Source organism: Malania oleifera, chromosome 6, assembly GCF_029873635.1.
Source record: "Malania oleifera isolate guangnan ecotype guangnan chromosome 6, ASM2987363v1, whole genome shotgun sequence".
In the NCBI taxonomy this organism is placed as follows: Eukaryota; Viridiplantae; Streptophyta; class Magnoliopsida; order Santalales; family Ximeniaceae; genus Malania; species Malania oleifera.
The window spans coordinates 106,284,574-106,356,662 of record NC_080422.1 but is presented as its reverse complement, the minus strand read 5'-3'; the positions used below and the strand labels follow the sequence as shown (position 1 = coordinate 106,356,662).

At 36.0% G+C, this 72,089-nt stretch overlaps 1 protein-coding gene across 3 annotated transcripts; it reads right to left on the bottom strand.

Moving 5' to 3' along the window:
• Positions 1–21,789: 21,789 nt before the first annotated feature.
• LOC131158228 (synaptotagmin-5-like) lies at positions 21,790–58,566 on the bottom strand. 3 transcript variants are annotated; one of them, XR_009137430.1, is made up of 14 exons: positions 58,160–58,548; positions 57,948–58,050; positions 57,809–57,861; positions 57,593–57,713; positions 47,063–47,184; positions 42,101–42,202; positions 41,564–41,638; positions 31,315–31,394; positions 30,392–30,542; positions 30,080–30,310; positions 24,593–24,865; positions 24,117–24,230; positions 22,277–22,510; positions 21,790–22,168 (listed from the first exon to the last, which is right to left on the bottom strand). XR_009137430.1 is itself a non-coding variant. In XM_058112951.1 (13 exons), exons 1-13 carry the CDS (start codon positions 58,262–58,264, stop codon positions 22,364–22,366), a joined length of 1,677 nt encoding a protein of 558 aa, XP_057968934.1. In that variant the 5' UTR covers positions 58,265–58,566; the 3' UTR covers positions 21,790–22,363. The 3 variants fall into 3 exon arrangements, 1 of the variants encoding a protein (XP_057968934.1); XR_009137429.1 differs by having other exon boundaries at positions 22,281–22,510; XM_058112951.1 differs by having other exon boundaries at positions 21,790–22,510; positions 58,160–58,566.
• Between the last annotated feature and the right edge of the window lie 13,523 nt (positions 58,567–72,089).

Here is a 72,089-nt window from a genome sequence, read left to right as displayed (position 1 = left end):
TGGTCCTGAAGTACCCTATCTTAGTGCAATAGGAGCACTCTTGTATCTTGCAAATTGCACTAGACCAGATATAACTTTTGCGATAAATTTGCTGGCAAGATTTAGTTCTACACCAACTCAAAGACATTGGAATGGAGTAAAACATGTTCTTCGTTATCTCCGCGGCACATCTGATATGAGTTTGTTTTACCCAAATGGAGTAAAGTTTCTGTTGAAAGGATATGCTGATACAGGATATCTTTCTAATCCTCATAAAGTTCGATCACAAACAGGCTATTTTTTTACTTGTGGTGATACTACTATCTCATGGCGATCTATAAAGTAAACGATCACTGCTACCTCTTCAAACCATTCAAAAATATTAGCAGTTCACGAAGCAAATCGTGAATGTATATGGTTAAGAATTATAATCCAACACATTAAAGAGACAAGTGGATTATCACTGGAGAATGACACGCCAACAATATTGTACGAGAGATGCCTGCGTTCAAAATTCCTATGAGATTGCCCGTTAATATCAATGGGGAATTGGGATTTATTTTCTCAGAAGCGAAGATGGTTAAGGCTGAGGAAGAATTTTTTTTTGCATTAGTAATGAAATTTTTGAGGAATCGGCCATCTATTGATAAAATTCATGAACCAAAGACTAATGATAGTGTAACAGAAACTGATACCGACGTGGATAAATGGGCAAAGAATGTGGTGCAAGAAGCAAGACTCAGTAATGTGCACATGACGAAGCAGATCAATGATAAGGGCCCTAAAATAGGGAAAATTCTTGTGGTTCAAGAAAAAATGGGATTATGCAAGGCAAAACTTTGATGTACCATAGAGAGGATTGGAAAATAATGGAAATGATGGTTCAACAGAGAGTAATGAAGGGGAGTGTGAGGAAGTCGGGTGTGATGATGATCCTCGAGTTTCAAATGATGAACATATATATTAAGAGGAAGTGGATCATGAGAATAGTATTAAACTGACTGAAGGTGGGGACCAAGGTTTGCATCAGGAGGAATTGGCTCGGGGTTATTCTTCCGAGAAGGAGGAAGGTGAAATATCAGTTTTAAAGGGCAAAAAAAAAATGTATGAGTCTGATACAGGGCAGGGATGGATTTCCGTAAAAAATTCTATGAGGAAATCTCAGAGGGTTCTCATCCGACCGCATAAATTAAATTTATGACTGATACAATTTTTTTATGGAATATTAGGCGGTTGGGCAAGTCTAGAGGCAAGTTAAAGAAGCTACTTAAAAATTTTAATGTTGGGTTGTTTGATATATTAGAACCTTTCGCAACTGAGGAGTGGATGGTAATGTTGGTTAATTTTTTGAATTATTGCCATTTTATATCTAATGAAAATCAGGGCGGTAAATTGTGGCTATTTTGGAAAGATATGAATGCCTTTGAGGTGATTTCAATCACGACTCAGAAAATTTCCAGGTGGTATTTTAAGGACGGACAAAGAATTTTGGTAAGTTTTGTCTTTGCTAAATATTCTTAAGTTGAAAGAAAAGAGTTATGGCGGCAACTAGAGGAGTGTCAATCAGATTTTCAATCAGATTTTCCTTGGTTGGTCTTGGTTGATTTTAATGTTATTCGAATGGATAGCGAAAGAATTGGTGGAAATCCAAGACCACTATTACCTATGGTGGAGTTTAATAACTGTTTACATCATTGTGGTCTCTTTGATTTATCAAACACAGGCTCACGTATGTCGTGGTGCAATGGCCATGAAGGGGTGGCTCGTAGTTGGGCTAAGCTTGATCGTGTTCTTATTAATAATGTTTTTTCCAACCTATATGGTTCGACTCAATTCAAATATTTGAGTCAGAAATCCTCAAATCATAATCCTATGGTGGTGTATACAAATATATCATTCTCTCGGTATGGCCCTACCCTATTTTGGTTTCTGAATATGTGGAGCTTGCATGATATGTTTTTGTAGTGCGTTAAAGATGCCTGGATCAAGAATGACTCGGCCTCAGGTCTTTTGAAACTTGCTATTCGCCTTAAGAGAACCAAAGTTGCATTACGTGCATGGAATAAAAATATTTTTGGGAGAGTGGGAGAAAACTTAAAAGCTCTCGAGGAAAGGATGAAATATTTAGAAAATCAGTTGCAAGCAGGTTTTTCTGAGAACGTCGAAGCCGATTACTTGACTACTAAGTTGGAGATTTAGGTATGGGAGAATAGGGAAGCATCTCGCCTACGACAAATTGTGAAAAAAAAAAAAAGGTTGATTGAGGGGGATTAAAACTCTAAATTCTTCCATTCAGTTATCAATCAGAGGCAGAATAAGAGTCGTATAGACCGTATGGTTTTGAACGATGGGAGGATATTGGAGGGTGCGGAAGCAATTCATAATGAAGCGGCTATTTTTTTTCAGAATTTTCTTTCAGAGTTTTCAACAATTGAACCATGCGATCTCTCCGAGTTAATTCAAAGGCAAATTTCAGATGTTGATAATAATTTCCTCTGCGCCGAACCAACAGAAGAAGAAGAAGTTAAAAGAGCAATAGTCTCTATTCCCAAAGAAAGCAATTCGGGACCAGATGGATTTAGCTCTAAATTTTATAAATCTTGCTGGGAAATTGTAAAAAAAGATATCTTGGATGCGGCGAAGGACTTTTTTCAGGGCATTATTCTTTCCAAGTTTTTTTCCTTTTCGATTATTGTTTTAATTCAGAAGGTGGATATGTAACGACCTCAAAATTTACATCATTTTTTTTTCTTTTATATACGAACTACTCTGATACCCCCTACTATAAAACTCAAGCCTCAGATGGTACTGGGGTAAATCTGAAAATAAAATCATACATATGCAGTGGAAACGTAATCCATACATCCATACACATCATATAATACCAGGAATTTGTATTTCTAAACCGTAACTATATAATACATCCCTCTCTAGAAATAGTTATCCCAAAACACAAAACCCTGCAGAAACTTACCCTCTAATCCAGGTTAATCAAATAAATTCTTTATCTGCGAGCCTAATCTGCTCGCCCAACTGGCTCACCAGAAAAATGTTAAAGTCATGGGATGAGTCGACGCTCAGTAAGTGGAAATATGCTATTACTAGTGTGTGGCAACTAAGTTGCATACTGTTAAAATAACAACTGAACTGTAATAAAATAGTAAATCTGTAAAGCATGACTTTTATTTTCACAATTTAAAATATAACTGTATCATCTGTATTTTTTACTTTTCATACTACTAATATCATACTATACTGATCATATACTGTAAAACATTATACATATACATAACTGTGCTTTATCCCTAGAACTCTGAATGTCATGATTTGACCCCTCATGGCAGGATTGTGCGGCCCGTAGGCGGGACTTAATCTGGTCTGCCCTCCAGATAAGTCGATATACTCTACACTACCTCAGTTCGGCCAAACTGCATCCATTCCTAGGCTCGGGACTAGCTGCTACCTCGTCAAACCGACCCCCTCAACCCAGCGAACTGGGGAGCTGCATACTCTCCGAGCATGGTTGACGGTACCCACACACTATCTGAGATATGTGGTTGCACTCTATCTGTATATAGCAACAATACCGTGCTTTGTATTATGTATTTGTACTGTATCTGTTTATAATTTTTTCTCAGGGTTTCGATACTATATATATACATATATACTCTTTTACTGTTTTCATCATGTTTCTAAAATTACCATAACGCTATCTTTTGTACTGTAAATACTGTAATCTCTGTATTTTGTATCTGTAGTATTTTGATGTTATCTCCGTATATCTGTCTATATACTCTGTCTGTATACTCTGAATGTTATGGTAATAGGAAACATGATATACTATAAATACTGTATATACTGTTCTGAATAAAGCTGTAATATACTGATCTGAGTAAAACTGTAATGTACTATTCTAGATAAATATCTGTGATATACTGATCGGTATAAAACTATAACATACTGATCTGAGTAAAACTGTAATATATTGTTCTGGATAAATATCTGTAATATACTGTCTATATCTGTGTAATCAGTATAATATGATATACTGTAAAAACTATATAAGTTCTTCATCACATAAATATCTACTTAGGCCACACAAGCATTTAAAACTCATATTCTATAAAACTGGGTAATAAGCTGGTATATACATATGTGTAAAATCTCTGATAAGATTATAAAAATTCCTAGCATAGCATATTTCCTTTACCTTAAATCTGAAAAGTCTCTCACTGAACTCTGGTCTTACACCCGCAAGGTTCTCCACTCAACACCCTGAAAACAACATCCCTCAAAACAAAACATCAATATTTTCTTACCTACAACATTTCTTATAACTACGAGAAAGACATAATCTGAATAAAATATATTACCCTGAATTTGGGACGAATTTCAAACCTCTTCCACCGACGATCCACTCTAGCAGACTTGTAGAGAACTTCGCCAGGAGTGTCATGGTGGCTTCAGATCGTCGATCCGGCATAAAAAGGGACCGAGATCGAAGAGAGAACGAGGGAGAGGCATTTTTAGAGAGAGAAAGACCCTTTTGCGCTAGAATTGTGCTAAAAAATCTAGGTTTTGGCAATTTATAGCCCTGGATTCGTCGATGAAACACGTCATCTCATCGATGAGTCTTTAAGGAATTTCGTCGATGAACTTCCTCCCTCGTTGACGAATTTCAGACTACCTCCAAAACCTCTCTCGGTATCTTCTCGTCGATGAGACGTGGCTTCGTCGACGAGACCCTGTGTAAAATTTCTCAGGCTATTACAGGATAATCCTTCTAACTTTGATAAATTCCGACCTATTAGTTTATGCTCTGTGGCTTATAAAATTCTTTCCAAGATTATTATTTTTAAACTAACCGAGGTTATTGATAAGTTGATCTCGCATGAACAAGGAACTTTTATTCCTATGCGTAGTATTTTTGAAAATATTACGCTTGCTCAAGAAATGGTTTAATCTTTGCACAAAAAAATGGTTGGCAGCAATGTGATGGTAAAACTTGATATGGCTAAGGCTTATGATAGAATGAATTGGAATTTTCTTGTGGAGGTTCTTAAGGCTTTTGGTTTCTCTGAGAGGTTTTGTAAGCTCATAAAAAATTGTGTAGAGTCCCCGTGGTTTTCTGTTATGATGAACGAAACCTTTAAAGGGTTTTTCAATCTACGAGAGGCTTGCAGCAAGAGGATCCACTCTCTCCTTATTTATTCATCATAATGAAGGAGGTTTTGACAAGGTTGCTTAGGAAAAACTATGAGACAGGTCGGATTGGTCAATTTAATCATCCAATTGGGGCCTCATTAGTTTCGCATTTTCTATATGCAGATGATATTCTTATTTTTGCGAATGGTTGGAAGAGGTCTATTAGAAATTTAGTTTACGCTCTGGAAATGTATGAGAAGTGGTCGGGTCAAAAAATCAGTAAGACAAAGTTAGTGTTATTCCTTTCGAAATACATCATTTTTGCTCAGAAACGTGGTTTATTAGGAATCACAGATTTCATGGAAGGTAAATTTCTAGTTACATATTTTGGTGTGCCTTTAGTTTCTAGAAAATTGACTTCCAGGACATTGGAGCCTCTTGTGGATAAGATTAGAAAGAAAATTGTAGGGTGGAAATCTAAATTGCTCTCGCAAGGTGGAAGGTTGATTTTATTAAAACATGTGTTGTCTAGCATGCTTATTCATTTTATGTCTGTTATTAAGGTTTCGCAAGTCACATATTCTTGCATTAACTCTCTTCTTTTTAATTTTTTATGGGGAAAGGTGAAAGGTAAAAGGAAGAATCATTGACGCACTTGGAGGAAAATTTGTAAACCTACCTCGGAAGGGGGTATGGGCACGAGAGATCTTAAAGAAGTTCAAAAATCTCTTCTCATGAAATTTGCCTTCAGATTGGTCAACTCTAACAATCTATGGGCAGGTTTTTTTAGGGCTAAATATTGCAGAAATGATCATTTATTAATAAGGAATGGGAGACCAAATGACTCTTGATTCTAGAAATCAATTATGACCACCATTCTAGAAGTTATGGATAATGTTAAAATTTTAGTGAGGAGTGGGAACTCTTCTTTTTGGTTCAACAGGTGGTTGTCATCAGGCCCGTTATTCGTGAGCACTGAGGATATTTTGAACAAGAAACTGTGTAATAAGGATTGCTGGGTGAATAATAATTGGAACTTTGATTTATTACTGGAATTGGTTGGTGCCGATAAAACAATGGAAATTTTGCATCAGGTACCGGCTAGTAAAAGTAGGCAGGATATTTTTGTCTGGAAGCCTGCCCCTAACGGTAATTTTTCTACAAAAACGACTTGGGAGGTAGTGAGGAGCAAAAGTGATAATTTTGTGTGGAATGATAGGTTTTGACATTCTTTATTGCCTAGAAGAATCTCAATGTGTCTATGGAGAGCCTGGTTTAGATGCTTGACTATAGATGATAGAATTCAGGCCAAAGGAATATTGATGGCTTCGACTTGTGATTGCTATGTTCAGAGAAGTCAGGAAAACATTGATCATATTTTTTCTTTAGGTGAGGTGACTTCAGAGGTTTGGCGTCGGGCTAGTGTGGTGTTGGGGATTCCTTTCCAACGATCTATATCCTAGAAAAATAGAATGACAAATTGGTTCCACTATGCTCAAAAATCGTCTATTAAAGGTATTTTAACTCAGCTGATCCCGTGTTTGATTAAATGGTGCCTCTGGAATTGAAGATATAAAGGGGGAATGGAAGAAATTTATCAAAGTGCATATCAGATGTGGAGAAGTGTTCGATTCTAGGTTAGTTTTATAGCTGAGAGCACTAATTCTTTTCAAAAATTGAAAAAGTTAGACATTATGATTTTGGATGAGTTTTAAATTAAGCATCAGAGAGTTTGCAACATGCTTGAAAAAATTATTTCGTGGGTTAAACTTCCAGTAGGGTGGATAAAACTTAATTGTGATGGAAGTTGTAGGGGCAATTCGGGTACTTCAGGAGGTGGAGGAATTATTCGGGATTGCCATGACATGACAAAAGCAATTTTTTCAAGTTATTTTGGCAATGGTACGAATAATAGTGCAGAATTAAAAGCAATCAGGGAAGGAATTCGTTTGTACAAACGTTTACATTATTTTAATGTGATTATTGAAAGTGACTCGTGAATTGTAGTTGATTGGCTTTGGAAAGGTATATGTACTTTGTGATATCTTTGGGATTTTTGAGAGGAGCTCGTGGTGGAGTTAGAAGGAGTGAACATCATGGTGATGCATCAATATAGGGAAGGCAATAGTGCGACTGATTTTCTTACTAAAAAAGGAGAAATGGGAAATAATGTAATTTACGAAAAATAATACATTCTATCACGTTATTTGAAAGGTATTCTTCGGATGGATAGGTGGGGTCTCATTTCCGTTCGTCATTAGTTCAACTCTACAGTTTTGGTTGGTGAATTTTGATTTGTTCTTGGTTGTATTTATGTTTTTATCTTTTTTGTTAGTTATGTTTAATTTTGTTGTCCTGGTTTGGTTGGTTGCTAGTATTGTTTTTGGGATGGTTTTTCTGTAATCTCCCTTTTACTTATCTTGTGACCATGGTATTTCTCCGCCAAAAGTGAGGGTATATTAATAAATAAATGGAGATGCTGCCCTCTTTTAGTAATATATATATAAAAAATATATTCAAATAAAGAAAAAACATTTATTAATGCAAATTTGATTCATACTTGCTCAGTTAAGAGAATTAATATAAGAACACTTATGTAATAATTTTGAAAGAAGCAAAACTCAATCTATATTTTTATCTATATGTTTTTTAAAAAAAACAAAATTGCTTGTTAATTTTCTTTCTTTTATGATTGTCATCGTTCTTGTATTCATTTACTCGATCCAATTAGGTTTAGGATCAATTCGAGTAAAAGTTTAAATTGCGTAAGGATTTATTTTAACTATCTTAATTTACATGAAAAGCATTAGACATTCTATCTCCATGTTCTTGATGTTATTTGATATATAATAATTTCTATGAATTTATACTTTGTTTGTTTAAATTACCCCAATATTTGATGCATTTTTTAAAATTATATTTTAGATAAAGTTGAATTATGAGGGTGACACCTGTTGGCGTGATGCTCGCAACGTCGAGAAAACAAGAAATTGTGAATTTTTTTTAAAGTATCGCTCATATTTGGCTTCTTATTTTATATAATGCATGTATCATACATTAAATTAATTTAATGTCAACTATAAAATTTTCTCAGGAACCATGCATTAATTGAACCATTCAAAAGATTATAAAATTCCATCACATCCATGCTTTGAGTAATTTTAGGTATTTATTTGTTTGAGGTAGACTCATTGCACATATCCAATTCATGCTCATAGCTAAAGCTATATCGAATTGAAATCGGGTTTTAAAACAACAAAATTACTATATTTTTTTTATAAAAAAAATCATGATCAATTGAACACTATTTCAAAGGATTAAGGTTTAATTTGATTTTTTGTAACTTTTTAAGAGAATTGTTTAAAAAAATAACAGATGAGAATGAGTTTTTGATGTTATTTTAAAAATCTTTTTATCCTTTGTGAAAAAGGAATTGTTAGGAAAAAAATAAAAAAAATAAAAAATTGACTTTGAGTGGTTAGTAAAAAAGACGTAAAATGCTTAAAAGTATTTAAAATGACTAATATATATATATATATATATATATATATGTGTGTGTGTGTGTGTGTGTGTGTGTGTGTGTGTGTGTGTGTTTATTTTTAGGAAATACAATAATACATTGATAATTTTGTCATATATGGAAAAAATTAAGGAAAATATCAGGATTGATAATTTTTTGGGAAAAAAAAGTCAATTTTAGTTTTTAAAAGCTCACAAAAAAATTTAAAACTGATTTTTAAAATTTTGAAAAATTGTTTACCAAGTACATTTGATCTAACTTTTACTTTTAAAAAGGAGAAGTCGAGACAAAACTCACCCCAAGCCATTAAAACATCCTTCTTTCAGCTTACCCAAATTCGCCCAAATCTAAATTCAAAATTTAAAATTCATATTCCCAAATACAGCATATGATTTTTATTAGTTTTTAAAATTTTTTTTATTGGCTATCTACACATTTAAGGGCTTAATTTTGTCACCCAAGCATGGTTATGCCATTCCATTTCATATTTTGAAAGCAAAAGTCTTCTTGAGTCTACTCAAATTGGATTTGGTGCAAGGGACAAATGATGACTATGTTGGTTGCAACCATCAAAGGTACTACAAAAAGTAGTTTTTTTTTTGTTTCAAAAATAAAATATAAAGATTGATAATAAATCTGCAATCCCCTTCACATTTTATTTTAAAAAAATAAAAGAAAAAACTTAACAGTATAGTTTATGCTACTACAAAAATATTCACTTGTAAATTATGTATTATCTTTTTAAAGCTTTATCAAATAATTAAACATAAATTTACACAATAAGTAACACTATTTATCATAATTGAAAACATATTATGTGTTCGTAAGACAATAAAAAAAGTAGTGAACATGCAAAACGTGTTCTTTGAGAATAAGTAAAAGCGGAAGGCGTTCAAATGGAATATGATAAGGTGATTGAATTGGTCCTAGTTACTTTTTGGGCCAAAGTGAAAGAAGTGAGGAGATTGTGAAATGAAAAAAAAGATTTCATAACTACGGAAGAGTTAAATGAGAAGTTGGTGAAAATCTCATGTACAATTTTGCTTTCTAACTGTCTTGTTATTTGGAGTATTTCCTTGAAAGTGAACCGTGGCCATATCATACTACATAAGTTTGAAATACTAATATATTATATTATGGCTCCGCTTGAATCTCTCCAAAACCCCAACCTCACCTATCTACTTTTATTCAATCAGAGCTGACTATTTACTACACAACAAACGACTATCTGAAGCCTCAAACCATGTCTATGTTGCTTAAATCCTTCCTTCTGTGCACAGCCCTCAACACTCTGCTTCTTCCTCCCTCTCCCGCAAATGATTCAAGGTGCTTGTTCTTTACTTGTTTATCGACAATTGATGGTTTAATCCATAACAAGGAGGAAGATTGTTCGGCTGAAGTTTGTTCTAAGGTATTTTTTTATTTTTTATTTTTGTTTTTTAGGTTTTCTTTGAGTTTCAATTGAACTGGCTTTGTTTATTTTGGGTTCTCCAAATGTTAACTGAACTGGGTTTTGTTTATTTGAGTCAACTGTTTACATACAAGTAATAAATACCAATAGATTGCTCTTGAGAATGAAAAAAAAGCCAACCATATATGTTTTCTGTCGATCAGATGAATGATGCCTTCGTTGAAACTTTGTAAAGAAACATAAGTTTTGGTGAGTTTGCTTCTTGGTCATGCTTGCTTGGTTTGACAGTGATTAGAATTAGAAGGTTCAGTTGGTTGTTGGAAAAACTTGGGCTACCTGCAACTCTAAATTTTCTTTCCTTGCGTTTGGGAGCATGGATTTGGAATTTTTCAAATCCATGTAAACCCAAATATTCAAATCCAATACCTAAAATTCATGCTCTCAAACACAAGAAAAGATTAGGTCCTCCTGAAGGACTAGCATAGTCGTCTGGTCAGGCCTCTCGGTTTAATGAAATCACTCCAAATAGTAGGTCAAATCTACCCTGATAAGGCCCACATGTAGACTCGTGGACCGTGGTATGGAGTGATTCATGGGTGAGGAGGCCTAACTAGAGGACCATGCTGGTCCTCCAGGAGGACCTAATTTTTTTCAACAAATACTGTCTTTATTCATTCTATTGGAACTTCCTGAAAGAGAGATGATTATGTGAGCCATTTTACATCGATTGATGATTGTAGTATTGTCAAGAGTTACATGGAATAAACAGGATGAATCATCCATTCTTACAACCAGGTTCTCCCGAACTATTCTAAGATAAAGGGGTAAAAATTGGACCAACCTTCACTTGCTCTGTAACTCCTCAAAAATTCAACTCAGCTTGACCTGATGAGTGTTTACTATTTTTCTTGGAACATTTTCCCCACAAACCTTTCGAAATTCAAGCTTCCTCAATTCAACAATTTGGCATGATTCGGTTAAAGCTAACATTATGTTCATCTAATTGAGTTAAAGACAACAGTTGTAGGGGGGCTTTTGATAAAATTAAGCATAAGTACCAAATGTTGGATACGGTTCAAACAATATAGTTGGAACAGTGTTTGAATCTCAATGCTGGCTTATTCAGTTGTTTAGTAACTTGCCATTGATCTACATAAGATAGGGTTTGAGAGATGAGAGGTGATTCATTGAATTTTGTGGAATTTGCATTTTTTTTTTTGCAACAATGTTCAACACAACCTTTTGAATAGACATCTTATTGAATCAGTGATGGAAATTGTTGTGTAAAAACCCTCAAATATGCATAGTGGAATATATATATGTTTGTGTAAAAGATCAAACACACAATGCAGCATTCTAAATGGTGAATATAGAACAATCCCACAACCATAGCAAGTAAATAAAGCAATAATAATAACAATAACACCAGGAATTACGTGGTTCGACAATGCCTACATCCACGAGAGCAAACAGTAAGGATTCACTATCTTCTTGTATAAATTAGAAAAACAATATAAGAACCCTCTCAATAATACTCTCAACCACACTTAACTCACCATATACACCATATACTATGTATATATAAGTCTCTTTGGAGGTTTCCCCCCAAAACCCAACCGTATTAACATCCATTTATTCAAAATTTGAAATTTGTGCTGGGCATCCTAAGCCAAACTGTCAATGGTTTCAAGCATAATAGAACACTGCTCCCACACCGTATGATTACAGGGAAACCATCGACGATTTGTCCTATTACACTGTTACACCATGATTTCCTTTAGAATGTGAGTCATATTTCACAACAAGATCCACCTTGGCGAACATACGTCCCTTAGGAGAAACTAAAACCATGAACCCATTGCTCCCCATTGAACTTGGGATGTTAGGCTGGGACCGCCTCTTGACTCACTCGAAAAATGAGTAGCTCAGAAGCTATCCCAAGTATAGGAGTTCTGTCGTATAATATTTGGCCCAAATACCAGATCGTCTCCTCAAGGAATGCAGTTTAATTCCAAAATTTAGTATAATTCCAAAAGAAAATAAGAAACAAAAGGATCACTCAACACAGTTCCTATTCGGGTTTTTCGGGATGTTTGAGATTTTTTTTTTGAATTAAAAGAACACGCAATTTAAATTCTAAATCCTAACACGAACTAAATTTAACAATGAGAAACGGAAATCCTACGTTTAACAACCAGGTAAGAATTGAAGCATGCGTTGAACTTCGGGAAAAAAAAATTAAAGACGATAACTTTAATATGTAATTAAAACATGCAATTTTAAAAAACTCAATCAATCACAAATTTAAACAAAAATCAATTTTAATGCCATTAATAATATAAACAAAAATTCAAAACTTTAACAACTAAACAGTAAACGGAATCACGATGAAAAAAATCAGACTTTAATAAAATTAAACTTAAACTAAATCAAACTCAACAAAATTTAAATTTTAAAGAAGACAACTAATTTAACTTCTAAAGAAGATATTTTTTTAATTTTTTTATTTTATTCTCTTTTTTTTTTTTTTAAGAACCAAACCGAACTTTAATCAATAGAACAAAATAACTCAAGCATAAATTAAATCTAATGCTAAATATTAATTAAGAGAGAAAGGAAAGAAATAAGCTTTAATGATAATACCCACACAAGATCTAAAAATTAAAACTTCAATTAAAATTCTACCAAAAAAAAAACAATTATTTAAACCTTTAAAAGTGATGACAAAAAAAAAAAAAAACAACTAAAGGAAAAGAGAAGTAAGAAGAGAGAGAGAGAGAGAGAGAGAGAGAGAGAGAGAGCAGCTGGCCATGTGAGAGTTGAAGAAGCAGCAGGGGGTTGAGGCAACAGTAGCTGTGGATGGCAGCAGTAGCACAGGAGGAGCCCTCGGGTGCAGCAAGGGAGCAACAGCAGGTCGGGGGTCTGGAGTACATTGGAAAAACAGCAGAGGACAGCGGAGGCAATGGGAGAGCAGCCAAGAAAAATTGAGGGGGAAGAAGAGAAAGGAAAAGAGAAAGCAAGACAGAGGAAGAAAAAGGATAAGAGGGAGGAAAGAGAAGATAGTGGAGAAGCTGAAAACGGAGAGAGGCCGAGGGAAAGGAGGGATAGAGGAGAAGAGGGAGTGGAGGAAGAGATTGCCGATCCTTTGAAGAGAAAAAAAAGAGAATATATAAGGAGAGCCCCCAGGACCTACCAGAGCAAGAATTGAAGGGTGGCCGGGTCAAATCAAGTATTTTATATATTTATTTTTTTCTTTTCTCATTTGCATCTTCTTTTCTTCTTTTTACTGTTTCCTAACAAACAAGCCCTTGTTTGACCATCCTAGAGTTCATATCTCTCAAAGCTCGAAACACAAAAATCGTAGAGCACTCCCTCAGCTTTCCCCAAAATTTTGAATCATCTTGATTGGAGTTCGAATGAGAAAGTTACACCCAAAATACAAAGTAATGTCGATTTTTGCTTCTAATAATTGCCCTGTGATAAAAAATACCAAAAATTTATAAATTATTCAACAAAACCCAAATATTATAAATAGCACATAATGTTAAAATATTGAGAGTAATTAGACATTTAATTAAAAATATAATTTTTAATGTATGAATTTAAATATCTAATTACGCAATTTAGGCACGTAATCACGCTTCTTAACTAAAGTTTTGTTAATCTTTAGCAAATAGCGTCAATGAATTCCAATTGTATGTATGGAAATGTAAAATATATATATATATATTAAAATTAAAATTAATTAATTAAACAATATAATATAATTATATAAGATATAATATTTTATATATATATATATATACATGTATACCTGATTCCAATTGAATTAAAACATTTCAAACCCCCCTGAATGGTCGTCTCTCTCTCTCTCTCTCATTTTTCTTTCTCTCTCCTCAACTCTTTCTCTCTCCTCAATTTCTTCGGCAAATCCTGCACCGATTGAAGAACGCGAAATATCCTTAAGTTCCAAATTCGACCACCAACATTTTAACTGGAGTGAATTCATCATTTGGGCATCGTACGCACCATTCCTGGGATAAGATAAGGAGAATAAATTATGTCATTTATTTTAGAAATTCACCCGGTTAAATCATGGTATGTGATTACTCGAATATTGTATATGATTTTCTGAGTAATTTTATGAGTATGAAAATTATAGTTTATTTATAAATTGTAATATTTGATTAAATTAGATTTTAGGGAATATTTTGGCATTAAGTTAAACTGTGGGAATTTGATTAAATTAGATTTTTGATAATATTTTGGAATTAAATTAAACTGTAGGGGTTTGATTAAATTAGATTTTGTGAATATTTTGGAATTAAATTAACTGCAAGGGTTTGATTATAATTGATTTTGGGAATATTTTGGAATTAAATCAAACTATAGGAATTTAATTATATCGGGTTCTTGAAATATAATGGGATTTAAATTAATTAGGTGAAATTGATCATACACTTGTTTCCAGCAAAAATATATTTTACCCGAGCAGTTTAATATTATGATTTATCAGTCAAATCGTGTAGCATAAGAATAATTATTGTTGTATGATTAAACATTATGGTTTTTATATAGTTATGAAACGACAGTTATAATATGACAGTTTAATAATGAGTTGTGAATTTATATTGGGTTGTGGTTTCATATTGAGTTGCGAATTTATACTAAAATCATGAAATGTTGGAAATAATGTGATTTATAAAAAGACAATGTTATACCAATATGATTTGTTGTTAAGAGATGTACGGTGATTTACAGATCATATAATTATTGAGAAATATGAATTGATGAAATTATTACTATATCATGACTTGTGTGAAGGGCCACGAAAGGGGTGAATTAGTCATGTTACGTGTATAGGGTCACAAAAGGAGTGAATTAACCATGTTATGTGTGAGAGATCACGAAAGAGGTGAATTGGTCATGTTATGTGTGACGGGCCACGAAAGGGGTAAATTGGTCATGTTATGTATGAAGGGTCATGAAAGAGGTGAATTGATCATGTTATGTGTGGAGGGTCACGAAAGGGGTGAATTGACCATGTTATGTGTGTAGGACCACGAAATGGGCATTGGTCATGTTATGTGTGAAGGGCTACGGAAGGGGTGAATTGGTCATATTATGATGTGATTTGCCAGTTTTATACTGAGACAGTTATGATATGACAATTTTTTTACTGATTATGATATGATAGATATAATATGACTGTGAAAACATGTTTATACAAATTTATGAAATGATATTACGTTATCAGTTATGTTATATAAATTGTACTATATGATATCAGAACCCTGATGGACTAGATATGTTCAGAGCACAGTATCGTAACTAGCTAACAGGATCAATCAGTGTAATTCCCTTGTGTGTTAACCCAAGAAGTGTCTATAGGATGGGCAGACCAGGTTGGGTGGGCAATCGTACGTAGTTATGTTATGTTTGACTTAACTTGGTAGGTCAGTCATAGTTAAGTCTAACACTCGGACCGTACAACCCGATCATGCAGGGTTAATTCATAATGTTATGCTATAACCATCGAGGGAAAGAAAAGGAAGTATCATATGTTTATATGTAGTTTTATGAAAATAGAATTATCTATTACGTTAAAGTATGTTTGAGTAGAAAATATGTACCTTAAAATGTATAGGTGTGAGTTATGATTGTTATACAGATGCTTTTCAGTTATAGTTTAATTAATAGTTTATGTTTAAATATGTAAAACTCATCTGCTACACACTAACAATAATTTATTCCTTCTTACTGAGAGGTGTCTCACCCCATCATGATCAATTATTTTTCAGATGCCATGAGTATAACAGTAAATAGAGTGTGCAGTGGAAGCGTTGGTGGGGTAGAAGGTCTTTGATTAGAATTGTTATTATTTCATCTATGTTTTTTTATGAGTTCAGAACTTTACTGTGATATTGAGAATTTTATTATAATAAAGGATGATTTTTAGTACTTTGATAATTTTTATGGAGATCTTCCACTGTGTATTTATTGGTATCAGAGTAGTAGAATTTTTGGGTCATCACAATCGAGCTGACCTACCTGTCTATAAGGTCCGGCCAACCCAGTAGTTTACCATGTCAATCACTAGTTTGATTTTCAAAACCGTGATGAGAGGATAACAAATAACTTCAAAATTGTTCAAAAAACACTTTTTATATTTGAGTAAATTATAATAAATCACAAATAATATTATAGTCAATATAATATCACATTTTAATATATTTCTAAATATCAAACAATATTTAAATAAACTCAGTAAATATTGCTATACGAAAAGAAGACTATATTGTTGAAAAAATATTAAAGAGTTATGATCAAAATAAGACTCTTAAGCAATTTTTAGGTAAAGTAGGCACCAAGGATTATGTTGCATCCTCTTTGTTCATTTTCCATCTTGTTTTAAGTAAATTTTGTGCTAACATATACAGAATAACATGAAAATAGATATATATATATATATATATATTTTTTTAGTTTTAAAATTTTAAATAATGTTGGTAACTTATTCATCTTTGGACAGATTAACATATTTTATCATACTTTGCTCACCTCATAGTAGACCGACCAACTTTATTTTATAAACTATTACACCCTTATACGATGGTCATTACTTTCCCATGTCAATAACTCTGGACTAGCTAACTATCTCTTTAATTTTTGAGTCATACTTGGTAAGAAAAATGAACAGTGTTTAATTAATAACTAGACCATACATATATGATAAGAAAAAATAATTCTCCTACGTGTGCTTTCAAGTCAAATAATTTAGCAGGCAAATATACACACATATAAAGTCGATCTTTTGAAAACTAAGGCCGTTGAGTGGGTCATATATTAATAGCATCAATTTAAAAAACAAAGTCTAGACTAGGTACACCTAATGTTTTATTTTTTAATTACATAAGAACTCCAACCACCAACAAGTCCTTCGGACTCCCTGGTGCGGCACCAAACTTACGGATCAGCATCCTCCCCCTAGGTCTCACTGATCAGGTAAAGTCTGGAATGCAGACACGGTTTCTGTGCATCAATTGGACGTTTGGTCAACCCAATCCCCGGAACACATCTTCATTATCATCCATAGTCCCTGCTAGATCACAGAAAATTCTCACCATCCACGGTCCCTGCTGGCTTACAAAACGAACTCTCACCATTCACGATTCTCGCTGACTCACAGAGTAAATTCTCACAATCCACAGGTACCGCTAGCTCCATGAGTGTATCTACTTAAAATTGAACTCCCGATGCTCCTTCTTACGTGCTAATGCCTTTCCACCGCTCCATACCCGTGGGGTTACACCAAATGTTTCTATAGTAGGAAGGAGGGTTTAGGTAATTATTCCGTGTCTAGGCTCCTAACCCAGATCATTTAAGATGCAAATGCATAGGTTATATGTAGACAACGGCTATTTTGAAAATTAAAAATTAAGCACATTGAACGTGCAAGTCCCCCCAAGAAAATATTGGGTATTAGTAAAGTTTATATTTGGTGGATCTCAAATTTTCTATAATAAGATCGAAGAAACTAAAGAGATTAATTAGGGTTCTTTGACTTCTCAGATATAGGCAACAGATACACACGCAGACAACATAGAGGATTGACCGATCCCCTCTGTGCATAAGCTTCTCGATCTATTCTTGGTATATATACAGATATGAAATGACTTGTAAACTCTCCAAAAACAAAAAATGGAAAAACCAATTAACTAAATTCTCTCCAGCCTGTGAATCAATTGCCCATGCATTTTCATTACAATATAAAAATACATATATAATAGCTAGACCTTCCTTTAGCTTCTTCGATCTCTGATCATCCCCTTCCTAGCTCCCTCTCCCTGTGAAAAATATGGGAGCTGGGGTTTCAATTTGCAAGAAACTCATTCTTCTCCTCCTCCTTAACATTTTAGTGGTTGCCGTCGCTGTCGCTATAGATGGGCTAATTCATTTTCACCCTTTTGCTGGCGATAATGGACATAACTTTTGGGAGTGTCCGCCACAAAAACCCGTGCTCATGCCGTTCCTCGTGCTTGGCTATCTGCTTGTAATTGTCACTGCCTTAGGAATACTAGCTCTAATTCTAGACAACCAAGTTCTTATGAAGACACATTTAGTGGCGATATTTCTTGTCAGCCTAGGACTCTTCCTGTTGATGGAGGTGTGCGCAGGGTTAACGGTGCCGACGACGGACACCCAATCTTTAATGGATCAACGCTATTCCGAACGGATTGAGGATTTGGTAGCTGGTACAAATTGGGATTCGACGTCAACCTGTGCTAACACTGTTCAGCCAATTTGTCAATCTGAGAGGAACATGCCTCGTTTATCATTACAGGTAATTAACTCATCCCAACCCATCATAGGTCCCGTTTGGTTCACGAAAAACTCATTCTATTCCTCGAAATATGACACAGGCGATCGCCTCCCAAACAGAGAGCTAGCTCTTGGGTTTGATCCGCACGAAGCCTCGGGAGGGAGCTCATGACGTACTGCTTGGCTTAGGGGCACCGGGCAACTTAATGGTCCGAAAGGCTCCTCCAAGTCGAATTTCATATGAGCATGCACGCATGCATTATGAGTTCATAATGCCTATAAAACATAACATTCTTATAGGTGGGTTCGGCTGAGCCCTATGGCAATGCATGGATGCATGCATATTTGTACATGAGAAACCGTTTCTTATGAGTATTTTTTACGATTTCAAATTAATTAACGAGTTAGCGAACAATTTTAATGTTGGGTTTTTTAGAGACATTGTTGCTACGTGGGGAATAGCAGCACAGAGGGCCAGCCCTTCTGCCATGGCCATCAGAATTGCGAAGAGTGCAAGAGGTACGTCCTCCATGACATAGTTGATAGCTGGGAATAAGTGGGGCAGAAAGGGTTTCAGGTCTCAACGTTTGTGTTGCTGATCTTTCTGCTGATGATGGTCTGCGCATGTGGGCGTACCAAGAAGCCTTCCCACGAATTCGGATACGGTGACCGGCAACTCCCGACACTACAACCAATACTGCCCCAAACATCACGGGATATCCATTTTTAAAAATTGAGACTTTCATGTTAGCAATTTTTAAGTTTAAATCTTCGAGGACACAGAGAAAGACTCCATATATAATAGGTCGAGTTTGGGAAGACTTAATTAATTACTTAGGTCCTAAATGTCAAAAACCTTGTTCGATCTCCCTTTTCTCAATTTTTGCTTAGAGTTCAGTCCTCTCTCTCTCTCTCTCTCTCTCTCTCTCGGATGTGTTTTCACTTTAGATGTTCCAACAGTAGAGATCTCTAGCAATCAGTCCATCTTTTTGATTTAGTTTTAGTTGTACTGATAATTATCTCCTTTTTTTTTTAATCTCAATTTTGGCTATGGTTCTGTAGGAGTAGTTGGTTTTTTTTCTGTTGATGTTTTCTTGGTTTCTTCTTTGATGTTTTGCTGCTGTGATGGAAAGTGGATTTTAGTTTGTATCTCAAGCCTCTGGCTTGAGTCTGTACATTCTCAGCTTTAGATTGAATATAATTCAGCTTTACCTTTTAAAAAAAAAAAAATTATCTCCTACAATAATTAAAAATATCATTAGTTTTCAAGAAAATAGTATTCGATCAGTATGTATATATTCAAACCCCCACAAGCATTGTTGTAATGTTTACTTTATTGTGCCCCTGCACTGAAACTATGCACCTAAATAGAATGAGCTTAATTAATTATTTGTGAAGGAGACACGAAACCTGGCATGTTATATAAGAGAGTCATATGTCATATAATTAAATATGTAGAAAATTCTATTTATGAGTTCATCCTATATTTTTAAAAAATAGAGTGAAAGATGAGTATTTATATGTATGGTTAAGTTTAAGATCCAATAGGTTTAAACTTTTGGGTCAAGTTGGTGCTCGTCTATGCATATTAAACTCACCCATGGACTCTTCTGATGCTAACATGATATCAGAGCCAACAATTCATAACTCTAGGCAAGTAACATCGTAAAGTCGATGTGTGAAGCTAATTCCTTAATGTACCAATAGTTGGAGGACTAAGTGTGTGACCGATGTCAATAAGGATCATCTAAGCCTATTAGATATATCCGAATAGGGTCAAGACGTGGGAGGTAGAATTGATTTGGAGGCATGTGAAATGCAATCCGAAATACGTAAGGCGCGGGAACAAGGTCAGTCCACTTGAGCAATTATTGGAGAATTGGGTTTACTCCCACAACGAAGATAGTTTTTGTTCAAAGGGGGAGCAGTTGGAATTCACAAGTGAGGGAAAGATTGTTGAGAATTCTAATTATGAGTACATTGAAAAAATAGACAGGAACATGGATTCATTATATACATGGTTGGATCCAAGACCCAACATGCTTAAACTTTTGAATCAAGTTGATACCCATCCACAAGTCCATCCATGGACTCTTTCGACACTAACAAAATATATTGGAGAATAGATAGAGATCGAGAGTTGGGGCATTAAGGTTCTTTTTGAAACTTCAAAAACATTATTAAAAAAAAAACTCAAAGAAATCAATTTTTTTATATTTGATTATCAAAAAAATAAAATATACATATATATAATAAATCAATGAATGAAAGTCTAGATTTATTCAGGTTGTAAATGCCAGAAACCCTCTCGCTTCTCTCGTGGATTGAATTCGGTTTTTCCCTCTTCTTTTTTTTTCCGTCTTTCTTCTTGAATGTGTTTTTACTTTAAGGTTGTTCCAGCAGCTAAGATTTCTAGCAATCTGTCAATACTTTTGATCTTGCTGTACTTCTATTCTTAATTCTTTTTTTATTTCCTAGAGTAATTATCATTACCTTAGAATAAAATAGTTTTGGAAGATGTAAATTTGAGAGTACATGAGTTTCCTCACCTTTATTTTGTCCTTCAATTTAGTAAAAACCTCCTATGCTAAACTTTTTTTTTTTTTTTTTAAAGACTTGATTCATGTGCGTCTAAAGATGTAGGGAGGGTTACATGGGTTCTCTTTCATATTTTTAAATTAAAGACGGTGAGCTGGCTCAAGAAGAAAGAGAAACAAATTAAAAGTTCGTTTGAATTAAAGATTTTACTTCAAAATATTTAAAAAAAATAAGGAAGAAATTTAATTTTTTAATATTTTCCTTTTCTATTAAATATTATGACTAAAAATTAACTATAAAATCAAATTTTTGTTCATAAATTTGATATATTTTTTTATTTTCTTTTTCATTTTCTTTGATAACCAAACATAAAAATGCAGATTCCTCAATATTTTTGTAAGAAATATTTTTCTTTCTTTTTCCTAATATTTTATGAGTTCCAAACTAGACCTAAGGCCATGCTGAAAATAATTTCCAATTATTGTTCACATTTAATTTTTTAAATACTAACAAAAATACCATTATATTTTTAGTTTTTAAACTTTTTTTTTATAGAAAAGTAAAGATAGTAAGAAAATATTTTTCAGATTTTTCCAATACATCAACTTCTCCATACGAATATTTTAAAAATTGTAAATGAAAAGTTAGAAAACTATATATGTATATATTTTATATTTTAAAAAATTTTCCATATAAAGTTCTTCAAGAACCTTACAAGTACTTAAAAACTAAATAACACGGACAACACTAGGCAAGAATGTTCACATCCCCCACAAAATATGAAAATATCATTTTCATGTTGAACTAAAAACTGGACATCGAAATCCTGAGTATCCTGCGAATGTTAAAAACACAACAAACAAAAATATTCCCATGAGACAAATATCCCATTCTCAAGAATGAGATTCCCAAGAATGTCATTGTGCGAGAATATTTTTTATGCGATGAACCAAACTTCCCCTACAGCTCTTTGAAAAACCAAAAAGAAGACAAATCCTGATATCAACTTGTCCAATACTTTTTCAAAGGATAAAACTAGAAATAAAATAAAGATGTAGAAAGAAAAGAAATTATCTGTTTCTCAAACACAAGAAAAGGCCAGGAAAACATGTCAAGTTTGCATAAAGCGTGTTACATAAATACATTAAGGGCAGATAGAGAGGGACATCAAATCCTGCTAACCTTGTGAAAGTTGAAGCTGCTGGCATGACGAATTCTCCACTTCATCCCTAAAGCCAATTTGGTTCTCTCTTCTTCCAAATATACATGGGAATGTTGTTGAAATTTCAGTATTCCAGGTATTTATGAAAATCATGTACAGTTCTACACTACTTTCTCAGAATTGGTAAGTTCAGCCTTACCCACCAATATCATTTGCAGCAGAGCATCCGAACACACTTCATACACCATATGGAACAGAAAGTATATTCCCAACATTGGTGGATCGCTCAACTGTCCCGGTAAATTGGCTGTGGCATCCACTTCAGACGCAAATTTAGTTTTCCTGATTTAGCCCCATCTAGCTGGAAACTGTCTTTGTATTCCCCTTCCAATATAACTCTAGTCAGTGTAAGGATGCATCTACCCATATGGTCCTGCACGATTGAAAAGGGGCATATCAATATCAAGATAGAAGGCATGGTGGATAGGATGTAAGCAAAATTCTAAGCCCACTTTTTCCCTAAAGCAGATTCCTTCTACACATTGTTCCCAAAAAAGAATGAACAGTTTACAGAGAACTACTCAAATTTTTAGTCATCATTATTATCCATCACAATTAACCCAATAAAAGGAGAAAATCTGGAAGGCCATTATAACTATCTTTTGTGTGCTGCCATTTGTCTTGATATTCACCCTCTTAACACAGTGTAGTCTAATTCATGAACTAGTTTTCAGACATTGCAACGAAAAAAAAAACCACATATATTACAAGGATACTTTTTTTTTTCCACTAGGCCATTACAAGCATACTTTTGTTTGTCAGATGAAATGAATATGAGAATGAGAAGTTAAAATTAAATGCGGCCATTATGCTATTACAAGGATACATTTTCATCTCATTCTCGTTCTCATTCAAGTCCCAGTCTTCCATGCATTTAAAGGCAAAGATATTAATTTAAATCACATTTGGGGCAATGCAGATCTAATTATACAATGATTTTTATATTCAATTGCCTAAAAGGCAACAAATGATAAGCACAAGTACACCACCTGAGATCCATCAAACAAACTGCATAGTTTTGGAATGGTAATTAATGCTTATATTCAACACTCATAATTTGAGTCACTTGCAAAATATAAATGAGCAAATTAAACATTTAAAGATTACTTCATTATACTGCATTAATCTTCTTCTTTTTTTTTTTTTTGACGGAAAAGTTTAACAAGTTAAATAAAGCAATGCAATCATTTTTCCAACCCTTCACAGAAAAATATATATGTAAAACCATATCTAGAATTTCATTTTCATATCTTTTCTTCAATATTCTTGCCAAACAGATAGAATAGAGAACTTCATTTTATGTAGAGCAAATCTTTCCTTTTCATGAACCAAAACTACCATAAAACATTTATATATATATAATAAAAATTCATTCATTAAAAAGAAGCAAAAATACAAGCTTTGGACGATCCATCTCCCAGTAAACAGAAAGAACTCTAAATGCAACATGTCAGTTTCTTTCCCCCCTCAATACTTAAAAATGAACTGCCTAAACCATGGAAAGGTAATCCTCTCTTTTTGAGTCTCGCTTTTACATCATCGTTCCAAATACAACCTATATGATTTGTCTGTTTCACTAATAAGGTTAGATTAGACAGAGTGGGAAAAGACAAATTAGTTGAGTTTCAGTAGAAAATGATGTTCCTTCCCCAATGAATGAGAGAAAAGGAAGGAGAAAAGCAAAAAAGAAAGTCACCAGGCTTCTACATGATGGGACATAAAGAAAAACAGAAACACAATTGACAGAGAATAACAAGTAATAAATGGGGGGCAAAAGGAAGAAATGTAGGATCACATAAAACAACAGAAAAAAATGGTTTCCAGAAACTCCGTATATGTAAATTCACCAAAAATTGTCGACCACTAACTGCCATCCCTGCTTAATGCAGGACCTTGTCGTACTTTGCTAAAACAGGAAGCACATTTTTTAATGTATGTTGCCAACCAAAAAAAAGATTATAAATAGCACCAAACTTTACCTTTCCAAATGTGTCATGGTCCCAGACTTCAAGAATTAGCATCTCATGTAATCCATCCTCAACAACAAAGTCAAATGTTTGATTCCAAACTGGATTCAAGCATTCATTCACAACCTGAGTTAAATGCAAAAAGTAAATAAATAAATAAATAGCCAATAATAAAGTGAATACATGAAGAAAACTACCAGCAACCATGTGTAAGAATATAAAGTGAATACATGAAGAAAATTTTCAACTCATGTGTAAGAATTAACAATTAAAAACACAAGGAAAAGATGCAGGATGCCATAAAAGAAAGATCTTCTAATAGATGCGTCCCACGGTCTCAATAATAGTATCACAAAGGTAAAAATAAACAAACAAATAAATAAAATATTTTTTAGGATCATAAGTTCAAAACACAAACAGAATCTGTTAAGAACCCAATTAGAAGGTGGGGAATAAGGGAAGTTCAGTTCCAGGAGCAAAAGTTTTACCCTAGTTTTGTTTCTTGTTTCTGATTTCTTCATGGTCAGTGTAACATAGGGGTCAGCCTTTCCCATCAGATCCATCACAGGCAAGTCTTCTGCAGAAATCACCGTAACAGAAAGAACTCCTCTAACAATTACTTCCCTTCTCTTGCCTTCAGTTCCATCCACCTCACTTTTAATGACCTTCTCCAAGGAGGTCATGGAGGAAAAGCTGGAGACAAAAGGGTTGACAAATCCATTATCCATGCCAAAAGGGCAGTACAAAAGCTCCAAGTGCACCTGAAAGAAAAACAAAGGAATTCGAGGAGATATTCATACTAAATTTTAAAAAAATAAAAAATAAAAAGACTAAACTAGAAAACCAAAAAAAAAATCTCTAGACCACTTTACAACATAAAAAGTTTTTAGTAGATAATTGTTAATGGTTATTTTGGTCATTTAGCATTATTAGTATATGCTAATGTCATGTTAGAAAGTGTAAATATGTTAGTTTTACATTATTAAGTGTAAGGGTAGTTTGGTCATCGTCATGTACTTGACATATATTATAAAAAGAGGGTGAAACCTATCATTGGATTAGGTCTTCCATTTACTCAGTAATTCAACATGGTATCAGAGCAAAATCCAACCTAAACCCTAATTGCATAACTGGTGCTCAACCAAACCCTAAACATCATAATCCCATACAAACCTGCTCCTGTAGGAAAATCATCAACAACACCAAAGTCCAGAAGCAGGTTCAGGAGCTGCAGGAAAAATCCTGGACCCTCCTGTTCACTTCAAAAATTCCAGAATACTTCATATTTTGCAAAACCAACCACACAGAAAGCGACAGGACCTGCCAATCTGCTAGCCTGCAAAATCTCACATCCAGAGGAGCCTCCACGCACCGGCATTTGTGATCCCATGTGTCGCTGCATGTGAGTGTTTAGAGCAGCCTTTTTGCTCCAATTTCCTCCCAAATGTCTTGAATCCTACCCTAAATCATTTATTTGTCATGTTTTTTGTCCAATGATATCACCTTTTTAGTTGCTCATATACAGCATCCTAGGAATGATTGTTTGCTAAAAACCAATGCTGTTGGTCAATGTTTATTGAGTTCATTGAGGCCTGAAACAGTGGTATTGCTGTGTTTGTGATTCGTTTTTATCATGATCATTGTGTGCTTGTGGTTTGCTCCAATTGTCGAACCTTGTGGGTTAGGATGGAGTACATGAATTTTAAGAGATGGTGTTCACTATGTATTTCTGATTTGCCACTGCATTGAGGCTGTGTGCGTTCTGGGATGGAGTTCCCAAATCCCAAAAGTATGTTTCCCCCGTCAGTCACTTGTTTGAGTGAACAGCATACCATAAAAGTCTCAGAGGAGTACTCAAAGGCCCAACAAGCATCTCCTCACATTGCATCGTTTACTCAAAAAGGTCATCCTACAGTTTATATGTTATCAGTATCTCTCCCACTAGGCCTTGGGTTATCAACTTTGCCAGCACTAACCATATGACAGGTGTATCTTACTTCTTTTCTGCCCTCCAATATTCTAAAAATCAAACTAAACTTACTCTTGCTGATGATCCACTATGCAGTTAAAGGGATAGGAGCAGTAAATCCTACTCCCACCATCTCCCTTTCTTTTGTTTTATATATTCCTAAATCTCCGTTCAATCTCATGTCAGTTAGTAAGCTTTCAAAATCACAAATTGTGTTGTAAGCTTCTTTCCTAATTCTATGCTTATTCAGGATTTGAAGACGAGAAAGACAGTTGTCACAAGATGTGAGGCTTGTGGACTTTACTACTTTGAGTCGCTCTGTCCTCCTATTGCCTGCACAGCTGCTGCTACACTACTTCAAATCCATTGTCACCTTGGTCATCCATCCATAAACAAGTTGAAACAACTAGTTCCTACTTTAAGTTTTGTGCCTAATCTTGAATGAGTCTGGTCAATTGGGAAAACATCATGGTGTTTCCTTTGCTTCTTGAGTCAATAAACAGGAGGTTTGTCCTTTCATTTTAGTCCATTGTGATGTCTAAGGTCCTACTCATGTCACATCAAAGTTGGGGTTTTAATACTTTGTTACTTTTGTTGATGACCACTTTAGGATGACTTGGTTGTATTTAATGAGAGATCGTTCTGAGTTGTTTAATATCTATTATGCCTTACGTTCTCAAACAAGGGCAAAGTTTGATAAGCCAATCACGATACTTCATACTGATAATACTAAGGAGTACTTCAATACCCAATTTTCTACCTATATGGCGAACTCTAGTATGATCCATCAATCATCTTGTGCACACAATCCACAACAAAATAGAGTTGCAAAGAAGAAAAATAGGCATATTCTTGAAGTCATTCATACCCTTTTGTATCAAATGAATGTCTCTTTTTAGAGTGATGTGGTGATAGTATTTGCTCTCTCATCAATAAAAATGTCATCCTCTCTATTCTTGATGGTAAAATCCCATATTCATTTATCTTCCCTAATGCTCCTTTGATTCCAGTTCCTCCTTGCATATTCAGCTAGATGTGCTTTGTCCATCAGTTAAGTCCGGGATGGACAAGTTGGATCCTTAAGCTATCAAATTTATTTTTCTAGGCCATTCATATACTCAAAAGGGATATTGATGTCATAGCCCTACCTCATATTGATTCTTTGTCTCTACTAACATCACCTTTTTTGAGCCTACACTTTACTGTTTTGAGTCCTCAAGTTCTATTGGGCTTAACGAGTCTCTTCCTCTGCCTAGCCTTCCAAATCCTAACTTATTAACCATGCCCATTCTTCCTATATCTTCATCCATATTAAGTCCTTCTTACCACTTGGATCATCCCAATTTGTAGGTATATATATAGCGACTCAAGGGAGGAGAGCCTCATCCAACTTCTACTTCTGCACCTCAAGTTCCCTTGTCAAATGATGCCATTGCCCAAGATGTTGATCCTCCTACAGTTTTTTGGAAAGGTAAATGCACTTGTACCCAACATCTTATCTCCAATTTTGTTTGCTCTGATTTTTTGTCACCTTTATACTACTATTTTGGTTGCTGTTAGTACTTTATTTTTGATTGCTCTCCCAAAATCTATTTCTGAAGTCATATCCCATTCTAGGTGGACTCCAATGGTTGAAGAATGTGTGCACTACAAATAATGGTACTTCGGATATGGTACCTCTCCCTCCTAATAAGTCTGCGATTGATTGTTGCTAGGCGTACAATGTGAAAGTAAATACAGATGGTTATGTAGCTTGCTTGAAGGTCTGCCTTGCTGCGGTTTGGATTATACAGACACATTCTCTACGGTCATCAAAATTGCCTCAATACACTTGTCATATCCTTAGCCACCACTTGTCACTAGCCTCTACATCAATTAGATGTGAAAAATGTTCCCAACATGGTGATCTTCACAATGAGGTCTATATGGAACAACCACCTAGGTTTTTTGCTCAAGGGAAGTCAGGCTTAGAGTGTCAGCTCAAAAAATCATTATATTGTTTAAAATAGTTTCCCAAAGCATGGTTTGGTCACTTTAGTATTGTAGTACTTGAGTTTGGACTTTGACAATGTGTATAAACCACTTTTATCGCCTTACACCATTCAACAGGAGCCTCCTCATTATGTATGTAGATGATATTGTGATTACCGGTGATGATAATCAAAGTATATAGAGCCTGAAGCATTTCCTACAGACAAACTTTCAAACAAATATTTAAGATCATTAAAGTACTTCTTGGTTATGCAAGTATCAAGATCTCGTATAGGAATTGTCTTTTCATAGACGAAGTATGTTCTTCATCATCTAAATGAGACTAGGTTGTTAGGATCTAAACCAATTGATACACCCTTGGATCCTAACAGAAGTTAGTGTCAGATTTGGGTAATTTGTTGCATGACCTAGAAAGGTATCCGAGACTTGTTGGAAAGTTAAATTATCTTGTAATTACTAAATCAAATATATCTTTCTCAACAAGTGTTGTAAATCAATTTCTTGATTCTCCAAGAACAAATCACTAGGATGCAGTAATTCGCATCTTGAGATATCTCAAAGGTGCACCTAGGAGAGGTCTCTTATATCAAGATCAATGTCACACTTATGTTTAGTGATATATGGATACAAATTGGGTTTGGTCACCTTTCTATATTAGATATACAACCAGATATTTGTATCTTTGCTGGGGGTAATTCGGTTTCTTAGAAGAGTAAGAAACAAACTATGCTTGCTAGGTCAAATGTTGAACAAAAGTATAGGGCCATGGCTCACACTACATGTTAACTTGTATGGTTGAAGAACATGTTAGAACTTAGAAGAACTAGGTTTTCCATATTCTCGACCTATGGAGTGGATGTGTGATAACCCAAGTTGCTATTCATATTGCCCCCAACCTGGTCATCTATGAACAAACAAACACATTGAAATTGATTACTACTTTATTAGAGAGAAACTTGTGCAAAAGCTCATTATAACTACTCGTGTTAAGTCTAACTTGTAGCAGACTTATTTATTCACTAAGGCTTTGGGGATGCTCGTGTTAGTTAAATTCATTTGTAACAAGCGAGGCGCAAATATCTACATTCTAACTTAAAGGAGAGTGTTAATGGTTCTTTTGGTCATTTAGCATTATTAGTATGAGTTAGTTTTATGTTCGTAAGTGTAAATTAGTAAGGGTATTTTGGTCGCTTTACGTACTTGACATATATTATAAATAGAGGGAGAGACCGGGCATTGTGATTAGGTCTTCCATTTTACTCAAATTGATGTAGCTTTTGCTTCTCCACTATTCTTGAAGCAAATCTCATCTTTTTATTGTAACTCACGATTCTATTCATATTAAGTTGCCCACTCTAAAACAATATGGGCCTTCAAAGGCTTGTAAATGTTACTTCATAATATGGATAATTATTTTTTATTTTTGTAGTTACAGGAATGGAATCCAATGGATTACTGTACTTTTCACTTTTCAGTTGTAGAAATGGAAACACTCATAAATTCACAGGCAAGAAACTGAATATGATAAATAGCATCACTCAGCAACTAAAGTAGCAAAAACCAGGTAGGTTTTGCTTCTATGCAATTGCAAAACCAAAAAAATCGTGTATTTGCAGACAATAGCTATGTATAGGAGGCCCGAATTACTGAAGTTGACGAAGAAAAGGTCTGCATAGGTAGATCTGTACACAGCTATGATAGGAATTCATTTTTCATAATCCAACCAAAAAATGGCTATGGCATTTCTATAGAAAATTTTTTTCTCATGGAACAAAAGGTATAATATATTTCAGAGGTTTCAAAACGCAGTGGTGCACAAGTAAAATTCAAGCTTAGCATATAAGAGCTTTGAAAGTGCACAAAAATGCTCGTCCAATATGGAAACAAAAAGACTGATTCTGATTACCCTTAATGACATAAGCAGGAGGAATATTTTACTCCAAGAAGCATAAAATTCCCACCCTTAATAAATGTAATAATATATATTCACCTAATGGGGGATTAGTGTTCTTACCTGTCCCCTGTTTTTATTGTCCCTCTGGACCTCCAAATCTTTAACCAATTTCAACCACACATCCTTCACTTTTCCAGGTTCAAGTTCACTTAGTCGTATCTGAGCACATCCAATGAGTTCAGCCGCCTGAAGCCCTTCATCATCATAAATTTTTACTACCAAGTGTTGAGTAGACAGATCTTCAACTATGAATTCAAAGTGTTCATTCCAAACAGGGTTCAACTGATTGTTCTGAAGAAACAGTGCGCAGCTGCTCTTAACATCATGTAAAAAATAAGCACCAAGTCCTTTGAAGAAAGCCAAATTACTTACAATAGTTTTGCTGGTTTTCATTCTGTCCCGTAGAGGGCGTATATACAATACAGCAAAAGGATCAGATTTTCCTATGATGTCTTTATTTGTCAATTCCTTGGCTTGCACAAGCTTCACCTCCAATGTCCCAACTGGCTTCAACTCCAGGTCACTAAACAAAATAGAAGATGAGTGCGGATTTGAGTATAAATAAACACAAGACATTAAGGCTCCCACAGCCTACAAGAAATTTACAAGGAAACAAAAGCTCCCTATAGACCCAAAAAACTTGGCCACTTAGGGCACCCCATTCCTATGCTCTGCATGTTTTAAGGCAGCTGTTTAAAACCCAGCCTGGTCATCAACAGGGTGAAGCTACTGGGTTGGGTCAAAAGCCAAATCAGCCCAACCTGTGGATACCAGATTGAACCAGCAGAGTCAGCCTGGCATCATCATGATGTCATAAAAATAAAACTACTTATATAACATATAATTTTTTAAAATTTGCGCCATAAATAAATCATGTCTTCTCTGATAATATAATAATATATAACTTCAAGAAATATATTTTGTGAAGGTAATAATTTTCAAATTTTATATGAAAATTAAAGCAATTTTCATTCGTAATAAATATTTTCATAACACTATATTTACTTTTTATTCCTAGGAGTACAGAAAATAATTGTTTATTCTTTTTATTAGATACATATAATAAATTAATGTGTGAAAAAATAAATTAATGTTCATTAGAATTAATATTAAACTAACACCAAATTCTTTTTAAATTCACACTTTCATAGAAACTACAGGTTAAGCTTCAAGTATCTTCCTTCCCTTAACAGCTCAAAATCATTCATGCCTCACTATTCCATGTTTATTATGTGTATTGTGGCTGCTAATGTTTATCAAATGTGTAAGTAGGCTTACTCCATATACTAGCATACCTGTAATCCCCTGGCAATATGGGGACAACTTTACGAACTGGCCATGTTATAGAATCTTCTATTGCATCCCGTATCGAACCCTGTAAACATATACATGCATTCTCAATAAACCTTGAGTTCATGACATAATGTAAATCAACCAAACAGATGAACTTAGCAAGCACTACAAGTCAGCCACCCGCTGAAAGACTAGAACTAAGCACCTTCAATCTTTGTGCAAAACAAGCTTTCAACAATACCCATCACCACAGATACAGGAAAACCTAAATGGATCTTAGAAATAAAATTGATTGTGCTTTTGACAAACCTACTCAAAGCAGATCATTTTTTTTACTCAGCCTTGAGCAACCAAGCTCAACAATCTCATAATGGAGGATGGCTTGCAGATAATTCAAGGTATCTTATTTCTTTTGAAGATGTCGTCGTGATTTTGATGGTTGTTCAAATCCCTAGTTTTTCTTAGAATGGTTGGATGACATGGAAAACCATTTTAACTGGTATAAATTGGATGACATGGAGAACTATTTTAATTGGTATAGATTGTATGAGCATCAAAGTATCTAATCAACTAAATCAAAACTACTTGTTTTAGCAAGACAATATTGGCAAAAAGTTTAAAGCACAAAAACTTTTCTAAAATGAGATATGTTTTTCAGAGAGAAATCTGCCCTCATATTCTTACAATAAGCAATTAGCGGACCAACTGTGTACTCTTTGGCAACTTTCTTCTAGTTTTGATGGTTATTGCCTTAAATTTAGAGACCTCATTTATTTATGTGCTCCTAGTGAGGAACATGGAGTGGTGACTTGTTGCTAGTTATTTTGGTCATTTAGCATTACCAACATGTTATTGCTAGCGTGAGTAAGGGTATTATGATCATTTTATGTAGTTGACATTTATTCCTAATTGATGGGGAGACCCATCATTTTTTTTATTAGGTCTTCCAATTCACCCAATACTTCAACTATGTATCAGACCAAGATCTGTCATAAACCTTAGGTAAGTAGTTGGCACAACCCAAGCCCTAAACCTTAGAATCCTATGCAAAAATGCATTTTCGGAGGATCATTCAAACCACCAAAGAATGGAGAAAAAACTCCAAGAATCGCCATAAAACATGGCAACCAGCGAAAAATTCCTGTATCTCACTACCTTCTCAAAATCTCAAGAAACCCTCCAAATTTTGCAAAACCAATCCCATATATAGCCACAGACACCACTGACCTGTTACACTGTCAAATTTAACCAACAAGATAGCCCCCGCATGCCAGCAGCTTCTACACCAAGAGCCAGCACATGAGAGCTCAATGAGCATTGTTTTTGCTCCAATTTCTTCCTAGATGCCTTGAATACCTCCATACTCCATGATATCAAGTTGTAGGGCATATTTTGTTCAAAGATCCAGCTTTTCTGGCCATTCACTCATGCCACTTTGATCATGCATGTTTGGTACCATTTGGGTTGTTCTCTAGTTTCTTGGGGTTGTAGAAGTTTTATGCTAGTCTACCTTTGATCACTCTTGGTCATTTCAGTTGTTCACCCTGTTTGTGGTTGTCTAGATTGTTCTATCCATTGACCTTGTTCATTGTTGGTCTTGTTTGTGAGTGTTGGGATGGAGGCCATGAATCCCAAAAATATATTCCCTACATCATTGCCCCAGATAACCGCGAAGTAGGATGGAAAGAATTATGTGCAGTGAACAGGCTTAGATAGATCTTAACACTTGTTTAGTGCAGCCCCAGTGACAACAAAAAAAAACAAGCATGTATTCAAGAAGATGCATTGATTGTCTCCCCATTGTGGAACTCAACTGAACCCATTGCATGGATTTGCATGCATCTGGGTGTGAGCAAGAGATTTGGAATTGTGCCACGAGACAACTGCCACGAGTACTTTGAAGAGATGAAGTGCATCTATGAGGAACTTAACATCATACAACCCATAAACACGGATGTCCGCAAAAGCAATGGGAGTAGACAACGGTTCTTCAAGCCCTATAAGGTTTGAAACCTGAGTTTGAGGGAGTCTGGTCCCAAATCCTAGGTCGTGCAGAATCACCATCCTTTGTTGTGTTTATTCTCACGTCCTTTATGCTTCCTCCAATACATATTTCTCAGTCCTACTACCAATGGTCTTTCATCTTCTTGCTCTAGGAAGACTACTTGCGTTAGACATGGTGATTGTGAATTTCCACCAACTAGTTGCAAAAACTCTTAAGGTGATTCGAGTGACTGTAATAGAAAGGATGGACTTAATTGAGCTCCCCTCCCCCTCTCTCTTCTTGCAAGTGAACTCATTGTGGACGAAGAGGTCATATGATCAATCAGTGTTGGGATCTTCACAATAAATCACCATGAATCATCAACGCAGCCACCACAGATTCCAGCCTTTCGGGTTCAAGTGAGGGGCAGTTTACTTTTATCGATGTCAAAGGAAGAGTATTCCAAATGCAAGCAGTATCAAGCATCCCAGCAAGCTTTCTCTTCCCATTACATCCCTTGCTCATAGCATACAACTTGCCAATCATCTAGTATTTCTTGCACTAGTCCTTCAATTATAGATTCAAGAGGTAATGATCATATGGCTGGTGTAACTCATTCTTTTCCACCCTCTAGTATCCTAAACGCTTACTTGTGTTACCCTTGTTGTTGGGTCAACTACTACCATAGGGGAATAGGGATAGTAAATCCCACTTCTATTGTCTCTCTTTCTTTTGTTTTGTATATTCTCAAGTTTTCCTTTAATCTGGAAGAATCGAAGCAAAACTAATTGCTTAGAACACTCTCACATGCTTTCGAGCAGCAAATTGCAGCACGTTAGAGCTCCTAGCTGTGAAATTTTGCAAGCTAGAGATCAGCAGGTTCTGTGGCTTGTTATGTGATTGGCTTTGCAAAATATGAACATTTTCTTAAGATTATGAAAGGACAGCAGCATCCAAGATTTTTTCAGGCGATTGTATGTTTTGTGGCAACTCCTAGACCTGCTTCTAGTCTTTGGTGGTGGGATAACCCTTCTACAGCAGTAGGTTTGTGTAGGATTATAAGGTTTAGGATTTGTTTTGGCAGCGATGCAACTAGGGTTTAGGTTGTATCTTGCTTTGATACCATGTTGAAGAATTTGAAAAATTGGAAGGCCTAATCATAATGATAGGTCTCTCCTTCTATTTATAATATATATCAAATACATAACAATAAGCACAATAACCTAACTAACTCACAACTGCTAATATAGCAACAACACATGCCAAATGACCAAAATAACAAGTTATGGAAGGAATCACAAGAGATCCTCTGTTTTTAGTCATGGGGGTGTTGTGGTTATGGATGGGGGAACATTAAACATAACTTCAATCAATTATGGAAATAACAAAGAAAGATGATCCTCATTCAGTGAATGGCACTGATTCAGCATTAAACAAGGCGATCAATCAAGGAAGGAAATTGTGCCAATACATATTCATTGTGTTAGGGTTTCATTAGGTGTTTAGGCAATTGGAGAGATTTGAGGGTAAAACTAGACTTGGAAGGGTTGATTATTGAATGGCAATTAGGTCGACAATGATGGTTAAGATTTGGAACTAGGTTTGGGGTGGAATTGCAAGAGACTCTCTGTTCTTACTCTAGGAAGGTATTGTGGTGGTGGAAGGAGAAATTTAAAAAGAAGCTTCAATCAATGGTGGAAGAAATAGATAAAGAAGATTCTCATTTTGTGATGGGCATTTAACGAGGATAAAATTGGCCCATGCTACACAAATTAACTAGAGCCTTTGACTTCCAAAGCCCCCAATTTAAGGGAAATATTTATAAAGCCAACTTGTCAAAAAGGCTAGAATCAAAACAAGTACGTAAGAGGGGCTTTTAAGAAGGTGTAATCGATAGAACCACCCTCATAATACCATGGGTAACTCCCACATTAACGTAGGGCGTTAACCCCTCGAATGAAGCCAATGAAAGGGAGTAATGAAAGAAAGGTAAGGTACACATAATGTTGCTTATAATCCTCACCCTCATTCTTTCCTATCCTAATTTCTAACTAAGCTATTGGATAGATTCCCCAGAGGCTACTCTGTCCTCCCAAGTTCGTTTCCTATTTTGCAGATTGGTAAACATATGATCTGACAAAGAAAGACAATAACAACACTAACTGCGCATTACAATGATTGGATCAACCGTGGAAGGAAAACGTGATGTCTGAAATGTCCATGTTTGTTATAAACTTATAGTGCTGTGAAGCCATGAAGCATATACAGCACAGCAAGTGAGAAACAACAAGGGCTAGCAAAGCAAAGGCGACTAGGGTTTCACATCAGGTGATTTTGTGGTTGAAAGATGATTTGGCCATGAGTCCTTCATAATTGTGTTGGATTTGGACCTACCACTAAGTAAGGTGGGCTAATGCTACATCTGGAGTGGGGAAAAGAGCCAGGCAACAAGCCCAGCTGGGAACTCTCGAGGCTCAGACATATGGAAGCTAATATATTTGGGGCCGATTGTGGGATTTGGAAGGGCCTAAGCCAATTTGATTCAAAATCTAATAGGCGTTTTAATCACGCATAAAATTCTAACTTAAGTGGAATGTTGGGCCCAAAAGTAGGCATAGTAAGGAGAATGAGCATATAGCACAGAGGTTGAGCGTATAGCATAGTAAGGAGAATGAGCGTATAGCACAGAGGTTGAGGATCCACTTCAAAAGCATATGTTTGTGGCCCCACTGTGGTTTTAAAGAACGGCCGTGACCCTTACGTAACAGTTTTTTGGGTTATCGATACTGTTACCGCAAAATCAGTGGGGAGAAAAAACACAGTTGTAGCGGCCGTTACGGACCGTGACTGTTACGTAAAGGCCACTATGGCCGTTACATAACCGCTACAGGACTGTTACGCCAAAAAAATTATTTTATTTTTTACTTTTGCTTCTCACTTTTTCCCTCTCTTTCATAAATCATTCTCAATATACCATGTGGAAATAGGGGGAAAAGATTATAATGAGGATGACAATGATACAAAATTTACTAATTTTTAAATACTCACAAGAGATGCATTAATTAATAATTTGAAAATGCTAACTTGTTAGGAAAATATTTTATTTTGATAATATTAGTAATTTGATATTTATGTTCTATATTTTTCAACTTCAACCTTCTTTCTTTTCTAGTTATTTTGTATTTGTATTATTTGTATGTCTTATGTGTCTAATAGATTAATGGAGCATATAATGTATTTTGTTTTATTAATTAATTTAGCACACATAATAATTTATCATAGACAAGAAAAATGAGAAGTATTAATACTCACACGCACGTAATTTTTCTATTAATGGTGGTTTAAAAAAAATGTAAAATTGGTACCCTTACCATATAACTTAGTTAGTCGAACTAAAGGATCCAAAATACACTAAAACTCTTTCTAACAACGGTTAAAAGCTTAAAACGTGCAAGAACGCTAATATGCACAAGGTTGTGTGTGCTTGAAAAAAAATTCATAGTCGTTACACCCGCTTTCCGTTATGTAACATCCGCTACTCCCGCTTCCCGTTACCGTTACGTTACGCTACCCACTTTCAGGATTTAAAACCATGGGCCCCACTAGGATTGTTACCCAGCTAGAGAAGAAATCAAGTGCATTCTCTATGCAGATTGGCGTTAACAATGAGGTGCATACTCCAGGGCAGATTCAAGCTCAGAATAGCAATGGTACAGGAGAGTGTGGGAGGCTTGCTGATGCTTTTTTCTCTTCGGGGGGAGAGGGCTTCTGCTGTGACCAGATCATAGAGAGACTGTTTGAGGATTATCAGGGGGTACAAAGCTTTCTTCTTCTTTTTTTTGTTTGGAAGGGGGGGTGTGGGAGCTTGACTAGGGTTGAGGAATGGTGCTGTAGGATATTCAGGGTGAAGGTGATGATTTGGGGACTAAGGTTACTGGGAAGGGAAAGACTTACGAAAATGATAGGGGTAATAAGGTTTATGTCTGTCGGCAGGTTGGTGAAGAATTGAATACAAGCACAGTAATTCCCATGGGAGAACCGGGAAAAAAAAATGCTGATGGAAGCTCGCACATTGTGGAATTCTCAGTGATCAAAAGGGGATTATGATGAGAGGGTTAGCAAAGGGAAGTAGAAGAAATGGATTTAACAAACATCAAAGCCTGAACTTCCCCTTTCGCCTTCAAGGCAGATTAAGAAATGGATTTAACAAACAACAAAGTTTCAACTTCCCCTTTCACCTTCAAAGCAGATTTTGCGCAGCCGATGTCATCACACCTACATGCTGATCTTTCTCCAGGAGTTGTATACCTGATCCAGACCTATGCGCTGAACCTTCTGCCCCAGCTCTCTAGTAAGCATTTCTGCCTTCCATTCCTGATCTATAGCATCAACTTCCAAGGTCAGTTGCTCCATCTGACCAGCCCTGAGATTTTGAAAATCAGCGAAGTCCAAAACGGAGTCTGATTCCCAGCCTAATATCACCATTTGGCACTTTGCTTGACCCCCCAACACAGTGTCAGACATATCAGCTTCCTTTTGCAATTCAGAGCCAAGAACAAACCCATTTGACTCTTTCTGGCTTCCTTTCAGGTCAAATAATGGGCACAACCCACTTTGTGCTGACTCTGCCCATAATATATTCTTATTTTTAAAATTGGCCTCCTGAGATTTACAATTTGAATAACCCATATACAGTTCTTGAAGTGTCTATCCTGAGGCTCAGTAACCTTAGGCCCAACTCAGTGAGAATCAAAGAGATTTATCCCAGAAATTTTAAATTCAAATTGGATTTAGATTTTCAAAAATTATTACATGATCTCCACTCCTTTCTTTCACATTGCAAAACAGCCAGAAAACTTCCCATAATTCCTGCACCACCGAACTAATCCTCTATCCCTCTGTTGGTTCTCATCCCTGAAGCAAGAAATCTCCTTCAAAAGCAAAAGTTTCTGCCACCCAGAGGCCTCTGTGGCTCTGCGTTGTCTGGTCTCTGACCCTTTTCCAAGAATCTTTCCGGGCACGGGAACCAACGCCATTTGTGTACAAGCAATTTCATGCACATGAAGCCCTTAACCATGGTCTTAAATTTCCACAAAATGGTCAAAAATTTCAGTTGAAATTTCCAGTTTCCATCACCCTTCGAAATCGAAATGGTAGTCAATTTCAGCCAAAATCTCAACTAATCATCCAAGATTTATCAAAATCTCAAAATTTTAGCTAAACTTGTCGAAATTTTAAATATACAACGAAATTTACTCAGAATTCAATTAAGAGATTTAGTATAAAAAATAAAAATAAAAAAAGGCGTCCACGGGCCATGAGGCTCCCCGCTTCACGAGGGTAAGGGGCAGTCAGCACAATGTACACAGCCTTACCCCTACGTTTATGTTGACAGGCTGTTTCCTTGGACTCAAACCCACGACCAACTGGTCACAAAGGAGCAACCTTACCGTTGATCCAACTCTCACCCTCTAAAAGTAGTGAAGTGAAATTTTTCTCTTAATTTATTTTATTTATGTTTATTGAAACAAAATATTATTACAAGTGTGTTTGAAATTATACGAAAAAATAAACTTACAGCAACATTTTATTTAACCATTCATGTCTAAATTATCATTATTTATATAATAAATAATATTTAATTGATTTATGAATTTCATTTGCATTAATTGAATATGTTTAATGTACTCTTGCAAAAACGTTTGATACACATACTATATTACAACTTTTCCACCTCATACACAACATAGATGTATCTAACTTGTAATATATTAGTCCTAAAACTTACATTATTATGTTTGTTAACCATTTCTAAAGTTTCACAAAGAATTCCATGCTTTACTAATGATTTCCTTTATTTTTTCAAATCGAAATTGAAATTGACATCGAAATCGAAATCGAAATTTCCGTCTAAATTTCCATACTTTTGGATCCTTGAAATTTGAGTCGAAATTGAAATTTACGACACCATCAAGACCGAGCCTGTATCCAATCCACATGGTCCATACCAAATCAAATTTTAGGACCCACTGTAATTCTTCATCATTCAACGCCAAGATGGACACTTTCTGGTGACTTTTTAGAGAGGCGTACAGAACCATTGTCCACTCTATGAAAACTGGACAATTTTCTATCAACAATATGATGATACCTCATAGAGGAATAGATTAAATAATAATAATTTAACCACACATACAGGAAATCCCAAGTAAAATAATAATTCAACCACACAAAGCCTATGAAGCAAACTCCCATCATTGAATTGATCCATTTTGATTTTCATTTATAAGAAAAATAATGGGGAACACACAAATCATGGATGTTGCAACTTGCAACTGAGAGATGGCCACCAGACTTTCTTGTACACAAACATCAAGAGCAAATGTATTGTTGCATCTCCTCATGAAAACCATCTCTGGAAGTTTATTAACTCCCAAAGTGTTGTGGCAGAAGTCCTAATTTGGCAGCCATGAAAAATTATTTGACAACCCAAAAATTTAACACAAAGAATACTCTTGTTGTTGTTTTTGGTGGCAGGGGTGGTGGTGGTGTTGTTAAAAGATATTATTGAAGATTATTACCAGTACTATTGTATATACATATGCACATTACACGAATGTATGTAATATCATTATCCTTACAGGTTAAGGGTATTCTAGTAATCTCATTAAAATAATGATAGAATATCCATGTTATGCCAAACAGTATAATCTTATATTCACAGGAATCGTGATGAGCAAATCAAACAAAAAATATTCCCATGAAAAGGTAATCCTATTGCTGAGCATAAGATATCCAGGAAAGTGACTCCAGGAGGTAATTTAGGATAACTCAAGCCAAACAACTCATAGCTCCATCATTTTTCATAGAAAAGAATATCATTAATTTAATAGATAAGTACAACCATCAAAGAATAAGACATCATCCTGAAGGAGCCTAACAAATAGTTACACTAAAGCCCCCTCACAATCCCAGTGCACATTACACAACAGAATTCCCCAAAGAAACCAAAGAATGTGTCCAAAAAGAAGCAAGAAAAACTATCCAACAACGTTGATCTTCCATGAAAGATTCTAGTGTTCCACTCAATCCACAAAGTCCAAACAAAAACAGCAAACTTCCATAACACCGTTATTTTCATACCCCTCCCAAAACCCCAAGCCTCACCATCAGGAATGCCTGTGGAAAAACCATAGCCTCTTTGAAAACAGAAAAAAGGTTCCCCAAAGCTCCTTAGCCACATGATAATGACTTAGCTAGGTAATTTGAATTCCCATATTGCATAAACCATCCATCTCATTTTCAAAATTCACACAACCCTAGCCACCAAACAAACATTACACGAAAAAAAGACACACCAACCAAAAACTCAACAATGACAACAGCAGTCGCAAGTTGCAAATAAGGGGTAGAAAAGGTTCAAACCTAATTTTAAGATAATGCATCAAAGCAATCCTAACTTTAAATGGGAAATCTAAAATATTTTCTGATTGAAAATAGCCAAAAAAAAAATATGAAGGCATGTCATTCTTGCACTGTTCAATCATAAAAGCAGGAAAAAACCATCTAGTTTCTTCCAGCAATTTCCAGTCCTATTTGTTGAAAATTTTAGTTGATTAATCGTTAAGAAGCAGAGGCTGGAGCAGATGCCTGGGGAGGGATGCGTGTTTTTTTTTTATGGGGGGAAGGGGGGTTGGTGCAGACATTAGAAACTAGCCAGTATAATCTAAGTGAAACTAAATTTTAGCAAAAGATATTGACCTTTCCAGAGATTTCAAAAATCAAATAGACCTCTCTTGAGGTTTTAAAGCTCCCACGGGCCTCACCTGACATTTGATTTTTGAGACACTTACACCCCTCAAAACTCCTGTCTTTTTGGAAAATACATGAGATTAGTGTCTTTTTGGCAAACCTCAAGGGAGGCCAGTGGAATTCTTGAAACCTCGAGGGAAGTCCCTGGGATTTTTGAAACTTTAGGGGAGATCAATTTCTTTTTGCCAAACCTCAAGAAAAGTCAGCGTCTTTTGCCCTTAACTTTTCAACTGTATCATAACATTATTTCATTATTTTGAACTCCTAGGCCAAAAGTAGGGCTGAAAAGTTCTGAAAACAACTTCAAATGCACATCATTACTATGTTGTCGAGTCATTACGCTAATATGTGCACAAATGATCAAAAAGAATATTATACTTTATACCACATGCCAATCAGTTACTCAAAATGCAAATGGGAATTAAAAAAACAAAAAAGACAGACTTTGCTCAAACCTCAATAGCATCAGACATTCCAGGAATTGATGATATATCGCCGCCAACAACTTTTAGTGTAAAATCCAACTTTTTCTGCAAGCCAAAAAATGTGATGCCTATCAAATCATTTGTTGCTTTTGTGTGTGGCACGCTCACACGTGCATGCAACAAGGAGGAAGTGGAACAACCAACTGCACTATCAATAGAATGGATATAAACTGAAGTATAACCAAATGGATATAAAAATATTAATTCCAATTTATTAGGCAGTTCTACCTAAATCTATTCTTCATACAATTAAAGCAATAAATTTAGATACTTAATATGAAATAGGAAATGAAACAGAGATGGAACTGCATACAGGTAACCATCTCATTCATTGGAAGGCTGCCTAATTTACCAAATGTCACACATTTATATTGTTTTAAACCCTGAGTGAATATTATTGCATATAAATGTGTCTCTTGCCAATATATGCATAAACAAATGCAAAATAACTCTTATGCTTCAAAATTTTTCTAAGAGAGATTTCAGAAAGGTACAAGAGATTCGGACCTTTTCTCTCAAAGAATAACAAATAGCTCCAAAGCATGGTAACTCGTCAACTAACGGCTTGAAAATCAGCCTGAAAACTCCAGTGAATCCAATATCTTTTACCTATAAAAAAATAATCAAGAAAAAATGTTAACTAAAAGACTAAAATATGAAGATTGGAAGATAAAACTTTATACACAATTGTTGTAAATATGTGCACATAAGTTTACAAATGATGCATAGTGCAAAAGAAGCAACAACACAACTATTCAATTAGTAATAAGGGTTACAACAACACAACAGCCTCTCCAAAAAAAGTTAAAGGTTCTACTATAGACACAAATGTCTTCAAAAGAATAAAAGAAGATGCAAATGACATATTTTCTTTGCCTTCCCTTCAATAATCATTACAACTGAACCCTTCTCAAGTTGAGCCATTAGAATTTCATGAGTGCATCAGCAACTGGAAAATAAATTATTTTCTTGGATTATTTCTGGATGCAAGAGTATATTTGTAATTTTCTATGGATTAAAAAAATTCTTCAAAGTGTTATTGTTGTGGTTATTTCCCTCAAAATGTTACTAGTAATTGTTCCTAAAATTACTATAATGCTTTGTTAAATGTTATTTTGGTCATTTAGCATTATTCATGTGTGCTAGTATTATATCAGTAAGCATGAATTAGCAAGGTATTGTGGTCATCTATATGTACTTGACATATATTTTAAATAGAAGTAGAGACCTATAGTTGTGATTAGGTCCTTTGATCTACTCAACTCTTAACATAGTATCAGAGCATGATCCGACCTAAACCCTGCTGCCAAACCAAACCCTAAACCTAATCGTCCTATGCATTATGTAAGTGGGTTAAATTTCATCATAGGAGGAGCAGCCACACGCCCCCACACACTAGCCAACTAACGGCAGGTCCATCCATACACACTAGCACATGAGAGCTCTTCCCAACCTGTTTTTGCTCCAATTTCATTCAGAATGCCTTAAATCCCTCCACAGACCACAATACCAAGTTGTTGGTCATGTATTTTGTTCAATGATTCAACCTCCTTCGATTGTTCACTCATGGGAATTTGTTAGTTGATGTTCGGTACCATTAAGGCGATCAATTGGTCCCTTGGGGTAGTGGTAGTGTGTGTTGTTTAAGGGTTGTGATCATGCCATGTCAATCTGTTCATGACTCAATCATGGTTGTGTTAGTGGTTCACCATTCACCTTATTTGAGGTTACTCTTGAAGTTCACCTTGTTTGTTGTTGATTTTGTTTACGATTGTTAGGATGGAGTCTATGAATCCAAGAAGTATGTTTTCTTCATCACAATCACAAATATTGGATGGAAAGAATTATGTCCAGTGGTCTAAGGTTGTTAAGAACTATTTGATAGGCTTAGGTAAATCTAAACACTTGTTCCAATCTAGGCCCAATGCTGATCAAAGGAAAGATGCGTGAATTAAGGAAGATGCATCAAATGTCTTTCTCTCATGGGGCTCGATGGAATCACATATTGCATGAATGAGCATGCACTTGGAAGTATGCAAGGAGATTGGGGATTGTGTCAAGTTCCTATATTCTAATAACATTGCATGTATGTACAATCTCACCTTCGAGTACTTTCATTTACCATAGAAAGACAGGAGCGTTCGCGAGATGCAGAAGCAAAGGGAGCATATGACAGTTCCTCAAGTTCTAACGGGTTTGAAACCTGAGTTTGAGGTAGTCCAATCCCAGATTCTTGGTAGTGTAGAGTTGCTATCCTTTGCTGATGTTTATTCTTGTGTTCTTCATGCTTCCTCCAACACACATTACCTAGCTCTTGCATCTAGTGTTTCAACCCCTGGCTCTGAGAGGATTGCTTTTGATACACAAGGTGATTCTAGTTTTCAACCAAGCAATTGCAGAAATTCTCAAGGTGGTTTAAATGGTTATGGTGGAACAAATGGACGAGATGAAAGCCATCCTCACAAATGTACTCATTGTGGACAAGGAGCCCATACGATTGAGTAGTATTGGGATCTTCACAGTAAACCGCCTCACATTGATAATGCAGCCACCACAAATTCCACACTTTTGGGCTTGGGTGGGGAGTTGTGTATTGTATCTATGTCAGAGGGCGAGTATTCTGAATTCTGATAGTATCAAGCATCCTAACCAGCTTCCTTTCCTATTGCATCTCTTGCCCAAACAAGTAAGCGTCGCCCAGTAGTTCTTGCCCCAGCCCTTTAGTTATAGATTCAACCGCCACTATCATATACTAGGTATGCCGAATTTCTTTTCTACTCTCCAATATTCTGAAAGCCTTCCTTGTGCTGCCATTGTTAATAGGTCCACTATTGTTGTTAAGGGAATAGGGACTGTAAATCCCACTTGGTTGATTTCTCTTTCTTCTATTTGTATATTTCCAAGTTCCCCTTCAATCTTATGTCAGCAAGCAAGATAACTAAAACCATGAATTATTCAGTAACATTTTTTTGATTATGTGGTCACTCAGGGCTCAAAGACAAGGAAGAAAATTGGCAGAAGAAGTGCAGCTAGTGGACTTAACCACCTTTAGTCGCTATCTCCTCCCGCCACTTGCACCGTTGCTACTACATCACTCCAAATACATTGTCGCCTTAGTCATTCTATTGGAAAAGTCAATACAACTAGTTCCTACTTTGAGTTTTGTGTTTGTTCTTGAGTATGAGTCTTGACAGTGGAAAAGCATCATCATATTCCATTTACTCCCCAAGTCAATAAACAAACAGAAAGCCCTTTCATGTTAGTACATTCCGATGTTTGGGATCCTAGTTGAGTTGTGTCCAAATTGAGTTTCTAATACTTTGTACCTTTTGTTGATGATTATTCAAGGATGACTTGGCTCTATTTAGTAAAAATTGTTATGAGTTATTCCATATTTTTGTGCCTTTTGGTTTGAAATAAAAACTCAATTTGACTTTGCCTGTTTGGATACTTCAAGTTTATAATGCTACAGAGTACTTCAGTACCCAATTCACTACTTATATGACTCAATTTCGTATTGTTCATCACTCATCCTATGCCCATACTCCATAAGAAAATGGGGTTGCAAAGAGGAAAAAAAGACATATCCTTTGAGTCACTTGTACCCTACTTTATCAGAAGATGCATGTTCTTAAAGTGTTCTGGAGTGATGCTATGCTCATTGCCTACTACATTATTGACAAAATGCTATCCTTTGTTCTTAGCATTAAAATGTCAATACTCTGTTCTCTTCTCGAATGCTCTTTTGTTCTCTTTACCTCCTTTTATAGTTGGGTGTGTCCTATTGTCCTTTGTTCATCGGTCAACCCCGAGGTGGATAAGTAGGACCCTCATGCTATAAAATGTGTTTTACCAGGCTATGTATGTATTCAAAAGGAATATCGTTGTTATAATTCTACTTTGCATCACCTTTTTGGCTCTAGCGATGCTACCTTTGAGTCGACGCCATACTCAATCCCTGAGTGCTTATGACCTCAATGAGTCTCTTCCACTACCTAATCTACCTGTGTCTCCATGCAGTCTTGAGTCCTCGTTGCCTCAATCATCCTAATTTGTAGGTGCACTCACAATGGTGGCTCAAGGGAGGAGAGTCCATTCCAGCTTCTATTGTGATGCCTTCCATTTCCTTGTCCAATGATCCCATTTACCATAATGTTTATCCTCCCACTATTGTCTAAAAATGTAAAGGCACATGTACAAAGCATCCATCTCAAGCTTTGTTTGTTTGACTTCTAGCCATGCTCCTATTATTGTTTTGTTAATACTCTTCTTCTATTACTCTCCTAAATCTATTTTTGAAGCCTTAGCCCACTCTAGATGGAGGGATAAAATGGTTGAAGAGATTAGAGCATTACAAGAAATGACACTTAGGAATTGGTATCTCTTCCCACTGGTAAATCTATGGTTAGTTGTCAACGGGTATATACCGCAAAATTCAACCCCAATGATTCAGTGGCTCGCCTAAAGGCATGTCTTGTTGCTAAGGGATACACTTAGGTGTACCTTATAATGTTTGGATTATTCAAATCAATGTTTTACAAGGCAAGGGCGCAAGGTGAGGCATTTCAACCCTTAAGAGATGAGGCGTAAGCCTCGAGGCATTGGGGCATAAGCCTTTTGAGAATATTATTTTTTGGATTAAAATATGTAAATAAATTATATATTTTTTAAAATAAATAAAACATTACGAAAATCACAAGTCAACTGTTAAAAAAAAAATTAGATATACTTTGCAAACTACTTGTTGGCCATTAAAAAATTGTTGACTTGAATTCATGACATAAATCATGACAAGAGATGGTTATACTCCTACAAAGTTCAAATTATTTTCATGATATAAGATGCAACTCTCAATTATTTTGGAAAAGACGAGGTTAAAGAGTTTTAAAAAATAAATTCTTAATATGACATTCCTTTTATATAAACATGTATATAAAATTTTCTAGCCAAATCTAACTTGAGAATCACACACCCAAATTGCATAAGCCTCAATTAAAAAGGCGCAAAAGGTATGCATTCTTTACAAATGTATAAGCCTTAGCATGTAATGTGTTATAGCCTTTTTGGAATTTCATATTTTAAATTGAACCTCAAGGCATTTTGGGCATACCCTGCCTTGGGACGAGCCATGGTTAAGCCTTTTAAAATATTTATTCAAACACATTCTCCTGGGTTACCAAACTTGCCTCAATATGTTTATTCATCTCCTTAGCCTTCCTTGGTGATCTTCAAGAGGAGGTCTATATGGAGCAACCACCTAGGTTAGTTGCTCAAGGAATCAGACTTAGTGTGTCAACTCAAGAAATCATTATATGGTTTAAAATAGTCTTCCAAAGCATGGTTTGGTGTTCAATGCAATAACACTTGGACGGATATCCCTCTATTTGTAACATATATCAAGTACATTCTCATGAAAACAAAAAATGAGATACAAATGAGCAGCAAATCATTTTAAAGGTTGTACCCTACCTGCACAGGAAGTGTTACACCAAACCTAGTCTTGATATCAAGTATTATACTTGGATTCCCGTCCCACTGCATTTCTAACTCCATTGTGACACCATCACCTCCATCCTCAATTATAGAAACCCCTAGAAAGTGACATAACTCAGCCAATAAGGGCCTTACAATATATAATAGAAATATCAACACATAACAACACAAATCTCTGCTACACCAATTAGTAGTATCATGTCTGCATTTAAATTTATTGGAAACAAAATCAAGAACAGAATAACTATAGAATTGTTTTTACTAAGCTCACAGAAAATCATAATTACTTGTGCAATGACAGAGTTTTATGTGTTGGCCTTTTTTTTATGGAAAAAAAAAAAGATTTATTAGAGACAAAATCAGGGAAAAAAATAAAAGGACGAGACATAAAGGGATCACTCATTAGCCATTGGACCATAACCAGAGAAATCAGGATAACATGTGATGAGGGGCAGTAAGGAAACAAAAAGAAAGAGAAGAGTCGAAGAATACAAAGAGAGAGAAAAAGAAAAAAGAACGGATACAGTAAAAGAAAAGATAGGCTGCAAGACACAGAAAATTAATGGGGAGAAATAGAAAGAGAAGGAGGAAGAAGAAGTTAGAAGAAAGAAATCAGAATAGAATGTAAACAGAATAGAGAGAGAGGAGAAGGAAGAAGAAGAAGAGGCTGCATGAGAGAGAGAGAGAGAGAGAGAGAGAGAGAGAGAGTTTTGTATGAGATTGTGTCTTTTCTCCAAAAAAGGAACATCTATTAAAAACATTAAATAGCTTCAGGAAAAAACCAAAAAACAAAAAACAAAAAAAGTCAAGACATATTAAAGGATGGCAGATTTATCATTAAACCATAACCAGAGAAGTCAGGATAACCATGTGATGTAGGACAGTTAAGACACAGAAAGAAAGGAAGAATTGAGGGAGACAAACAAAGAGAAAAAGAGAAGAAAGAGGAAGAAGAAAGAATAAAGGAGAAGAAACGAGAGGCTGCTGGACACAAAAAATTAAGGGGGAGAAATAGAAAGAGAAGGGAGAACAAGGGAGGAGAATATAAAAAGCAAGACAGAACAGAAAAAGAACAGAGAAAGAAGGAGGGGGCCGCACGAGAGAGAATGAGGGAAAACCAGTTCTGGAAACCAATTCTGTATTCAAATGATAATTGTTTGATACAATACACGAAAATAATACTTAGACCCAACTAAAAAAAATTATTACAAAACTAGCCATGGTGCGTGCTCTACGATTTTCTATATTTTAAAACTTTCAAAAAATTATAAAGAAAATAACAAAAAATCAAATAGTATAAGGGCATTTTGAGATGGTTGTAGATAGTTATAAGGGTCTTTTGAAATAATTATGGGCAGTTATAGGGATAAATTTGACATAATTATAAGGGTATTTATAAGTTGTGGAAAGTTAAAGGAGTATTTTAGAAAAATTATTGGTAGTTATTGGGATAAATTTGACATTTTTGAAACATGACACCAAATAGGGGAATCCCCTTTATAATAGTATAGATAACCAGAAGCACTTGAAATACAAAAAGTACCCCTAAATTAACTAAACTTCTAAAATAACCAGAATTTTTTTTCCCAAACTAAAATAAAAATCCTCATTTCTAAAGCTGTAGCAATATAAGCATCTAAAGTTCTCCATTAGTGGTTCTCCATCAAACTCTCATTGTTTAAGGAAACTCGATCTCAAGTTCCAAAATGGCGTAGCGACATGAACTCAATGGGCAGGAACAAAGTCAAACATACAGGAATCAATAGGTGGCGTGAACGGCATCACATTGCCAATCACTATGGGAGATTATTGAAAAGAGGCTCAAACTGCAAGTAGCATAGAAGGTTCCAATGCCCTCTGATAAAATAACAGATCCTCCAAATAATGAATAAAATTAATATCCAAATCTATTGGGAGCTCAAGCAAATATTCATTTGGTCCATCTTTTAGAAAGATAGAAAATGACTCACTCAATTTGGTTAAAGAAGATGTTGAGGGAGACAAGGCAAGGGATGGAGGCAAATATTAACAAGATGGAGGAGAAATCATCTCAGGGGATTTTCAACAATAGGTTCCATGATTGAAGAATTTTCAACAAACGCTAGAGCAACCATTTGTTGCCCATTCTTTGGGCTAGAAATGGGCAAATGAGGTTGAAGGGCTGGGTCATTGACAAACATGTTTGTCCTAGTAGTTTTCAACTCATCTTCAAAATTGAACTTCATTGCAAGTCCCTCAACAACCAAATTCGATGGCAAATCAAAATCCATTTCTCGCCTAGAAGCAGGTGTTTAGGGTCTCTAAAGACAAGTGTAAGGCCCTATTCTGATAAGAAGATGAATGACACACGTCCAATGAAGACTCAAAAAATTGTGCACTAATAATATGCAAATCATTAAATGCAGACATGAGATGCAATATGCAGTCATGATACTTGATTGTTTACCCTCAATAATTTGCCTTTTCTCTTGAACATTTTGGGTAGGTGTAGGGCTACCCCCAAAACCACTAAAGAAATTGATCTAGGATGATGAAATTCTTCAACATTAGAAGTGTTTTCCCTTTTTTCTCTTCTTTTTTTTTTTTTTAATCTAGGTGGGGGTGGAGGAGCTGGAGGGAATTCTCACCTTCCAAAGCCTTGTAGTAAGCCTCAAATAGAGGAGGAGGATATTTTAGGATTGGCAAAAAATATTCACCCGTATTTCATCTCTCAATCCTTTTTAAAAATAATCACCACTAGGTTCTTCATTAAGCACTGATACATGAGGTTCTAAATTTAAGGTAATAATCGATGATGCTAGGGGGAAAAAAAGTTGCCTAAAACTACACAGCTGGTCCATTAATTGCTCCTTGTAAGAATGTAAGGCATATTTCTCTCTTAAATTTCAGACCATAAGGTAAAAGGTGGCTCTACAAGATAATTTTTTACCCTTTCAACCTTTTGCAAACATTGCTCCAATAAAGCAAGAAGTTTTGATTTAGCTAAGTATATATTGTGATGGTCAGAAAATCCATATTTATAAATTTAAAAAAAAAAAGAAAAAAGGCAGCCTGGTGCACAAAGCTCCTGTGTATACGGGTCTGAGGAAGGAGTGGACCACGATGGGTCTATAGTACGCAGCCTTACCTTGCATTTTTGCGAGGCTGTTTCCACGCCAATCTAAGAAAAAGTTCACACTGTGATGGTCAGACGATCCATACCAATCAAAATAATTCTCCATGTCATCCAACTGATCTAAGGAAAAAAAACGACTTGAACAACCATCAAAATCACAAGGACATCTAGGTTTTATCAAGTGTAGAGATTTTCCAACTAGGTGGGGACTAGATATGTGGGATTGACTCATCATCTTTTTAAATCAAAGAGGAAATATAGACCCATGCAAAGTCAAAATGTATCAATTAGATTTTTTTTATAGAAAAAGAAATTCATTAATGTATAGAAAAAAGAATTACATAGAAAGGAGGATTTCTAGTCCTCCTAACACAAAAATAAAAAATAAAAAAAATAAAAAGCAAAGAAATCAAAAGCCAAAAAACAATTACAACAAAGCCCCTTTCTAATCCCTTTGAAGATCCCATAACAACATTCCTTTGAAATGAACCCAAAGAATGAGCCCAAAAAGAAGCCTTGAAATTAACTCTATCCCAAACAAAATGCAAAGAATTAATATAGTTGTTAAAAAATCATTACAACAAAGCCCCTTTTCAACCCCTTTGAAGGTTCATTAACAACAGTCCTTGAAATGCACCAAAGAATGAGCCCAAAAGAAGCCCTGAAGATAACTATATCTCAAAGAAAATGCACAGAATTTATACTGTCGTTAAAAAATTTTGCATTCCTTTCGATCCACAGAATCCAAAAAAAGCCAAAAACTGCACATCTCTATAAAATTCTCCCCGGCTTACTCCCCCCAAATCCATTGTACCATAGCACTAGGAAAACATCAAGAGTCTCAAGAATAGCTAGTGCCTTCTCAAAGACCGCGGAAACCAAAATAAACAAACAAACAAAGCTGCCCAGTCGACCTACAATGTAGAAAGAAGCAATCACTTGTCTTGCCGGCTTCCAAACACATGACACAAATATTCGGATTTATGGCTTTATAAGATCTCCTCAATTTCAGCAAATCATTAGGTATTAAGCCTATTAAGGGTAAAGTTTACATAAAAGCCCTCATCTTACAAGGAAACTTGGCCTTCCAAATAAAATTGTTCAAAGAAGATTTAGGAAGAGAGAGAGAGAGAGAAGAATTTGGCCTTCTCAACCACTAGGCAAGCAAAGTTTTTGGGGAAATGAACCAGAACAATCCCCAAGCCAAATCCTCAAATCACCCCCCATTCGGAGTACAAAAGAATCCAGCATATGCAACAAGAAAGCCCCTAATAAGAATGTCTTCAAAAATAAGTACTTGCTATGAAAAGTACTTAAATTAATTACTTGTATCAATAAGTAATGTTTGATTTACACTGAAATGAGTACTTATTTCAAAAATTACTTTTCCAAACTACTTTTTGTTAAAATAAATATTTTTTTGAAAAAGGTACTTATCTAAAAAAGTACTTCTAATATTAACAAGCAATCCCAAACTACTTTTAGATAAGTAGCTTTTCGAGGGAAGTACTTTTCTATAAGTGGTTCCAAACAATCCCAAAACCATTTCCTCAACATCTCTCTCATCAAGATTTCTAAAGAAATGAAAATCTCAAGAAAAATAAACCCCCTTAGAAGAATAGAAAGCACTAGTCAATGCATTGTGCAAGAGGGACAATATATAAAGACGAGGGAACAAAGATTCCAAAGATGCCTCTCCCGCCCAAACATCTTCCTAGAAGCAAATAAGATTCCCAATTCCTACACAATAGCAAGCAAGGGGAAAAAATAATTGAGCAACCTAGATGTTGACTCTACGAGTCCAATCACATAGTATCTTACCTGTGCATTGAGATTGTGAACAGGATCATTACTTAGCATGCACGGAAGATAAGGAAGTCATGGAAGCCATGAAGAACTTTAAGCATATACAACCTAGCACACTCCATGGAATTAGAAGAGCGAAAGGATGAAGAAGCTTCGAGTTTTCAATTGTAATGGGTATTTACATATTTCATATGATGTAGTTGGAAACTCAAAAAGACCTAGACTGACCTTAGGACACATGCATTTCATGAAAAATCTATTTACATTAGTTCTAGGTTAAAAAGACATTGTAGAGGCACAATAAGTCTAAAAAACAGAGGCCTCGTCGACGAACATCCTAGCCTCGTCGACGAATTCTTAAGGCCACTTGGCAACGAATGATCTGCTCTCGTCGATAAGAAAATACCAAGAGCTCAAAAATCTCAGAAAGGCCATTCGGTAACAAACTCATGTTCTCGTCGACGAACGAGTGTTGAACACTCGTCAACGAACGTGTGCACTCGTCGACGAGTACGTCGCGCTGAACGACACTCCAGCGCGAACACGGACGGAACTCTTTTATTTTAAAGGATCCCACGGCCAGAAATCTTTCAGATGGCGAGAACACTTATAAACATAACCTCTAAACCCTAGGGCATCACTTTTTGCATACTTCTTGAGAGCTTTGAATGTATTACAAACTTCTTGCCTACACTTCAAAGCATTCACATCAAGTTTGGGCATTTCATGCGTTGAGTTTCAAGATCAAAGGGTGTTCACTCATATCTTTTGCAAACAACTTGGGTATTGAGGTTTGGTAAACAAAGTATCATTTTTTATATATTGATCTTTATTCTCAAAGTTTTGTACTCTCACAATCATATTGTTAAATATTTCTTGAGAGCAAGAACTTGAGTTCTTCATATATATTTTTACGTGAAGAAATTTTTAAAGGGTTTATCAAAGTGTAAATATTTGAAAATATTCACTTTTATTCAAAGTTTTCATCCCAGCTCAATTCTTGCAAAACATATTTGATTAGATCTTTGAAGCAAACTTGTCCTTCAAATAATTTTATAAAGATCATATAGTGGATTAGATCTTTGGAGCATATTTATCATACATACTTTATACAACGATCATTCATCGTTTATTGCAAAAGGCTTCATTGAACATATTACATACACTCAACTGAGCTTCATGTTATATCATCTGAGTATGTATTAGGATTTCAATTGTACTCATTGAATTGTTAAAGAGCATTTGAGTTTTGCAAAAAATTGTAATTATATTATTGTATTGACGGTTCGGGTTGTGAACCAGGTTGAGGACGAAGTTACCCCTCTTGTAAGCAACGGATTGTAACAGGAAGCTCCGTCCCAGTTAAAGGAGCGGGATTAGTGGAAGTGGGTTGCTCAAGGCGAGGACATAGGCCGGGTTAGCTGAACCTCATTAAAATTGTGTTTGCATCTCTCTTTCCCTTAACTATTTTAATTTTTGCTTGCATTTAATTCTGTGGTTGTTGTGTATGTGTTAACTGGTTAGTACGTCAGTATAGTAATTGGGTAAGATTGATTGATTAATAAATTCACACATTAAAATTGATAAGTTGAAAAATACTGAACTGCTTGTCATCTAAGTTGTGCGTGTATGGTTGTAAGTAGTTCAAAATTAGAACTTGAGTGACACAAATTTTAAAATACCCAATTCATCCCCCCCTCTTGGGATTACACCTAAATTAACACTAGAAATGAGTTTTCAAGGGCTATTATAAGAAACACTACCACTACCCTATCCTACCCATTCCTATGCGATCTATACTTATTTCTAATAACCATGTGCCATAAAGAGTTCAACCTCCACACTCCAAAAGAAACCTCCAAAGCCATTTACCCACTAAGGAGATGTTTTTAGACAAGAAGTTTCCAAGGCCCAAACCCCATCAAATTTAGGTCTTTTCACCTTCTCTCAACAAACTAGATGATCCCTCTTGAGTCTCTTCTCATCCCCAACGCTTGAACATAAAAACTTTCTAATAATTCTCTCCAAGTCAATAGCCACCCTAACTTAACTCTAAAAAAGGAAGAATAACAAATGGTACGTTAGAAAGAACATTATTAGTAAGAGTAATACAACCCCCTAAAGATAAATTAGTCCTCTTCCAACCTTCCACCCACTCTCTCCACCACCGGTCCCCAAAAAGAAGAGTTAGGATACCCACCTAGAGGAAGACCCAAATAAGTTAAAAGCTAATCCAACTAACTACAATGTGCTAAATCAGCAAAAGCTTCTAAACTGCCCTCATTCAAATTAATACCCGCAACCCCACTCTTGGACTTGTGGATCTTTAATGCCCAAATTTTCTCCAAAATTTTTAGCAAATTTAAAACCTTTAGGAACTTCACAACATTGTCCTCAAGAAACAAAGGGTATTATCTTATGCAGACTAGTAACCAAACTAATTGACCAAAAATCCTTCACTTTCATTGGTATCTCCTTTTGAGGGATAAGTGTCATAAAAGTAGAGTTTACACTCTTCCCCATCACCCCATTACAGTGAAACTTGTGAGAGAACTCCATAATATCATCTTTAATAACCTCTCAACTCTCCAAAAAAGGAGAAGGAAAAAAAAAACCATCGAGACTAGGAGCCTTATCTCTCTCCATCTCAAGCACCACCCCCTTTGCCGCCTCAATATCGAAAGGTCTCCCTAATCAACTAGCATGGTCCTTACTTATAGGGCTTCAATCAAACCCCCCAATGATCATACTATGCTTACATATCTTAGTACAAACTTCTATAAAAACTTGTGATCTCTTACCCCAATAAATTTGGAATCACGCTCCACTCTTCCCGAATCAAACTCCAATTCTTCAATAAAATTTTTCCTCCTTCTCCCATTAGCCACCCCAAGAAATAATTTAGTATTACAATCTCCCTCCTTCAACCAATTGAGCCTAGACTTCTGCCTCCAACTAATACCCTCCCCCAAACAAAATCAAATACAAATCATCACTAAGGTGACCCCTTCTAATTCTATCCTCCTCACCAACCAAACTACATGCCTCCCACCTATCCAATACTTCAATTTTGTTAAGAATTGCATTGTTTTGTTATTAAGGTCCCCGAAAATGCCCCTATCCCACACTTTCAATTTGGCTTTCACTGACTTCAACTTACAGTCTTACTCATAAATCTAAACCCTACCCACCCTTGAACACTACCCTCCCTCCGCCAACAAGTAATGGAATCCCTAAAACACGGGTGTGTCAGCCACATATTTTCAAATTTGAAAGGAGTAGGACCCCACTGCATGGAATTAGCATCAAGCAAAGCTACAGAATGATCCGAGACAGACATGACAACAACCTCTTGAGCAACATTAATGAAAATATCTTCCCACTCATTAGTGAAAAGAAAACGACCAATGCAGGAAGAAGATAACCTACCCCCAGAATCAACTCGAGTAAAATGACAATCCAAGACCTCGGACAATCCAAGTGAGTAGCATTCAGCAAAGCAGTACAGGTCCGACACATGCCTGATGACAACCTCTTGAGCAAATATCTTCCCACTCATTAGTGAAAAGAAGCAACCACTGCAGAAAGAAGATAACCTACCCCAGCAATCAACCCAAATAAAATAATCGTTACTGAAGGCTATGTGATGCAAGACAAGAAGCACGACCTAACGAAGATGCATGTTGGATAATAATTAAGAAGATTTGGGTTAAGGGATTGTTGGGTATAGTCAGTAGTTTAGTTTAATTTAGTATTATGTCTATTTGGGTGCTTGTTTGTAGTGCTAGGGGTATGTCTGTAATGTAATGTAGTTTACGAATATATGTGAAATTTCATGTGAAGATCTTTCTTATAAATAGTGTGTGAAAGCCATGTTGCAGACAGTTATTGTTGAATTTGAATTTGAGAAGTGAATGTGCTTGTATCTCCTCTCTCCTCCCTTCCCCTTCCTACCTCTCTTCAATTTCTTCTAAATTCTTTTGTGGCTGTAGATCCTTGATGCTGCCTCTGCATCACTATGTCCTTACAATCATGAACGAAAAAGTCAACACCCCTCTGCTAGTCACCGTTTTGCCCCTTAACCTCTAACTAAAACAACCAATAACATTTAAATCCCCACCAAACACCCAATACAGGCTACAAAGACCAAAAATACTGGCCAATTCATCAAGAAAAGAGTCCCGCATTTTAGATCTTGTGGATCCATAAACAGAAGTAAACCTCAAATTCCCATAATCCCTCACTTCCAACAACACTGAAAATATATATATATATATATATATATAGAGAGAGAGAGAGAGAGAGAGAGAGAGAGAGAGAGAGAGAAAATAAAAGAATAGAAAGAAAGAAAACCCACCACACAATCCCTAACAGAAGCAAGCCTCATATCCCACACAATAGTCTGCAACCCCCTCCCCCCACAAAAAAAAAAAAGAGGCTCCGGAGGGAGGACTGAATGTCCAATCTCTAAGCTTCAAATCCAAAACTATCCACCACCTCTACCTTAGACTCCAGCAAAACCAAGATATCTGGAGAGAGACTATTTCCCTCCAAATAGCTTACCACAAATTCATTCTCCCTATTTCCCTCACTGCGAACCTCACTGCAGTCTTAAAAGAACCAACACCCATTATAACATTCTTACAAAGTGACAGATCATAACTACTACCACAAAACTCTCTTTTGACCCCCTACATCCCACCTCCACTTTGATTATCCATATTTTCATAGCATGACCTTTTGTGATAAGAAATCCCTCTATTATGGATTCTCTTAGTCATCAGTTTTTCTAAACCCTGATTCCTACTTAAAGCAATAGTAAAATATATCGTGCATAATCTTAATCCATCCCAAGACTGGTTGGCCTTGCTTTATTTAGATGTGTTGCATTCATTTTTCATTGATCCTATAGCTATCTTCATTTTGTAAAGGGACGGCATCATGTTCTCCTTGTTTTTATTTTCCTCGATTTTTGTATATTTCTCTCCTTTTATATACAATTCTTTGTTTATCAGAAAAATTAATCTTAGTCTAAAACCCTACGTCGCAGTTGGTTTGCATAATAGAAGGAGGTGAATAGTGGGAATGGAATGGAATATTTATTTTTATTTTTTATTTTTTAAAAAGCCTTCAATTATGTATCATACCATTCTTAAGAATCAGAGGTATAATTATATTCAAAAGTATGGTTTGTAGCTCCACTAAAGTAACCCCAATTTGACAACATTTTTTCCCTACCATAAAAATTCATTTTTGATGGAACAGCTCAAAAATGAATGAAATTTAATAATTTCATCTGGTTCACGAGCATGTATGGAGTCCATGTTTGTATAACTCATAGAAACATTTTATGCATTTGAATACTTAGGCCACTACACTCAGCTCAACAGAATGAGCACTCAATTAAAATACAAGAAATGGAATCTAATTGCTATCTTGAAACAATATAATTATTTACTTATTCACGTCCTCATATTAAAAGTACTAAAAAGGCGCAAGTCACAACTGCGGTATGAAAATATTCACTCAAACCCAAAACAGAGATTAACCATTTGTAACGTATAAAACAAAAAAATGAGACCAACCTGTGAATTGTGGGGCCACTGTACCAAGAGTTAACCTGGAGAATTTGAGAGAAGACAACACGACCGGTCTGTACTGTTCAAGAATCGGCTCAACTGAAGCTTTTATCAGCTCAGACGCTGCCTACAACACTAAATCCTCAGATAGAGAAAAAGGGTCCTCTCATGAACACCCTCCCCGGCGGGACTACAGGATAGCTAAAAAAAACAGCAAATTACCTCATTAACATAGGGCCAGATCTTTGTGAGCTGAAGATTAAGCCAGGTTACCTGCAAAGGATGAAGAAAGCGACATCGGTCCCCAATATAAGAAGAAACTAGACTGAGAAAGTAAAAAGAAAACCATGAGAACTTAACTTCTGTCGCTGTGAGAAGACGACCCATGAAGGGTAATACTCAGCCGGAAGAATCTTCTTCGAATCCTCCACAGTCATCCTCGCAAACGCCGCAACAGTAGTGGCCTTCAAAACAAAAACAGAAAAACCAAAAACACTAAATAAAACAGATCAACCCGCCAGAATCCGATGAAACAGTACAAGCAAACCAAGAACTCGCGAGCTGATTTCTGACCAGCTCAGACCGAAGCTTGGATCGGGCGTTCTCAGAACGAACAAAACAAACTATTAGCCCAATGCCCACTGCTATTCCCACCACGAGACCCAACAGAAACCCCATTTTCACCAAAACCCACGAGAGCCCAGACAGAGAAAAACCCTTCCCTCTTCTCACTCCCTCTTCGTTTCAATTCCCCAGGGATGAACAGAGCAAAGGAGGCACAGGAAACGGTAGGGGAAGGTGAGGGGCCAGATGAGTGGTGTCCGGTGCTTGTTGGTGTGTGCTCTGTGTGATTTGATTTTTGAAGAGGAATTTGGGGAATGGGTTGGATTGTTCTTGGAATTTGGAGATGGCCATTATGGTCACGCAGGCACTCTATATCTCCGCGGACCAGCCGAACTGAATTTGCTTCTTAATTGTCGGAAGGGCCACTGGAAATGTCTTTTGCCGACAGGAGAAAAAGTTGACCTTTTCTGGCATGTAAATGCGGGGTGGCAAAATGGTTAACTGATTGGTTCGGACAGATAATAAATGGGTGCTGATTAAACAAGTTCAGGAATTAATCCATTTAATAACATATGATTAACATATAAATTCAATTTGTTTAATAAACAAGTTATAAATGGATAATCTGTTCATAATTTTTTTTAAAGAAAAGTATTCCCGATTTTATTAATTAAATCTTTAAAAAATATATATATAACATTTTTTTATATTAAGCATATAAGAAACAGTATTGATAATTTGACCTGAAAAAACACAGAAAATATGAATAAGATATTGAAAATTCCACTTGTGAGCTTGTCACACATTGAAAAATTAAAGTAAATGATGGGTGCTTATATACATGGATGGACCCAATACCTAATTAACTTGAGCTTTTGGGTCAAATTAGTGTTCACCCGTGTGTGTCAAGTCCACCCATAGGCTCCTCCAGTCCTAACAAGTGGTATTAGAGCCCGGTTGGAGCAGAAAAGTCAGATCGAAAGTGATCCCGAAATCAGAGATCTATCCAATAGATCAAAACTGTGTTTTGAGGCCACCATCGCATTCAGCTCGTCGAGACGAAGAGAACTGTGCAGACCTGAGCTCGAGTGGAGTTCAGACGAACCCTCATGCATCAACACGCGCCCGGCTGAAGCAGGATGCTTCGCCACGCGCCGGTGATCAACTCTTCCACGCGCCCACGCGTTGCATGCGTCTTCCTTGCCCGGACAGCCTCGACCCGACCCACTGAGAGCCCGACCCGACCCGACCCGGACACAAACTTAGCCCGGGTTAACCCAAGAACCGATTCCTGACCCGGGTCCAACCCACCGCCTCAGCACCACGTCAGCCGCCACGTCAGTGCACCACATCAACGAGTGCCACATCAACGGGTGCCACGACAACTGGTGGGTCCCACTACCACGTTAGTAGGGTTGACTAGGTTTTGACCAAACTTTGACTAAGCTTTTCGAAGTCGTTTTGGGTCTGTTTTTCGAGCGACTTGAACCATTTATAGGGTTTTCAATCATTCTGGATCCAACCACACTACCTATTTGATCTAATTTCATCTCTAGATTAGCAAATCAAGATGTCGAATGAAAAGAGCTCAAAAATCGAAATGTTCAACGGAAACAATTTCGGTTTCTGGAAAATGCAGATAGAAAATTATTTGTTTAGGAAGGAATTGCACTTACTGTTGAAGGGTATGCCAACATCCATGAACGAGGATGAGTGGGAGTTGCTTGATCGAAAAGCCCTCGGAGCCATGAGAATGACGTTGTCGAAATTTGTGGCGTTCAATATCAAGCATATAACATCCACCAAGTCTCTTATGGATGCGCTCTCTAATATGTACGAGCAGTCTTCAGCCACAAATAAGGTACATCTCATGAAAAAGACTATTTACGATGAGCATGTCTGTAGGTGAAAGTTTCAGCAGACATTTAAATAACTTCAATGAGTTGTCTGATCAACTCGCCTCAGTTGGGATAACGTTTGATAATGAGATTCAGGCCCTACTGATTCTTAGTCAGCTGCTTGAAAGTTGGAATGGTATTGTTACTGCCATCAGTAGCTCCACAGGAGAATCGAAGCTTGTATATGATGAGGTCGTCAGCATGATTTTGACAAAGGAAATAAGAATGCAGTCGAACCATAACTCCACTTCGAGTACAGCCTTGAACATGAAGAGTCAAGGTAGAGAAAACAGGCATTGACAATCAAACAATCGTGGCAGATCTAGGCCCAGGCGGTCTAAATCCAAAAATTCCAGAGGTACTCAAGACACAGGTTCCCAGAGCACAAAAGTTATTGAGTGCTAGAACTGTGGAAAAGCTGGTCATTACAAGACCTAGTGTAGGAGTCAGAAGAAAGAATATGAGACGAGGGCAAAGACAGAAGCAAATATTGCTTTTGAAAATGATGAGATGTTGATCTACTCTTTGGAGAGCAAGTCGGAGTTTTGGGTCTTAGACTCCGAAGCCTCATTTCATGTCACATGCTATAGAGATTGCCTAGAGGAGTACACACCAGGTAATCTTGGTAAGGTGTACCTTGGCAACGATCAACCTTGCGATGTAACCGGCAAGGGAGTTGTGAAGATCAATATAAACGGGTCAGTGTGGAAGCTGAAGGATGTCAGGTATATTCCAGACCTGAGAAAGAATTTGATCTCAGTTGGTTAGTTGGCAGATGAGGGATACACGACGAAATTCATTGGCGATGAATGGAAAGTTTCAAAGGGTGTACTAACGATTGCACGAGGTAAGAAAATCGGAACACTTTTTCTAACCTCCAATGCCTCCATGTTTATTTCAGTACAGATTGACATATGTGAGGATTGTATAGTTGGGAAATAGAAGAGGGTTAGTTTCCAGATAAACATTCATGCCCCAAAGAAGAAGGGACTAAAACTAGTCCACTCAGAATGTGTCGGGACACATCAGCAGAATGCCGAGAATCCTCAGGTGAAGGAACCAGTGAAGCCAATCGTTGCACCACCGTCTCCTACTCCAACTTCGGAGCTTAGGAGATCTACTCGATTTCATGTACCAAACAAAAGGTATATTAATTACTTACTTCTTACAGATGGAGGAAAGGCTGAATGCTATGATGAAGCATGTCAAGTGGCAAATATGAGCAAGTTGGAGCTTGCGATGAAGGATGAGATGAAGCCCCTCTCCTCCAATAGAAAGTGGGAACTAACTGAGTTGCCCAAAGGCCTTCACAACAAATGGGTGTATAGAATCAAAGAGGAGCATGATGGCTCTAGAAGTACAAGCCTCGATTGATAGTCAAAAGCTTTGAACAGAAGGAAGGAATTAACTACATCGGCATTTTTACACCAGTTGTGAAGATGACAGCCATCAGATTAGTCCACAGGAATCGAGCAGACAGAAAGATGGTAACTACAAAGAAACTGAAGTTGTGTTTAACTTCAGTTGGTCTTCATGCCTAAAGACATATTTTGAGCACATCATTTATTCATGACACTGATTGAGAAGGCGTCTCTGTCTCCAAGTGGGAGATTGTTATAGCTGGAGCTAGGAGATAGCAAGGAGGAGCTAAGTTGGAAAACGCGGTGAAATTAATCTCACGCGGTGCAATTTATCTCTATTTACCTCGTGATTGTAACTTCCCATATTTTTGATTGATTATGTTAAATTGTAATTAAATAGTGATTGGAAGATCAGCCCTATAAATAGAGGGCTGAGGAATAATACAATATAGTGAGAAGCTCAGAGAGAGCAGAGAGGAAGAAGGGAGGAAGAGAGGGAGAGAGAGAGAGAGAGAGAGAGAGAGAGAGAGAGAGAGAGAGAGAATTGTAATTTTTTCGACGAGATAGTGAATATTTGGTGTGTGCTCCGTGGACGTAGATCAATATTGACCAAACCACGTTAAATCTTTGGTGTCACTTTGATCTGGATGCTCACAGGTTCCTAACAAGTGGTATCAATTTGAGGCATGTAAAACACCAGTAGTAAGGCCCACTTGAGCAACTGTTGGAGAATTGTCCTAGAAAGGAGACGGTTTCCGTTCAAAGGGGAGCAGGAATTCACAAGTGAGGGGGAGATTGTTGAGAATTCCACTTGTGAGCTTGTCCCACATTGGAAAATTAAAGTGAATGATGGGTGCTTATATACATGGATGGACCCAAGACCCAATTAGCTTGAGCTTTTGGGTCAAATTGGTGTTCACCCATGTGTATCAAGCCCACCCATGGGCTCATCTGGTCCTAACATAAGAGAGAATCAAATTCATATTAATCCATGTATGTGCATAAATAGGACATGGGGAGGACTAGAGACCATTGATTGGCCTGAACATTAGTAGAAATTCCTTACGCAAAACAATTTACCACGATATGCAATCCACATAATAGTACCCCAAGACAAGTACTGCCGCAAGGGAATCGAGAGATCTCAAATCAGATTTGGCATGGCTGCTAAGGTGGTCGCTTGGAGAGTGGCGTGGCCGCTTCTCGCCTAGTTTCCTGTGAGGTCGTGCATGAAGCGTAAGACGGTGAGGGTCCTACTTTTCGCCTAGTCGCCTGTGAGGTTGTAAAAGCATGAGGCGATGAGGCCAAGGTCTTGAGGTTGCGATTGCGAGGTAGTGAAGCTAAGCGAGTGAAGGAGAATCGGTGAGGCTGAGGGAGTGATGGAGAATCAGGTGATTCGGTCGCCCATTCGGGAGATGGGAGGTAGATGGGGAGTGGGGACTAGGTTTTACAGTATATATAATAAGTTAAACAAGGCAACCTGACTCGAACCCCCCAACCCATTTAATAAACGAGTCAGCTTGCATCAAACCCAAAATTGATTTAAATGGGCGAGTCACGAGTTAGCCATTGGGTTTCGACCTATTTCGCCACCCCTAGCCCCAATGTTTTAATCAATGGGTTTATGGTTTAACTGTTGATTTATGAAATTAATGGTTGAAAATAAATTAATAATTTTCTTAAATTTCATCACCGATTTTTTTTATTGGTAGAATTGAGTATTTAATGGAAAATTTTGTTTTAGCCACTTTGTTTTTTTTCTTTTTTTCATTGAATATTTAAATATAAATATTTTTTAAATATAAAAGATTATGAATAAAAGGAATCACGATTCATTAATTTTAATGTTTTTAGCTATTTGTTTTATAGGGGAGATTGTGTTATATAAAATTGAGTTTAAAAAAAAATTATCTTAAATTATGTTTAAAATTTTAACAAAATTACTTGGATATAAAAATAAACATAGGTCAAATCATAATATGGGTTTTAAAAATTAAGGATTTAATCATCGCTAAAATAATTTAGTATATTAAACATTGGTCAAATCATAATATGGGCCTTAAAAATTATTGATTTAACACCTATACTATGTATGAAACATTTTGATAAATATTATATAAATAATCCCAAATATAGCATGGTATGCAGTAAGGTGGAAAGCATTGATCATAGTAAAGAATAATTTTATACATAATTTTATTATTTATTAATTTTATTTATTATTAATTATATCTATTTTTTGAAATCAATACTTATATTTTGTACATGTGTGTAGGGCACAAGTATAACTGATAAGGCACGTGTGCATTTTTTTAGAAGGTCAATCAAAGGTCCGATACACTAGGTTTGGATTAGACAATAGAGGATAACTTATCTCTCATCTCATATTCCTTCCTACACCACCTCAGGATTCAAGTGGAAGACCTTCAATAAATGAATCTCAAACTTTAACCATCCAAATATCTTGTAGGAGACAAAATAAAAAATAAATTTTTTTTGTTGCGTATAAATAAATGTATGTATTCATTTTTGTAAAAATTATCAGAACATGATATCCAATGCAATTATAAAAATTTGAACACTAGTATTGTAACGCCCCGAACCCAAAACTAGAGTCCAGAGTGTTATTTGAAATAAATCTCTTATACCTCATGACCCCCGAACCCACCATGCGGGGCCTGAGTGCCACGTGTTCTATTAACTGTACCTAACTCTATATCAGTTACGCAGCGGAAATGATAACAATTCTTCCATAATATGCCAGAGTTTCTACATCTATATATATCTCAAAAACATAACCCAACATCCAGTATTCACAACATTTATAACTCTGAAACATAAATATATTACAACCCCAAAAAAATATACACATCCAAAGTTTATACCCTCGCTCTCTTTCAAAAAAATGGTACACCAACCCCGAGCTCACTAGGCTCGATCACGCGAAGGTCCTGAAAAAGATAAAATTTCATATCGGGTGAGGCACATCTCAGTAAGTCGGAATAGATTAACACCAGTGTGTGGCTATCATGAGGTTCGTATACAAATATATACAATCATCATTTATAAACATATCACAATTATGAAAATATTCTCTATCCCTACTCACATACATGTAATGTATTTTAATAAAACGAGAGTTCCTAAGGATTTGGGTGATTACTTGCTCATACAAGTAGCACCCATCTGCTCTGATACCTTATGCAATTCATAGCTACAATTGAAGCATATCAGTCCACATGCCTTACTCAGTAAACCCTCAGGTGGATAATTTATCTCGTACTCATACACACATTCAAACAAAATTTTATTAACAAAAGTTCTCGAGAATATGGAAGATTACCCGCCCATACAAGTAGCTTCCATATGCCCTAATACGTTATGCAGCCCATTATGGCTACATCTGATACCTATGAGAGCACTCGTCTTTCTCAACAAGGCCTCGGATGGAGTGTATACTTCACCCCAATAAACATATAAATATGATACTACAATATACAATTCATTCTTACTTACTATATATCTGTTATCTTTGTATAATACAAATTTCCATGTTCTTAATAGTTCATATTACATAGTTCACTTTCATAGTTCACATTACTTGAATCTCATATATCATTTACATTACGTGGATCTCGTGTAAAGTCCACATTATGTGGATCTCATGTAAAGTTCACCTTGCGTGGATCTCATATAAAGTCCACCTTATATGGATCTCATATCATATACATCATCTGTAAGGACTCCAAAAATATTTAGGTATAATGATCTTAAAATAATAATAATAATAATATTATTATTATTATTTAAAAATTAAATTAAATTAACTAATTAAATAATTAATTAAATTAATTAAAATAAATAATTAATTAAATGAATAAATAATTATTAATTAAATAATATAATAAGATATATTAATATAATATAATATAATATAATATAATATAATATATATATATAGTAATCAAACCTGAAGCTTCAGGAAATTTGATTGAAATTGGAGAATAGAGGCGCCCCCCCTGTCTGCGCTCCGTCTCCTTGCATTCTCTCTCCCACTTTCTTCATTTTTTCGATTGATATTCATCCGATCAAAAATCAGAAAATATCGCTGGACTCTATTATTCGCCACTAACATTTCCACCAGAGCGGATTTGTCGTAGAAGCAACGTAGGCATATTCCCTGAGGTAAGCTAAATTCTCACTCTTACCTTAATTTCTCATAAATTTTTTGCCTAGTTGACAATCAAACACCACCACGAGAATCTAGGGATAATTTTCTACAAGTCTAGCGGAGCGGATTTCTTGTGGGGTCTTCGTAAGCATAACCCCAAAATTAGGATAAGGGGGTTATTAAGGGGTTAATTATTATTTAATTAATGTAGAATTAGAAATGCTAAAATATTAGACATTCTGAGGTTGAATTTGGGTTATTGAATCCAAGGCCCGGGTAAGCGCTGCGAGTGTAATTTCGGGACCCTACAGACATAGTTCAGAAAACTAAGTAGGGTGTTAAATATTAGTTTAAATGTTAATTTGGAGTATATGGAGCCTAGGGAAGGTTATATGGGTATTATTTTAGGAAATAAGTTAATTAATCTGGGAAAAATGCGAATTGTAGGATTTGAGTTTCGGGCACCGGGGGAGTAGGATCTGGATTTTAACGAAACTCTCAGTAAGTCAGGTAAGGGGAATAAATTATAGCAATCTTTTTTATATTATTGATTGAGTGAATATGTGAAAAATGAAGTTATGATATTTTTCCCTATGAAATTAGTATATTATAAATATTAGATGAAAATTGTGTGGCTTATGATGTATATTGAAAAATGTGAAATTTGATGATGAGTATTTTTTGAGAAACTGATGAAATGAGAATTATCGATATGTTTGCTGGAAATGATGAAAATGATATATAAATACGTGTATAGAAATGATTTTTATGAGAATGGGAAAGTATGAATACTAATTTGAGTATGATGAGAAGTATTGAAAAATGTGAAATGAGTTATATGCTAACATGAGAATGAAATGAATGTGAAAAGATATATATATATATATATATATATATATATATATTACTATGAAATGAATTTTGAAGTGTGGGAATATTGCAATGTAAATTCTACAATATAAACATTGAAATGTGGAAGTTGAAATATGAATATTGAAATGTAAATATTGAACTGAGTATACTAGGAAATGTGAACATTATAAAGTGCAAAAGCTGCAATGGGATCATTGGAAATATGATTGATGAAATGTCAATACCGCATAATGATTGCGGGTATGTAGTAATAATAACCCTAATTAATGGATATGGAAACTCTAATGATGGGTTGTGATATTAAGCATTATACCGTTGTTAGTGGTGTTAGTGCAACCACATGGACTCTGGAGCGTGTGGCGTGACAGTCGACTAAGCTGTATAGTAGAGTTGTTGTGCCCCCTGAGTCCGGATCAGGGTTGTAGGCCGGCCAGTCGTACTACAGATACGGGATATGTGATATGATATTTTGATCTAACCGAGTGCCAACTGCGGTTAGATCCAGCCTTTGGGCCGCACAACCCTAACCATGGGGGGAAGCATAGCGTAGTGAATATCCTTAGGGCAGCCATGAGTTACAAACATGAGTATATTGGTTATCAGGGACACTCATGAGCTACATGAAAATGGAAATGCAATGAAAATGGAAATGAAATGAAAATAGAAATGCAATGAAAATAGATAATGAGGGAAGAAATAGTGTGAGTTAATAATATAAATAAATGAGGCGAAATAAAACTCTTCGTCTAAGGGTTTACTAAGTAAGGTGAGTGTCTTGATAATTATCAGTTGCAGTTGAACCTGAGTAATCGGGTAAGGTTGCAAACGATATCAAGGTAGAGGGAAGCTACTTGTATGGGCGGGTAAACTTCCTTATTCTCAGGAACTTCGCTGGTAAACATGAGTTGTGTACGAATGATTTTGGAAACGAAATTAAAAGCTTGTGATGTATATCTATACGACTATGAAAATGAACTTGTATACTTTCTCAAATGGAAATCATTTTAATGTGTATTTTGATATAATTGAACTCATATTACCACACACTGTAAATAATTTATTCCATCTTACTGAGATGTGTCTCACCCAAATTATCTAAACTTTTCACAGAACAAAGACAAACCAGGTGATAGGGCTCCAAGATAGTGTGGAGCGGATACCTTGATATACAGGGTGAGTGTTGGACTAGGAAGGTATAATTCCCCTAGGGTTGTGTTGTTTTGGGAGTGATAGAAATGTATATGTCTATGTATAATGATACTATGGGTATTGTATTTTGGATAGTTTGTATTTTATGACTTCCGCTATTAGGTTAATATAAATGAAATGCCTGTTTACCCGGTGCCTAATGCGGGTCGGGTCATGTGAGTGGTATCAGAGGTGTTAACGTGGCCGATGTGATGTGTATGATTTAATTTTTATCGATGATAAAAAAAATTGGTACGAAAATCGGGGCTACACATCATCTGTAACAGTTCACATCACGTGAATCTCATGTCATATACATTCTCTGTAACAGTTCACATCACAAGAATCTCATGTCGTATTTAACAATACACATGCAATACATATTCTTTTCCCATTTTAGTATTCCCAACATCTCATTAATATATATATCATAATTCATCTCGGTATTTACATTTTACTCATGCCACACCATTTAAATAGTCCATATAATCATATTATTTAAAATAAAAAATGCCAACTTATGTTTATCATTCAGTTTACTAAAAATACACATTTAATATTTTTCACATATATCTAGAAAATTCATTACCTTCCATATTTCATTTCCACAAATAATATCTACACAGCCCTAGGCTCAAAATTGTAGTTCAAACGGTTTGCATTTCTTTTAAAACTCCCTTGATAATCATAGACATTTATATACTCATATATTTTCCATTTAAACTGGCAAATCCATAAAAACTACTGGCTTAATCTATTCCCCTTACCTGATTTCCTGAAACTACGCCAACAGGGACCCCAAAATGATGCCTACGATGCTCACTTGAACCCTGATTCAAAACCCTAGTTTATCAACTTAAGCATCAGATCAACAACTATTAAACATCCCCAAACCTATATACCCCATTCAAATAGTCATATACTAGCCTTTGGGGTAAAGCCTGGAAAGACCCCGTTTGAAAATCCACTCTGCTAGACGTGTAGAGAATTTCCCCTAGATCCTCGTAGCGACTTCCGATCGTCGAATCAGGTGACGAATGGTGAGAAATCGAAGAGAGAAGATGAAAAATGACGTTTTAAATAGAGAAGAATAAAGATTCTTGATTGCTTCATGAATAAGAAATGAAAATTTCAATTTATACTCAGCCAACCTTGTAAACGAGATTACGTCTTCATCGACGAACTAGTGAAGAACATTCATCGACGAACCCAAATTCTGAAATTCCTGTCTTTTGGGATCTCTTCGTCCCTGAACTTTGTCGATGAATTAGTAAAAGACCTTTGCAACAAAAACAAGGGATTCGTCGACAAAGCCTACTGTTTCCCTTTTTTTTTTAATTTTTTTCCCTTTCTTCTTTTCTTTATCATTTTCCTTAAATTAATTTTCAAGATCTCTACATTCTCCCCTCCTTTAAGAAATTTTGTCATCGAAATTTTGCTAATTATTCATTTTCACATTTCTACAATTTACTAACTCACTATATCTCATACAGTTCAGTATATATCACCATATAAAATTTTGCATCATTTAGAATTAAATAATACCATCATTATCTTAAACATAAACTCATACCTGCCCCTTTGGCCTTATTTGCCTCGTCCAGGATCATCATGTAGACATGTGCTGGTCCACCTCCACCTCGGGGTACTTGCTGATTTCCCTAGTTCTGATTCGGTGCAAGTGCATTTGGAAACAGCACATGACAGTTCCGCATGATATGCCCCGGCTTACCGCACCTATAGCAGTGAGGACCCCCAGCTCGGCATTCACCCTTGTGTCTCTTGTTACATCTATGGCATACAAGGTAAGATAAATCATTCTGATACCCAGAATAAATCTAATCTCTCGTCTCCTACCTCAAGCCCACCGTGTCCCTTTCTCTCTTCCACGAGTTCTGATTACCCTCAGCCTTAAAATTGGGAGGTGTAGGCCTCTTTCTCTGCTCTGATGGCTCTCTACCACTCTAGATGCTCTTTTCCAGTACTAAAACTTTATCTACCAAGTCTGAAAAGTTATGGACCTAGAACCCTACCACCAGTTCAAAAAGCCTTCATCTCAGACCTTTTTCTAACATTCTGGCTTTCCTCACCTTGTTAGGGATCATAGAGGGTGCAAAGCGAGACAGCTCCACAAATTTTGCCGCATACTCCTTAACATTTTCCTCTCTAGTGGATGAAGGAAAATACTTGTGAAAGAATAGCTCCTTAAATCATTCACAGGTCAGCGCCACTTTCACCACCGTTTGTCTCTCTAGTAGTTTCGTAGAAAGACACCAGCATTTCGCATCCCCTGCCATCTTAAATGCGGCATAACGAACCTTCTGCTCGTTCATGCAGCCAAGTACTTCTAATATTTGCTCTATTTGTTGGACCCAGTTTTCTGCAATCACCGGATCAGGTCCTCCCTCAAAAGTAGGAGGATTCAACCTCATGAAAAGTAAGAGGATTCAACCTCATGAATTCCTTGATACTACTGCCTTGATCTACTGCTGAACATTTCTGCTCTTTAGGCTCCTTTCTCATTTCTGCCCTAACCTGACGAGCTATACCCCGCAGCATCGTGGAGGTATCAATATCCTCTTCACTAGAAGTCGTTGAATCATCCCTTCCTTCAGCCTTTACATCCTCATCCCTGGTATCCATCATAAAAATAGAACAGAAAAGGGATAAGAATTCCATTATCATAATTCCTATCAACACAATCATTAATCTAAATTCCAATATACACTCAACTTTTCAATTTAGGACCAGTCTCATAGCTCAGAAATGAAATCATCTAAGGTTTACCGTAGCTTTTCTGAGACTGTCGACTGCTTCAAAAAAATCACAGGAAATCGTCGACGTATTTCCACCTCTAGGTTACAAGACAAAATCCTACAGCTCTAAACACCTAGCATACCCATTTCCTATCCTTATTTTCATCTGTTCTTATACTTTGGTATTAATCATCCTTAAGTGTGCAGAATCCCAAAAACATAATGCTCTAATACAAAAAAATGTAATGCCTTGAACCCAAAATTAGAGTCCAGAGTGTTATTTGAAATAAATCTCTGATACTGCCTCTTGGCGCCCCAAACCCACCATACGGGGCCCGGGTGCCACGTGTTCTATTACCTGTACCTAGCTTTATATCATTTACGTAGCGGAAATAAAAACAATTAGTCCATAATATACCAGAGTTTCTACATCTATAAACATCTCAAAAGCATAACCCAACATCCAGTATTCACAACATTTACAACTCTGAAAACATAAATATATTATAACCCCAAAAAAATATACACATCCAAAGTTTATACCCTCACTCTCTTTCCAAAAAATGCTACACCATCCCTGAGCTCACTAGGTTCGATCACGCGAAGGTCCTGAAAAAGATAAAATTCAATATTGAGTGAGACACATATCAGTAAGTCAAAATAGATTAACACCAGTGTGTGGCTATCATGAGGTTAGTGTACAAATATATATAATCATCATTTATAGACATATCACAGATATGAAAATATTCTCTATCCCTACTCACATACATGTAGTGTATTTTAATAAAACGAGAGCTCCTAAGGATTTGGGTCATTACCCGCCTATACAAGTAGTAGCACCCCTCTCACACACATTCAAACATATCACATTTATCTTGTACTCACACACACATTCAAACAAAAGTTTACCGGCAAAAGTTTCTGAGAGTTGGCTGAATAGGCGACTAGGTAAGCAATTTTCACAAGGTCGGTCGGTTGGACAGGCAGCTGAGACCTTTCTGTCTACCAAAATTAAATTCTATTAATTTGTCAGTCGGCTGGCTTGATCACGTTAAAAAATGTCAGTTGGCTAGACATTGTCAGTCAGTTGAGTAAAGTCAGTTTATTTTGGTCAGTAGGCTGGGCAGTTTATTTAACTGTTGTATTCTTGTCAGTCGGTTGAGTAAACCCAATGTAATCTGATCAGTCGGCTGACCAATTTATTTTTCTGGTTTTTCATTTTTAGTTTTTCAAAATTAGTTTTGCTCTCTTACTTTGATCTTTCATAAAACATTTTCCGGGGTTTTAAAATAGGTCTTTAAGTCCATAAATATAGAGCTTCAACAATATTTCAAAAGATATTTAAACATTAAAGTACTTACATAAAGACTTCTAAGCCATTTGTTATTTTTAAACACTTAAGTCTTCATGCTTTGGTCAGCTACTTGTCTTCAAGCTTTAAAATATCATCTTGAAATTCATGCTTTATGCTTCATATGATCATCCTTCCTTTGAAGTATAAGCTTGCATTTTCATGCTTGATCCTTGTGAGTCCTGAAATATCATTACTCAAAGAATATGTTAAGTTTCACTTGTTTTTTAGCATCAAAATAGGATGTTAGGCCTTTTAAGGCCAACACAGACTTCTGTGTTTTTCTAGATCAATAGAAAGGTTTATAAAATCATGGCAATCCATCGACGATTTTGTTT

Coding starts and splice junctions, on each gene's coding strand:
- LOC131158228 (XM_058112951.1), bottom strand. CDS start 58,264: ATGGGGTTTCTGTTGGGTCTCGTGGTGGGAATAGCAGTGGGCATTGGG. Junction 47,185..57,592: donor AGTGGCCCCACAATTCACAG/GTTGGTCTCATT, acceptor GTCACTTTCTAG/GGGTTTCTATAATTGAGGAT. Junction 30,311..30,391: donor TGAAAACCAGCAAAACTATT/GTAAGTAATTTG, acceptor CTGTTTCTTCAG/AACAATCAGTTGAACCCTGT.